At 41.5% G+C, this 72,089-nt stretch overlaps 1 protein-coding gene across 1 annotated transcript; it reads left to right on the forward strand.

Annotated features, from left to right (window-relative positions):
• The first annotated feature begins 3,097 nt into the window (after positions 1–3,097).
• Positions 3,098–44,773, forward strand: LOC128740943 (protein dachsous-like). Its single transcript, XM_053836519.1, has 5 exons — positions 3,098–3,115; positions 3,405–3,521; positions 18,671–18,730; positions 39,891–42,011; positions 44,663–44,773. The coding sequence occupies exons 1-5, from the start codon at positions 3,098–3,100 to the stop codon at positions 44,771–44,773; spliced, it is 2,427 nt and encodes an 808-aa protein (XP_053692494.1).
• Positions 44,774–72,089: the final 27,316 nt, after the last annotated feature.

Raw genomic sequence — 72,089 nt, forward strand, 5'->3', positions numbered from 1 at the left:
TCGTAACAAAACTTTCAGATTATAGATTATGGATTAGATTCAAAGCTTCAGCATCCAAATTTATTATAAAGTAATTTCAGTGTAATTTTTGCTTTTGATTTTTGCGCAGAAAACGCTAAATTTCATCTACTGGAAACTGCAGACCAACATGACTTGTTATAACAAGCCATTCGGGAATCCTCAGCAGCTATGCGTTTCAAAATATTATCGACACCAGCTGTTATAGTTAATTTATAGTCACGATAGCCGGTATCCGGGTACATCCGGAGTCTAGTTTTCGGGGGCAGAGCCATCTGCTTCTCACAACGATCAAGTGCTTTCGTTTTCGGATCAACCGTTTCCTCTCCCTCCGAACGATGCCTGAATAAGTGAATACTGTTTTCTCTTACGACCACTCATCTTGTGCAGAAGGAGCACAACGACAAGCAGAGTTAATATTTTCTTCGCACACTGGCGATACGAGACTATTCGCTCCGTGTCCCTCCGATTTGCTCCGTGACCTTGAGAGCATGCATTCGGTAGCGCTCCGACAGAAAAAGAGAGATGAAACCAAACTGATGCTCACTCGCAGGCAGAGCAAAGCAGCAAAGCACTGCAAAAGCAAAACAAAACTCGCCGCTTCGGAGAAGGTAATATCCGACTAAGAGAGAGCAAATCGACTCGGCTTCTGCGCTTTGCCAATAAAACGCCGAGAATTGAGATTTTTGGAGAATAGAGAGCACGGCAGAAGCCTGGCAGCAACTGACAGCACTGCGGAGAGGTAACCTTGTTGTATTGCAACACATATCTGGTACACTTTTTGTCCGTCTCATTTTTCAAGCCTTGCCATTTTATTGCTTATCTAACTGAATGATATTTCAATTATAGTCAACGTAAATTGAGAGTTCTTCAACATGCCTGGACACGGCAAAAGAGGCAAAGTTATAGGAATGGTAAATTCCTGTTTAACTTGTGCGGCTCACCAGTTCCCAGTACGTCGTCTTCACCGTCTGCTACGAAAGGAAAATTATGCTAAACGCGTTGGTGTAAGAGCACTCGTCTATTTAGCATTTGTGACAGTATTTAACTGCTGCTAAGTATTGGAACTGGAAGGTTAGGTCGGTCAATTGGTTAGGTCGGAATAATCCCATGTCGTTCGCAGGTGGCCATCAGCAACGGCAAACAATTGAACAAACTTCTGAATTCGTTTTTTCGAGGATAATTTTGTCTTGTGTAATTCTGAATACATTTGTGCGATGAGTTAGTGTCTAAGGCGACATCCATTTAGTACGTCACGCAAATTTTGACCAGAATTAAACCCCCCTCCCCCCCTTGTCACATTTCGTCACACATTCGTGACCCCCCCTGAGAAAGTACGTCACGTCACGGCAACCCCCCCCCCCTTCACAACAAAAAAAATTGAATATTCATTCCAACCTTTTTATTTAAAGCTATCAAATGAATTTTCGAGCTTATAAGTCATCGATTCACGGATTTCGAAGATGATCTCCAATTGCTGCGATCGGATACGCTTCAGAAGCCGCTGATGTGCCGTCGATTAATGTTTCGCGCTTATCCACGCGCTTTACATCTATCCACTCAAATTCGTCTGATCTAGTTGAAAGAATCAGGACTTCCTGCTGACGTCTTGCAGCAACACGCCTTGGAAAACCTTTTCTGAAGGATTTTGTCATTTTGTGTATTCATTCAATCGTGCAATCATGCAATACTACTTTAGATGCGAAATTTAATCCGTAAGTGGCGTAAACTCTATCCTTCAGAGAGCTTTTGAGTGAGGGGCAGTATAGATTATACCGAAAAACCTTAAAAGTAGCCGTTAAACTTCGGTGTGAATTTTTGTTCATCGATTGAGTTCAGCATGAATATCAAAGGAAAACATTGCCATGGGTCTCTGGTAGCATCCCGTAACCCTTCAGGAGTTTGTGCGACTGCTATTTGCGGTTGCAAAAATCTTTTAGGCAGGACGGTACTCAAGCAGCTCTTCAGTGGAGTGCTGCATAAAAAAAGTTTTCGTTCAAAAAATTTAACTATTTGTTTTAAAATCCATCAGTACGTTAATTTTATAGAAGCTTTCAATAGTTGTGTCTTAAAATGAAGGCTAAATTATAATTTCCCGAATAAATTTTCCATTTGATTTTTTTCATGTGACGTCACATAACTTCATACCCCCCTCCCCCCTACGTCACAAATCGTCACGATTAGGTCAACCCCCCCTCCCCCCTCTAAGCGTGACGTACTTTATGGACGCCCCCTAATACCAGTTGATTTCAATTGATATACTTGTTCATATCGGCTAATTTTTCAATATAACAATTAGCTGATTAGCATTTACAACCTTTTTGGAAATGACCCCAAGCCAACTACCGTCCAGTAAGACGTAGTCCTACGCTAAAAAATTTCCTCAATACAACTTTTTGCTGCTTCGCATGAAAAATATGAGCGTTTAAGTTACAACTTTTAAAACAAAATTACTTTTTTGTTTGTTTGAAAACATTATTGTCCCACAAATTTGCCACTTTATTTGCCGTTCGATTGCGATACCTTCATTATAGGGACATAGGGTTAGGTACGTACAACGAAAGACAAACAACAGTTGAGAATTGATCGCTTTCCAAGAAAAAAGGACAATCATTTCCACCGATTGTTTTCTCTTGTTCTTATTCAGCGTTATTACATTTTTTTTCAGCGAAAACTAACGGAAAGAACATAGCATGCCTTGCCTCCTCTGCCACCTGGGAGCGACGAACGAAGTAGCACGACGGCAGTGGGGGTGTTGCTGCGAGACCACCACACAAAATTGTATAAATGCGGCTATAAAAAAAAGCAATCCCGATTTCTGCCTTCTGCCGAGTGTGTTCCTGACTTTTCGTTCTGTGTCTGTCATCTCGATCCCGGGACCGACTACGACGACGACGACGACGACGGATGATGATGACAAGTGGAAATGGGAATGGGAAATTGATATAGTCCGGCACGGCTGAGACAACGACGGACGGCGGACGACGGACGACGACGACGACTGAAACCCCCTCCTGTAGCCCCCGGGGCACACGGCACGGCACACAACCGGCTATTTGGTTAGATAATTCATGACAAAATGATGAACCTTTCGCAGGTAATCGTCTCCGGGGAACTGTCATTTTCTCACAAATTTCAAACCCCGTCATTAGTGAAATAAGTTTCTAGTTTTTTTTTTATCGGCCGGGGCATTCCTCTGCATGCGCGGGCTAATCAGATTGTTCCGATGCCAAGCCGATGGTGTAAGGTGTGTCTAATTATACTACGTTTTATTCTGGGATGAAACAATTCGAAATTAACTTCGCTAATGGGAGAAAATATGGGAAGTAATTGTGAGACTAGGAGGGTTCGTGTCTTGCGCTGTCGTTTGGGTCTTTACGGCGCAGCAGCGGCAGCGGCAGCAGCAACAACAACAACAATCGCAGCACTCCATGACCAGAGCACGGAAGGAGCATGCAGTGTTGAAGAAAGATGTTATCGGCACCTCGTGTACAGCCCACTATGTAAATATCTATGTGTGCATGTATGTAGGTACGTAGGGACGGACGGACAGGTTCGTCCATATCCTGCAGGGTCGCTGCTGGGCCCAGCTTTGATCGCGGGTTTTTCTATTCAGCAACACACAGTGTTGGTCGGATCCGAGCGGGTGCGCACCATCATCGCCATCCATCGCCATCGGTTGGTTCTAGGAAACACATTTTTATAGTGTTGTTCATCAAAGCAGGCACATAAATGTTGTTTTTATTAGCTTTACTAGCTGTCTTTTTTTTTTGTTTTGGTTTAGTTGCTGCTCACTGCGATTTGTAGAAGAAAAGAACAGCAGCAGGCCGGGTGTGTTCGGTGCGGATTGAGCTGACTTGAAGTGTGTAATCTTGGCATTGAGGTACGCTTTCGTTTTATGATGGTTGGTTTTTTTTTATTTTTTCGAATTCCGATGAACTGATTGTGCATGATACACAGGGTGGAGTGCTTCCTTAAAAAGATTTTTATTTCTTGTTTCTGTTCAGAATACTAAATGCCTGTTCCTAGCTTCCTTTTCCTCGAGCCAGCCAGCACCTTTGTCGATCTGAAAAGGTGCTTGATTTGAAATTTTATCCAGGTTTTAATACGTTACCTTTTGAAAAGAATTATCCATCAACCTGTTGCCGGAGTGGTCAGATAACGATCTCATGATAAACTGTATCGTGCATTGTTTGTACGATTTTTTCCAATCATTGCTGCAATTTAATGCATCATAACTCGGAAGCTGTTCGTCAGAAAACGATATCCGGAAGAAATTTTCGAAATATTCAACATTAGTCTGCTTCATTCCAGTGTTAGCACGATTCATAATAACGGCAATGATAAGAGGTTGCCATTTGGGCAACCAAACAAGCAGGCTTTGTATTCTGTGCAATCTTTGCAAACTAACAACAAAATATGCATCATCTGCTTTTGTATGTTGTCATGGGCTGCTTTGTTTTGTTTCAACCAGCGAGCCTGCGGGCAGCGAGCGGTTGAAAGCATTTTTCACCAACTCTTCTGCATTGCTGTTCTACAAAACAGACGCGCAACATTCAGTGGCAAACATTTCGTTTCATAATGCGTGCTCTCGTTTCGTTTCGTTTCGTTTAATGGCACCACTGAACTGCCAAGCACCGGTATAGGCATGATACAGATCACTTTATGCATCGTGTATGCGAAACGAACGGACAGCTACGACTGATCAGAGCTTCATTTGATCCATAAAATAGACATAATTTCGACTTCCGCTAGCAACAATCAAAGTTTCCCGATGTACAAAGGTTCATATCTGTTTGAAAATAATGAAGCTTTTTTATGCGTCCATATTTTTTTTATCTTTCATATGGATACTGTGTCTTTCAAACCGATTACCACGGGTCTCATTTTCTCAGTGTGGGGACGAACGACGGTTCAGCCGTCGTTTCCTCGTAAAGGACGTTCAATCAATATCGGCTTTGATAGTTCTCCGAATGGCATTCAATGTCTAGTGGCAGCAATCAGAGCTGCAAATTTTTGAGACAATAGGCGTCAACAAAGAACACATCAGTTTTCTAGGTACATATACATGTGTTCTTTGTGCCAGCAGAAACTTTCAATCGCAGCACGCGTTGAGATTGAATGGCTGCTTCAATCAACGAATTCGTTTATGATCCTGGTTTACCTTGGTTGCTTGGTTTGGTAGAAGACTGCAACTGAGCTGCCGTCATAAACAATCTCTGAAGTTTTTTTTTACAGATGAATCCATAAACCGGTAATGTTAGACAATTTAAAACTGCCTTTGAAAAGGAATAGTTTCATGTTAACCGGGATGAATTCTTGGTGCACGTGTGAAAAATAATAAAACTGTAGGCATTTATTAGGTGCGCAACGTAGTGTTTGCTGTTTTTTTTTATGAAAATACAACTTTACTGTGAAAAAAAAATGACTACAAATGAAGCATTCAAACATTTCTCATCCCATCATTTTGCCAGAGCTGGATTGCCCTTTACGGTAAAAATGTTCGTCTTTTAAGACTATCCAACAAGAATCAAATCATTTTTTAATGTCTTCATGTCTTCAATCAGCAAACACCATGAGTCATCGAACGGAACAAATGAGAATCGGACGACGCAATATCTGGAGTAAAGTAGAACTTCCCCACTTGTATGTTTAGGTTTTAACGACAAGGTCGTCAGAGTCCGTTTATGGCAGTCAGTATGGCATGCTCCCATAGACTCGCAAAAACCATCACAAAAAAATAAAATTAGTTCAACTAACCTGCTAGTCGAAATACGATCTTGCAACTTGAAGCACTGAACATTGCATTCTATAGGTTCTATTACTTTTTGTGGCTGAAAATACACTAAATACTGAGATTTCTGCCCAATTAAAAATCATCACTATTTAACTTTTTCGTCGTCGATTTTTCATTAAATTTTTTTTTTCGGCCGTTCCAGTCGTCACATCACTCGCGAAACATAACTTGAGACACAGAAAACTTTAATTTTCCACCCGAACAGTTGGTTGGTAAGATATTATAATGATTTTGCTCAAACTATTCACTTGAATTTATAGGAAAAAATTCACTTCGTTTCGATTGCAATTCCGAATCCGTGACCGTCGTTGTTGATACGTTACCAAGGAAACGGTTGTATATGTGGAGTGATGCCATATTTACGTTGAGCATGAAATTGACCAATAATTTTCGCTGTTAAATTAACGGGCGCAGTGCGTCGAAAATATACTTATATATTATATATTATATATTATATACTGATAATAAAATTCACCGTAAACAGCATTTTATGTAATAGAATTAGGGTCGGATCTCGTTCAACAGCAAAAATAGATACGCGATGTTTCATAATGGTTCATAACAGATTATTTCCTACCACTAGCAACTCTGTTCTCGTCGTGAAAGTACTGAAATCAGTAAAAAATGCAACTGGATTCTGACGACCTTCACCTTAACGTAGTTTGCAACGTGAGGTCGAGCATTGTCATGCTGCAGAATCATTTTTTCGTGTGCCTCTGTTATTATTGTGGCCATCTTTTAGGCAGTGCACGACTCAATCCAAAAATTTAGGGTTTCTTAAGCTCAAACTTGTTCTAAGTAGCTGTAAACAATACTCAGAACTGTCATTTAGCAAATTTACTAACTGCTGCCGCCAGTGTGACAGCTGCGACAACAATGGTCTGAAGTTCGTGGTCGAAGTCGAAGGTCGAGTGCCGGCCCCCGTACCTGCCCTTAAAAAGAATATTAAAATTGCTCGACGAGGCTCTCCAATCGAAACACGTAGTGATCGCGAAACAAACTTTAAGGTGGAAGAATCGAACTGAAAAACTTACTCCACATGGGAGGAAGCTGGGAACGTATGATCAGAACAATTAAAACCGACAAAACCCGACCCTTCTGCTTACGGTTAAACTCTCAGGTGACGAAGTGCTTCCTAACACATTGATTTAAATCGAGAACACTATAAATAGCCAACCTTTGATGGAGGTGTCGATTAACGACCGATCACACCCAACCACTGATTGATTGACTCGTCCAACGGAAGGGAACCGAGCATACCACAAGATGATACGAATGTTATATTAAAAAACGACCCTGGGATAGGTTCCAAGGTCTGACCAAAGCATTGGTTTAACTATATATGCTAGTGTTAAGAAGATTTTCAACTCAAAGCACTAAATATTGCATTCTATATGTTCTATTACTTTTGTTTCTGTCATAAATTTCACTAAATACATGCTGAGAATCGTTCACAGCAAAAAATTCACCATTATATTTTCACTTTTGCGCGAGTTTTCTACTTGCGAAGGTTAACTTGATGCAAATAAAGCTCTGATGTTGCCTAAGTGTGACAAGAAAACTTTAAGTCTTTTCGATTGCAATTACAAATCCACGGCAGTAGTCGTTTGTTGACACGTAACCAAGGTAGCAAGCATAAATATACATGGATAAAAAATTCAGCATGAAATTGACTAGATATTTTCGCATCATTGACCATCGAAAATATGCTAATAATACAGTAAAGCTCCAATTTTGTCAGCCTCTTGTTGAATTTTGGGTTGACCAAATGGGGAAACTGACAAAATCGGGAAAAATTTTTTTCGAATTTTTTTTTCAAAGTTCAAGACTTAAGACCTAAGATATCGAAGACTTCTACTAAAAATTAAATTTTAACCCTCATTTGGTCAACCGAATGCTCAATGAACCGTCCACAGCACACTGATCGAGAACCTTTTTTGGTGCGCATTAGCTTTGAGCGAGAAAACTTGATTTTAGGTTTATCCCTTTAAGCCCGAGCCCACACAATTGTGTGGGTGAGATATGATTACTTTTAGAAAATTTTCCTTTCCTTTCTAAACGTCGTACTTTTACATATATGGCACCAATCTCTTGTGTAAACATCGTAACTCGTAGAAAAAATAGAAAATAGCTGAAAAGAAGTTTTCTTTTGTGGTTGGATTAATTATTGTCTAGTCTTCAAAATCTTGTGAAAACAGCAAAAAGTTTTATCTGTCGTATTTTCTTATTGGATCCGTATTTCGAAATTGCTTGAATAAAAAATTATTGGTACTAAGTATTTCTAATTGATGTAATTAAAAATTTACGGAAAATAACTTTTACAACTTACTTATGCATATTGTTTTTATACCTACACAATTGTGTAGGTTCGGCCTTATTGTATACCTACTTTTACCTTTACGTTCCCGCCGGGACTTCAAAAATTAGAGTACTTGCCGTTACACTTTTGGCTCTATCTTTGCTATTTTTTGATCGATTTTTATACAACTTGTCTTCAAAGAACCACCTTAGATTGACCTTCAATGAAAAAATATATTAGCAAATTTTGGATCCATTTTCCCCGTGATATTCCAGATCGAAGTGGGATTATTTTTTCACGTCATAAGTAACAGATAAAATAAAACGGAATCTGCTGCTGCCATCTCATTTTGAGTCAGTAAGAATGAATATATTATACTGTAGAGCATTCGTTCATGCTCCACACTACGGAACTTCCGTTTAGAGTACCACCGGAACCTAAAACTGGTCATTTATAAATTGTAAAATAATAAAGAATTGTGGCAAATGATGTATTCAACTACGGGATTTTCTAAGACAAATTGGATTTTTTTTTTTTTCTATCTATATCTATCTATTCTATTAAGGTTAGTAAAAACTTAACTTGCAAAAAGCTGCGCGTATTTCCATAGCTACGTAGCAACCGTTCCGCTGCTGCAGAAGCTGAAGTATATGAGCCTGGAAGCGATGATCTCGCTCCAAACTAAACGGGGTCAACCCTATTCAACTCTGTGGTCTTCTTTACACAAAATAATTAGGTTTTCATGTTTTGTTTTTTCAAAGCCTGGTTTGGTATAGTCCAAAAAGGGTAAAAAATGGCAAAAATAGGGGAAAATGAGCAAAATGGGGCACTTTCCGATGACATACAGGAAAGCGGTGAGCACCATGCGATTCTCCGGAAAATTTTACATAAGATCACGTACATTTTATCAGCCTGCAGGCCATATCTTAATTGCGTCCGTTTTTTCGGCCCGTTTTTGCCCATAGTGCAATGGTATAAGATAAGGCCGAACTCACACAATTGTGTAGGTTGCTAAATTTAGCAAACAGTTGTTGCAATGTATAGAATATACTGGTTTTGGTATCTCGAGAGATAAAAAAATTTATATTGATCCAAAAACCAAAAATATCGTAGCTAAAACCCTCCGTGCCCAAAGGGTTATGGAACCTTTGGAAGAGTTTCTCAAAATTAAAAGTTCTATCGTCCAGCGAAATTCAAATTTTGATTATCCTCCAGTTTCAATATAACACATTGATGTGTTCTGTAAAGTTTTACAGCATATTAATATTATTACAAGAAATTTTGCTGAAGACAGTAGCCTTCTATCTCTTCAGCAAAGATAGAAAAATTCTATTTCTCATGAATGAAAAATCGTTAAAAACAGTTTTTCTATTTTAGCTCTTTTTGTAGTTGCTGTATGACTTTTTTTGTTTTGCTGTACAAATAATAAAAATACACAACATTGCTGAATATAGTATATCTCTATCTTTGCTTGTTTAGGAACTATAGAACTTTTAGTATAAAAATACCCTAATTTTGACCCCGAATAACTCGCAAGAAGGCATCATTTTATTCAAAAACTCTCCCCAGATAAGCAGAATAGTTTCAAGCAGGCTGAAAAGTGTTATAAATCACGTTTAAAAGCACAAAAGTTTAACAAAATTTATAGGCTGACAGAATCGGGATAAAAAGCTGAAAAAATCGGGGGAAGACAAAATCTGGAGTAGACAAAACCGGGAGCTGACAAAATCGGGAGCTGACCAAATCGGAACATTTCTATATTCATTTTTACCATAATCTGACATTTTATAGTAAAATCTTCATCATAGCAAGTTCCCCGGCATAAAATTAATGCGATTCAATGCTTCGTAATTGGTTGTAAAGGAAACGAAACCAGTGACTTAGTCTGGGAGCCCCTTAGTTCAAGTGGTCAAGTCCCAGTGTCCCATTCTCACTCAGGGTGTCGATTACCTGGAAAATCAGGGAAAACCTGGAAATGTCAGGGAAATTCGTTTCAACCTGGAAAAGTCAGGGAATGTCAGGGAATTTCATTTGAAATCAGGGATTTTTGACATGGGAAGAAAATATACCGGAAAAGTTAATACTCCGCAAGAATAACATTTACTAAATATCTGGCACCTTTTCACTCAAGGCCTTCGCGTATACCTAAATCAAATAGAATACGAGACGTTATTTTTACTCACGTGCAATCAATCTGCTGTGTTCAAATTTCATGAATGTGCGACTGACCTGCTTTAAAACCTCAACAACGGTTGAACCGATTTGATTGATTCTGGTTTCAAAGAGAAGTGCTCACCACCTAATCGATCATTATCAATATATTTTGGGTTCTTTGATATTAATTGGATATTTACTATAGATCAAAAACTGTGGATAGAAAATTTGCTTATTTTGTACGGAAAGTGGTATAAAAAGGCCACACCAGCAAATTTTTCTTCTAGATAATTCCAGACTTCCGGACCGAGATCGGACTGTAACTGGAATGAGGATTAATCAAATTGAACCAAAATCAGCCTTTGAAAATTTGCTACGATGTTCAACCTGAATGGGCCAGAACCCGGACTTTAATTTTTATTCTTATGTCGATCATTAGTGAAAACCTACGCTTAATGCGTATTCGAATGAAAGACCATCTCAGCTTCAAAATTCTGATTTAGTCTAACAAATCAGTCATATCTTCGAAATTCGACTGCGTTCAGAGGTTTGATAGAGTCGCAAACCCTGAATATCAAAAGCTGACTGAAAGTGGGTCAAATAAAACGCCGAAGAAGGTCAGGTTCTAAATAATACGACGATGCTGCGATGTTCGTTGAGTCATTTGGCCTCAAAACAAGTGTTTCCTCAAATTTTGATAACAAATCGAAATATCTGCTCAGACAAATCGGACTTTGTGTCAGAAAATATCTTCGAATTATGTTCTAAGCTAAAGACCAACTTTTATGTTTATTGTTTTGCATAATTAAATGTTTGAAGCGGATCTATACCCATTCATTACATGTGATCTTACAGGCAAGACGGCTCATCCCACAACCCTTTGACAACCAGCTAAACCAGATAAACCAGCAGTCTATTGGATTTTTTCCGAAAAGATATCTTGCAATTTTTATTTAGCTTGATTTTTTAATTTCAATGTGCGTTAATTAAGTTCTAATCAATTTTAATATTGCACATAGAAATTTTGCATAAAAAGTTGAACTTGAATTAAAAAGGAAAATTGAATTCATTAGGAAATGATAATTCAAGAGTAAACAACCAATTAAGCCAAATAAACACTTTGATAAGTTAAATGAGGGAGATATTTTGGGTCTGGAATTTTTCGAAATACACCTGGAAAAACCTGGAAAAGTCAGGGAATTTTATTTTCGCTAGATAATCGACACCCTGTCACTGTACCCGTCTCGTTGTAAAGTATCCCAATCCCAGTCTCAGTTTCCCAATCGCTGTGTCCTAGTCCCAAAAGTCCCAACCCCAGTATCCCATTCCCACTGTTTCAGGCCCAGTGTCCCAATATTCCAGTCTCAGTGTCCATATCCCTGTTTCCCAGTGCGTCAATCCCAGTGTCCCAAACTCAGTGACATAGTTCTAGTGTTCCAGTCCCAGTCTAAGTGTCCTAGTCTCAGAGTCCCGCTCCCACTGTCCTAGTATAACAGTATCCCAGCTCAGTGTCTTTTTTCTGGGTGGACATTATCGCTACGAGCAATATTTTGATCAATTGTAATATCGTCCAAATGTTGTATTCCGCACTTCGTTCTTTTTGTAGTATCGCTATAGAGTGAGTGAACTGCTTATTATCCGTGCTAAAGCGTCATTCTTTGTCTAGTTTTCACTACTTTCAACGATGCTCTCTAGCCAGGAAATGCGGAGACTAGTTACAACTTGTCCTGGTAAGAGGCTTCATTGTTGGTAAATGCAGGAAGAAAGAATTTGGTGGGACCTGAGAATAAAGTCACTTAACATCGAATGGCCTGATTCTACTAGGATTCGAACTCACGACCACTCGCTTGTCATGGCAGACTCGGTAACGTTGTGATTACAGGGCCCACTTACTGGGTCAGTGTCTTAGTCCTAGTGTTCCAGTCCCAATGACCCAGTATCCTAATCCTAATGCCCCAGTCCAAGTTTTCTAGTCTCAATGTTTTAGTATCAGTGACCCTATCCCTGGGTCCCAGGCCCAAAGTCGCAACCCCAGTGTCCCATTCCCACTGTTGCCGTCTCACCCAGCTAGCACCAACTCGTATATCAATGTACGAAAACTATCGTAAATATCTCCTAACATACTCGAAATCGTAACTAAAACTGGATAAAGTTGGATCAAGTTGATTTTTTGTCGTATATAATGATAATGACTGATATACATACGATTTTCAGCACAAAATCGTAGAGTAGTACGGAGCGACTCGCGCTTAATCGGATATTATCGTATATAAATACTTATATAGTCGTAACGCTCAAAATTATTCGTAATCACGTATATCGCCTCCAAAATAGTACGGATATGCCAATTTTGCGCATGAAATACGATTTATTTAGCATGTATATCTGTACGTAATGCTGATTTTTGCCTTTTTTATACTTATGAAAATGCTAGCTGGGCAATGCCCCAGTATTCCAATACTCCAGTCTCATTGTCCGTATGGGCCCAGTGCCCCAAACTCAGTGACTTAGTCCTAGTGTCCCAGTCCCAGTGTCCCACTCTCAGTGTCCCATTCCCACTGTTGCCGTCTCAGTATTCCAATACTCCAGTCTCGATGTCTTAACCTCATTCTCCTAGTCCCAGTGTCCCAAACTCAGTGTCTTAGTCCTAGAATCCCAGTTCCAATGACCCAGTCCAAGGGGTTCAGTCACAGCGTCCCTATTCTATAGTTCCCTGGTCCAGTTTTAGTGTTCCAACACCCGTGTTTGGATCCCAGTGTCCCAATCTCAAAGCGGCAATCCCAGTATCCAAGCCCTAGTCCCAGTGTTCCAGTTCCAGTGTCCTACTGTTAGTGTTTTAGTCCCAGTATCCTAAACTCAGTGTCTTGGTCCCAGTATCCCAGTCATAGTGCCCCAATGTCAGAGCCTTGGTCCCAGTGGCCCTATCCCAGTGTTCCAATTCTAGTGCCACATTCCCAGAGTCCCAGTGTTCCTGTCTCAATGTCTCAATGTTTGTGTTTCAGTACCAACCCCAGTGTTTCAAATTCAGTGTCCCAGTTCCAGTGCCCCAATCTCAGAATCTTAATGCCAGTGTCCATATCCCAGTGTCCAAATTTCAATGTTAAAGCACTGATGAACTGACATGACACATAGAAGAAAATCCTTTAAAAACCATCGTCCTACACATTTTGCTTGCACACTAGCACCCTCTGTTATGCATGTCGCGGAGTAGCTTGCATTTGCAGGGTTTTATGCTGTAGGGTTTTTACATTTGAATGGTTTTATACTGAAAACTCGAAGCAACACTCACGCGCCGCGGTGTAGCCATGTTGCGAAACATGCTTTTTTGAAAAATGAGTGGTTTTTGATTGGACGATGGAATTAACGCGAGTGTCTCGTCTGTTTGTCTGTGGTTAAAGTTTCAATGTCCCAGTTACAGATTCCCAATATTCCAGTCTCCATTCCAGTCAGCGTCTCAATCTCTGTCTCCCTGTTTCACCGTCCCAATCTCAGTGTCGCAATCCCGGTGTCCCATGTGTAATGTCCCAATATCCTCATGTAAAAAAGTATCAGTCCAAGCGTTCCAGTCACAGTGTCCCTGTCGGAGTGTTTGAGTTCCAGTGTCCCATTCTCAGTGTCCCAGTTGCTGTGTCCAAATCTCAGTGTCATAGTCTCAATGTACCAGTCCTAGTGTTCCAGTGTCCTAGTCCCAGTATTGTTGTCTAAGTGCTTCAGTCCCAGTCCCAGTTCCACTGTCCTAGTCGTCCAACCCAACTAGCACGCTTGTTACAAAGTTGTTGTGGTTGTTGTCATTCAACTAAATTGACTTATAGTGTGCTACTAGGGAAGTGTTCCTGACCAAGTATCCCAGTACCAGTCCCAGTATTTTAGTTCCAGTGTCTCAATCCAAGTGTTCCATTCACATAGTGCTAGTCACAGTGCCCCAGTCTCAGTGTCCCAGTCCCAGTGATTCACTTCTAGTGTTCCAGTCCAGGTGCAATTGTCTGAGTATCACATTTCATGTGTCCCCTCAGGCCCAGTTCCAGCTCTAATGTCTCAGTCGCAGTGTTGCAATTACGATTCTCTATATTCCAGTCCAAATATCCCAGTCCAATTATAACTGTTTTAGTATCCCGATCCCGACGTTCCAGTTCCAGTGTCTGTGTCACTGTGTCCCACACCCAGTCTCCATCGAAAGAATTGTTAAGCAAAGCAGAAAATAGGAAATATTACTTGACTAATGTTCCCTATATAGCTTAAAGGAAGATATCTTGGCGCATTGCTTTTTGGTTATTTTCATACATTATAATTCTGTTCTTTTTGGACGTAGTTTCTCTCTTCACAAACGTGTCTGTGGACTTTGCGTTCGAGTCGGTCGACCAACGATGCACAGTAGGGATTTTTTTTTGCAAGAAAGTCCTTTATTTCAAGATCTCCAAATGCCGCTGGGCTAGAATCGCTAGAATCAATCTTTTGATAGCACAAGAAAGCTATTTTTGTAAGGATCCAAAGAAGTGATGTTTGTTTACGGCACACATTTATTGCCAGCAGTTTTTGCCAAAAAAAAAAGCATTTTACCCTACTTTTTTAGGAGTAAAGAGATATATTGATCAATAACTCTGGAACCCGCTGCTGGGATAAAACCATTCTTTTTTCGCCACAAAAAAGCTAACGTTAGAATACGTTAGAAGTACCAAACAAAAAAACAGCTCAACAATTCGTGACAATTCCCTATGTTGCCGGTCTAGGTGATAAGTTAGGCAGATATTTAAGACAATTAAGATAAACCAAGTAGAACCTAATGGACGAAAAAAGTGTAAGTCAAAAATTGGTAGTATGTTTTATGTTGTAAATGTGCTTAATATAGTGTTTTAGTGTCCGCAGATGATGAGCGAAAACAAGGAGTAGCTCGAAACGTCCGGACCAACTGATATTTAAAATTTTTTATAATTATTTAGCTGAAAAACGTCGATCAAATCGAACAAACATACATTATAGCAATACAGCCAAAAGTTTATAGAGAATTGCAAGCAGCTAACTAACGAAGATCTTTGAGCGATTCTTTGATTCATCGCTCTGAAAATTGCTACGTCACATTACATGCATGAATATTCCTCAGTTTTATACAAGACTTCAGTTTCGTGTATTTTCTTAGATTTATCGATATAATCGGCTTGCTCTTTGCTACGAGTTCATTTTACGTTCAGGACATCAATTTGGTCTAGCTTCAATGCTCTAACGATAAAATTTTTTGAAGATCCGCAATATTTGAAGCTGTGGAGATTTTTCGTGCGTAAAAAAAGTCGGTCATTTCTATAAAATTTGTTTCTGGCCTCTGAAGTTTGCTCAAAAATAGAGTAGAATTAAAAGGAATTTTCCCAACTTTTACTCGGTAATTCTGAAACTGAAACTTCTCCCATAAATCTGGACGATAAAACGAAGAGCTGCTATTATTTTGGTAGAGTGTACTAGAATTTTATGAAATTCAGCTGGCACGGGATACCAATAATCTTTTTTGACATTACATCTTATAAGTTTCATCGTACAGTTGATCAAAATCCTTCAGATTTACCGTGCCCAAGCTGTTTATTATCAGTTAAGACCGAAAGTCAATGCAAGTTTTTTTGGCTCAGATAGTAGTTTACGGCACAATGATCACAATGTTGTTGTCGATCCAGCGCCTCCTTGTTTAGGGATATCGACGTGTGCATAGAATTCACGCAGTAGAACGTTTTGAAGTTCTGCTTTCCTCCGTTTAAAATGAAGTTTATCGTCCGGTTTTCTTACTTGCCCGGTATTAATTCCCCCACTCTATACGAAATGTGCAGCAATCAATTAAATAATGTTGATTGTCGCATGCAAAGGCTTATAACTAAAATGAAGTTCCTCATCTGGTGTAGGAAAATGCTTTGAATGGCAAATGGGACATGATTGCGACGATTTTATGTCGGTTGGTTAGTATGTCGGTTTCAAATCGTTGTCGATTTTGCATATTCTAGCATGAGCGGTCTCACTAATCCGACAGCGACTGTGGTGAATCGTTTCCTCAGAGAAGGTTTGAAATTCCCAAATCGAAAAAGTAGACAGATATCTAACTAAAACTAATATAACAACGGTCGTAGTTCTGAGACCGGGCAGCTTCTTGGTGCATTTTAAAGTTTTTCACATTAATTGATTAGAAATGCGCCTCTGCTTTTGGTGCAATAGAGTAAATGGCCAGTAAATCAGTTGTTGAGAAATAGGAAAATGAATGTAAAATGAATCAAAAAGCAATGTGTTTAATGAGAAAACCATTATTATGATGTGGGTTAATTTTACAACATCGATAATCATGGTTTTCCAACACAGACTTCACATTAAATTACGTAGGAAGTTCTTGCAAAGATCCGTGTTTTTAGCATTTGGAAGCAAATTGCACTACGTTTGTCACTAGGAGCGGAGTATTCTGCCTTTTTTGTTAATTAATGTGATAAACGTCCAATATGCGTTGTTTGTTACACAGTGTATTTACATTAAAGAATAGTAAGCTTTCCATTAGCACAATAGTGATGAGCAGCGTTGAATCCTTTTACTGAACGGACCGCCCTCAATGTTTTTGGCTTTTATAAACAGAGCGCATCGTTGTGCGTTGCGATTAGTCGATAAATATTGTTTGTATAATAATCGCTGAATATAGAGTACAAAAGGTGCAGAGTGGCGTAAGCCACGGTGGATATATGTATTTGTATATTTTCGCTCGGAATTACTGAATTACTTTGATCTGATATAAAATTACCGTAATTACACTCTTGCAGTTATGTCAAGTGCGGCTAGCCGTAGCGTCGTAAGAAAAATTTTCATGCATTTGGCACGAGTATTGCTCTGACGGAGAGTTTCTTAGCAGTCAGAAAGTTTTTTTTTCTATTTCGGAATTCCATTTAACGAAAATTCCGTATGCTTCCTATGAGAACACTGCAAGGTAAGGTACTTTGGTGTACTTTACCTAGTCAACTTCATCATCTTCGATTACTACGAAGTCCGGTGGTTTCGTTCCTGGCTGGAGTAGTGACATTTAGGTTAGAATATAGCTTTTACCGAACTCACCAGTTCATCCCTAACGATAGCTGAACAAGCATGGTTCGACTTCACTTTTAAAGGGTGCTTTCACGCGGTTTTAATGTCCCGTACAGAAAGTCGTTGATAATGACTCTTCGTGAGGGCACAGTTTAAATCTGTGACAACGATTTGGGCCATCCTTGCGTTCCGTTGTCTAGTTCGATCAACTTCCTATGGTATATGATATACTTCATGCGTTCTACTCAGTTTCTTTCTAAAATTTCTAAAGAAAAACAGCTGCAATTTATGCAAAACTACTGTTCAGCAAGTGTACCAACTTGCAAGACTTACCTCGTTTGCAGTCCGGTCGAAAGAGGTCGATTTTGTGCGAAGCAATTCCAAAGCATGCTTTGATGCCTGAAAATCCACCTTCAGGTCAGAGTTGCTGTTATGAATAATAACATGTATTAAGTTGCTTATAGTTAGCTCATATAATCTCTATATTATTATAAATTAGTATAATTACCTTCTTGTTCTGACAAAACATTAGCTAAATTTCCTGATAACTTTGGGAAACCGTTTGCACAAAATAGCTCAAATAGGCTCAGAATTCATGTACTAATCAAACGTTTTATCTTCTATTTCTTTTCAGGTATTGAAATTTTCTATTGCGTCATTGAATGTGGACCTAATTGAATGTGGCTTTCCATCCCATCAAAAACTCCAAGGTACTTTTTTTCTAATATATAACCCTCTTAGCCCCATTTTTAGAACACTTTTAGTCACAGTTTAATCCAAAATTTAGAACAAAAAATGTTCAAATGTGTCAGTGGAAAAAAACATTAATGAAAACGCCAGATTGTGCAAGAGTAATGTAAACGTCCTTTACTTCACATTCCCGAAACAAAGCCGCTGTGCGGATTAAACCGAAAAAAAAAATGTAACCTTTTGCTTAGCGCACAAGAATCAAATTTCTCCTCACAGCTCACAGTTTCGATCCAATTCCAAGTGTCACGGAAAGAAAGGTTGAAAACGTGCAAGAAAAAGTGGGAAGGAAAAAGGCCCGGAGTCCAACACGTTATTTATTGGTGCGTGCTGTTGGTTGCTTGTCGTCCATCGGATCGAATCGGATGGCCATCATCCGGGTACGAAATCTTAATCGCTGTTCGCGAGCGCGAGCGAGAAACGGTCTGTCCGTCTCTAATCTCTGGCTGGACTAACCAACTAGTTTGCTCCTATTTATAAATTTAATAGCCAGTTTGAGATATTTTGCCTTCAATTTCGTACATTTCTCGTTTTGGAATCATCCTTGAACACCGCACGAATCGAACGTTGGAAATTGAAACCAAACGTTTGCTAAACTTACACGACTTTTTCGTACAGTGTAGCACTGTATTTCGATTCCTTTGGACACCAGCCAGCAGCGGCAGCAGCAGCAGCGGGACGCGGTGAGTGAAAGATTTAGATAAACATGCCTCCGCCATTCTGAATCGTTGATATCGTCATCGCTCGGGCTAAACCGGCTAGTCTCGTGCCTCGCCAGCGGAGTCGCAACGCAACGCACGGCCTTAAGCCTAGGCCACCATTATTAAGGAAGCAACCGGGCGCGCATGGAAAGTGCTTATCTGCCCCGGACGGCGATAAGCAAATTTTCGGGAACGCACACTGCCCCGTGCGTCGCTTTGTCAAAACGCTCTGGTGGCTCGGCGGTTGGCTGATGGTTGGCGGGCCAGACGGTCCACTCAGACCGAGCAGGAGGATTTCGCCCGCCTCTGTTATTAATTTGTTCGGAATTTTAATGTGAATATTAATTAGCTTACCAAACGAACGATCGAACGAAATGTTTATGGATTTATTCGAAAAATTTGGCTCGAGCCCTGGCTACGGGCAGTAATTAAACATGACCTAGATTTTTGCGGCCGTTGCAGTTTGCAGTTTTGCCCATTGAGCGAGCGAGCGAGCGAAAATAAAATAACTCGTCGAACGATTTAATTTTCGTTTCGTTAGCGTTGGCGAAAGTAGCAAGACTGGCAAAATTGGTTAAATTTATAAAATTTACAAAATTAGCTATTATTTTACAACATGACTTTTCTTAAGATTTTACAGCTTGCAAAGAAACTTTCTATCTTGTTAAGCGAAGCTTCTCGATCAGCAAAATAAATTACTGATTATTGCTAACGCCTAATACCGGCTGTATCCCACTGTCGATTTCAAAGCTGACCACAATTTTAATGATTTTCCCTTCCTTTCAAACAAAACAAGCGAAAGCGCTTAAATTGCATTCTCAGCACGGAAACTAACCCATTCAGCCCGCACTCGTTTCCTTCAGTGTACGAAAAATTAGCGCAGCGCCCGTGTAGATTTCCCGCAACCCATCGAATCCAAGCAATCTGGGTGAAAAAGTGACGTGAGAAATTATCTCAACAGTGACCCGTCGGAAAAGAGAAAAAAAAAACTAACGAAAATATGTAGGCTAATACAAATTCCCACCAAATCGAGCACACTTTTCACCTCGATTACCCCATCGATTGGACACGGGGCCACGGCCAGCAGCGCCGCTGCATCGACCGACCGGAGAGCGGTAGGTGCGCGGTGAGCGGCGGGCAGCTTATCGAAAATTATTGTACACGCGAAAAGGCCCGCTTATAGCACCACTTTCATCCCACTATTCAGCGGTTTAATTGAACACTTGCTCGGCGCTTCTTCCTCTTCCTGCTCTTAAGGCTACCGTCGTGCCGTTGCCGCTGCCGTTGCCGTTGCCGCCCGGCATTGTGCTAATGTGGGGTCTTGGCAGCCTCCGGCAGCCCAAAAAAAAGCTCTGCCTCTCCGGATCGGACAAAGAGCTGCAGCAGCAGCAGCCAACAACAACAAAAAACGACTCAGTCAGCAGCAAGTGCCTCACACGCTCGTTGAGAGGCAAGAATAATAAAATAAATTATAAATTATTAAAAATTGTTAATGATTTTCCTGCTTCAACCGCCGCCGGGAGCGTGGAGAACCGTTCAAGGTTAGGTTAGATTAGTGACCGGTCATTCTCGATTAGCTGTGCGCTTTTTTTTTTACGCGTGTAACTAGGCAACCACCTAGGCTAGAGGATCAATCGAGGCCAACTGTTTGTCACTTTTTTTTGTTTTTCCGTCAAATTTTGTAAGAATCCTGCCACGGTGCTTCTAAAGATATTATTCAAACTCTACAACTCTAGACATTCCCTCGAAATAACCCATCTTCCCGGGGAGTAAATTTTCATTAAAAGCTGTCTCTCACTCCCGTGTTCCCGAGGACTGGAACTGGAAGTTCGGTCCGGAAAGTTCGCCTAGTCGCGCTGCACGACAACAACGAAAGTTCAACCGACCGACCGAACGCGGGAAGCTTCGACAAACAGTTTGTATAAATAGACACGCGGGGAAACAAAAATAACCACAACAGCATACAATTTAAACAGCACAACGTAGAATAAATCTTTTGTACCCGTTGATGGGTAGCAATTTTATTTTCATTCCAATGGGAGCTCTTTCGTCCCGCACCTCCCACATTCCCAACCGGACGCCACCGATTGGAACGCAGTAGACACTGCTGCAATCCTGGCTGGCTAACGACGACGACGCACAGCCAACTATGGCAGGCAGGCAGCCCGGCTACCGTCATCATTTTCATTTCGAAGCTCCGCGTCGCTCGGCGCGCAACAGTAGGCTGCGGCTGGTTGGCTCTTGCCGGCGAACATGGCCAAATGGTCAGATCACGATTATCACGAGTGTGGAGTTAGTAATGTGGTGCAAAATGATTTTGAATAGCTACTTTTTACGTCTTCTCTCGTGTCTATTTTGCCCACATCTTCTGCAACGCGCCGCGATTCGCGGCCTCAGATCGTGGTGTGGCAGAGCACAGCAGCAACCGGCTGGTGGACCCAAACGGTCCAAGAACGGCTATAATGAGGCGAAATTTATTCATCTTCATCCACGCCGGGGAAGCTGAGCACACTCAAACACACACTGGAAAGGCACACACCACCGCACCGCACTGCCCTGACCGGACCGGTGAAGATGACAGAGACTGGAGCACGGGTATTGTTATGTGGCTGGGATGAGATCCTCGCGTACGGTTGGCAGGCCACGTTTGGCAGATGGTGGAAGGCGAGCCGGCCCCGGTGAAGTCGTCATCCGCTTGGCGAAATACTACGGGGTCAATTTGTCAATAAAAATTCGGTCAGGAAAAGCACAATAAAGAACAAATTTTATTTTTTTGTGGGTCCGTCAATAGGTTTTGGCGTACGGTAAATTTTGAAGTCGGTCTGAAATTTCCATAAATCTAAGTCATAATATGATATTTATTGCGTTGAGCAAAAAATGGTGATCATCTATGATTCATTAATTTTCTGGAAATGAAACAACAACTGTATGCTAGCTTAAGTTATTTTTCTCAACTGGAAATAGCTTATATTTTCATAAACTTATTTTAACTGAAACTGAACTGAAACTGAACTGAAACTGAACTGAAACTGAACTGAAACTGAACTGAAACTGGACTGTAAGTGAAATGAATCTGAACTGAGACTGAACTAAAACTGAACTGAAACTGAACTGAAACTGAACTGAAACTGAACTGAAACTGAACTGAAACTGAACTGAAACTGAACTGAAACTGAACTGAAACTGAACTGAAACTGAACTGAAACTGAACTGAAACTGAACTGAAACTGAACTGAAACTGAACTGAAACTGAACTGAAACTGAACTGAAACTGAACTGAAACTGAACTGAAACTGAACTGAAACTGAAATGAAATTGAACTGAAACTGAACTGAAACTGAACTGAAACTGAACTGAAACTGAACTGAAACTGAACTGAAACTGAACTGAAACTGAACTGAAACTGAACTGAAACTGAACTGAAACTGAACTGAAACTGAACTGAAACTGAACTGAAACTGAACTGAAACTGACCTGAAACTGACCTGAAACTGACCTGAAACTGACCTGAAACTGCACTGAAACTGAACTGAAACTGAACAGAAACTGAACTGAAACTGAACTGAAACTGAACTGAAACTGAACTGAAACTGAACTGAAACTGAACTGAAACTGAACTGAAACTGAACTGAAACTGAACTGAAACTGAACTGAAACTGAACTGAAACTGAACTGAAACTGAACTGAAACTGAACTGAAACTGAACTGAAACTGAACTGAAACTGAACTGAAACTGAACTGAAACTGAACTGAAACTGAACTGAAACTGAACTGAAACCGAACTGAAACTGAACTGAAACTGAACTGAAACTGAACTGAAACTGAACTGAAACTGAACTGAAACTGAACTGAAACTAAAACTGAACTGAAACTGAACTGAAACTGAACTGAAACTGAACTGAAACTGAACTGAAACTGAACTGAAACTGAACTGAAACTGAACTGAAACTGAACTGAAACTGAACTGAAACTAAAACTGAACTGAAACTGAACTGAAACTGAACTGAAACTGAACTGAAACTGAACTGAAACTGAACTGAAACTGAACTGAAACTGAACTGAAAATAAACTAAAACGAACTGAAGTTGAACTGAAACTGAACTGAAACTGAACTGAAACTGAACTGAAACTGAACTGAAACTGAACTGAAACTGAACTGAAACTGAACTGAAACTGAACTGAAACTGAACTGAAACTGAACTGAAACTGAACTGAAACAAAACTGAAACTGAACTGAAACTGAACTGAAACAAAACTGAAACTGAACTGAAACTGAACTGAAACTGAACTGAAACTGAACTGAAACTGAACTGAAACTGAACTGAAACTGAACTGAAACCGAACTGAAACTGAACTGAAAATAAACTGAAACTTAATTGTAACTGAACTGAAACTGAACTGAAACTGAACTGAAACTGAACTGAAACTGAACTGAAACTGAACTGAAACTGAACTGAAACTGAACTGAAACTGAACTGAAACTGAACTGAAACTGAACTGAAACTAAAACTGAACTGAAACTGAACTGAAACTGAACTGAAACTGAACTGAAACTGAACTGAAACTGAACTGAAACTGAACTGAAACTGAACTGAAACTGAACTGAAACTGAACTGAAACTGAACTGAAACTGAACTGAAACTGAACTGAAACTGAACTGAAACTGAACTGAAACTGAACTGAAACTGAACTGAAACTGAACTGAAACAGAACTGATACTGAACTGAAACTGAACTGAAACTGAACTGAAACTGAACTGAAACTGAACTGAAACTGAACTGAAACTGAACTGAAACTGAACTGAAACTGAACTGAAACTGAACTGAAACTGAACTGAAACTGAACTGAAACTGAACTGAAACCGAACTGAAACTGAACTGAAACTGAACTGAAAATAAACTGAAACTTAATTGTAACTGAACTGAAACTGAACTGAAACTGAACTGAAACTGAACTGAAACTGAACTGAAACTGAACTGAAACTGAACTGAAACTGAACTGAAACTAAAACTGAACTGAAACTGAACTGAAACTGAACTGAAACTGAACTGAAACTGAACTGAAACTGAACTGAAACTGAACTGAAACTGAACTGAAACTGAACTGAAACTGAACTGAAACTGAACTGAAACTGAACTGAAAATAAACTAAAACGAACTGAAGTTGAACTGAAACTGAACTGAAACTGAACTGAAACTGAACTGAAACTGAACTGAAACTGAACTGAAACTGAACTGAAACTGAACTGAAACTGAAGTGAAACTGAACTGAAACTGAACTGAAACTGAACTGAAACTGAACTGAAACTGAACTGAAACTGAACTGAAACTGACCTGAAACTGACCTGAAACTGACCTGAAACTGCACTGAAACTGAACTGAAACTGAACAGAAACTGAACTGAAACTGAACTGAAACTGAACTGAAACTGAACTGAAATTGAACTGAAACTGAACTGAAACTGAACTGAAACTGAACTAAAACTGAACTGAAACTGAACTGAAACTGAACTGAAACTGAACTGAAACTGAACTGAAACTGAACTGAAACTGAACTGAAACTAAAACTGAACTGAAACTGAACTGAAACTGAACTGAAACTGAACTGAAACTGAACTGAAACTGAACTGAAACTGAACTGAAACTGAACTGAAACTGAACTGAAACTGAACTGAAACTGAACTGAAACTGAACTGAAACTGAACTGAAACTGAACTGAAACTGAACTGAAACTGAACTGAAACTGAACTGAAACTGAACTGAAACAGAACTGAAACTGAACTGAAACTGAACTGAAACTGAACTGAAACTGAACTGAAACTGAACTGAAACTGAACTGAAACTGAACTGAAACTGAACTGAAACTGAACTGAAACTGAACTGAAACTGAACTGAAACTGAACTGAAACTGAACTGAAACTGAACTGAAACTGAACTGAAACTGAACTGAAACTGAACTGAAACTGAACTGAAACTGAACTGAAACTGAACTGAAACCGAACTGAAACTGAACTGAAACTGAACTGAAAATAAACTGAAACTTAATTGTAACTGAACTGAAACTGAACTGAAACTGAACTGAAACTGAACTGAAACTGAACTGAAACTGAACTGAAACTGAACTGAAACTGAACTGAAACTAAAACTGAACTGAAACTGAACTGAAACTGAACTGAAACTGAACTGAAACTGAACTGAAACTGAACTGAAACTGAACTGAAACTGAACTGAAACTGAACTGAAACTGAACTGAAACTGAACTGAAAATAAACTAAAACGAACTGAAGTTGAACTGAAACTGAACTGAAACTGAACTGAAACTGAACTGAAACTGAACTGAAACTGAACTGAAACTGAACTGAAACTGAACTGAAACTGAACTGAAACTGAACTGAAACTGAACTGAAACTGAACTGAAACAAAACTGAAATTGAACTGAAGAGTCAAAAAAAGTTAACAAGAATTCGCCAGAAGTCCAAGTCCATCAAGAGTTCTGAAAAATTCAAAAAGATTTTCAAAAGATTTCAAGATGAAACCACGAAATGTTCAAGAAGAGTCTTAAACTAGATTAAAACTGGTCTAAATAGAGTTCAAGGGGAGTCCAAGAAGAAACCAGAAAGAGTCCACAGGAGAGGTTCAAGAAGAGCCCAAGAACGATTCAAGAAAAGTCCAAAAATGGTGGAAAAGAGTCCACGAAAAGTTCCGGAAGAGCCTAAAAAGAGTTCAGGATAGTCCAAAAATAATCAAAAATAGTCCAAAAAAGCAAAAGAGGTCCAAAAGAATCTAGAACAGTTTAGGAAGAGTTCACGACAGGTCTAGGAAGTGTCCTCGAAAAGTTCAGAAAAAGCCCAAGAGGAGTTCAAAGTAGACCCGGAAGAAATCAAGAATAATTCAAGAAAACTTCAAAAAGTGTCCGCGAAGGAAACTCTGAAAAAAGTTCAAGAATAAACCATGAAGGGCCGAAGAAGTGTCCACGAAGAGTCCGAAAAAAGTTAACCAAAGGTTCAAGAGGAGTTCGAAACGAATCTAAGAATACTCCAAGAAGAATCTAGCGAAACCCCGAGAATAGTCTGTGAAGACACCAACAAGTGTCAAAGATGTCAAAAAGTGTCAAAGAAGAGTCCACAAAGAGTTCATGAAGTATCCAAGAAGAGTTCAAGAAGAGCCGGAGAAGAATCCGTGAAGTGTCCAAGAATAGTGCAGGCAGAATCCAAGAAGATTTCGAGAAGAGTCCGAGAAGTGTCTGAGAAGAATTCGAGAAGAGACCTAAAAGAGTTCAACTAGAGCCCAAGAAAGGTTCATGGAAAGTCCAAAAACAGTCCCAAAATAGTGGTAAAACAGTCTAATAATCAAAAGAGTTCTTGGGTTGATCTTAACAGAATCCAGGATAGTCCAAAAATAATCAAAAATAGTCGAAGAAGAGGTCAGAAAGAGTTCAAGAAGTGTCCAAAAAAGGCCAAGAAGAGTCCACAAAGGAACTCGAAAGCGTCCTCACAGAGTCAAACAAGAGTTCAAAGCGGGTCTAGGAAAATTTCAAGAATGATCGAGAAAATCTCCCAAGAAGTGTCCTCGAAGAGTCTAAGAAGAGTTCGTGAAGAGTCCAAAAAGAGCTCAAAAGAATCCGAGAAGAGTCCTTGAAGAGTCTAAGAAATATCCAATAAAAGTCGAAAAGAGACCACAAACATTCCAAAGGGAGTCCAAGAAAACTTGAAGAAGTGTCTAGGCAGACTCTAACAATTGTCCACGACGAATCCAAAAAGGGTCTACGAAGAGTTCAGGAGGAATCCAAAACGAGTTCAAAACTAGGAAGATAAGAAGAATGCAGGAAAACTCCAAGAAGAGTCTTGGAAGTGTCTAGGAAACGTCCCTGAAAAGTCCAACAGTCTAAGTAGAGTTAATGAAGAATCTAATATGAGTCTAGGATAACAACAAGAAAAATGTAAGAAAACTTCAAGAAAAGTCTAGAAAGACTCTTACAACTGTCCACGAAGAATCCAAAAAGGGTCTACAAAGGGTCCAGGAGGAGTCCAAAATAAGTACAAAACTAGGAAGACTCCAAGAAAAATTTAGGAAAACACCAAGAAGAGTCTTGGAAGTGTCCAAGAATAGTACAGGCAGAGTCCAAATGTCCAAATAGAGTGCATGAAAATTCCACGAAGATTCCAAGATTAGTCCAAGGAAAATAGAAGCAGTATCTCAGTAGACTCCAAGAAGTGTCCTCGAAGAGTCTAACAAGTGCCCAAGCATAATACAAGAAGAATCCAAAAAGGGTCCAAAAAGAGTCCAAGAAGAATGCTACAATAGTCCGAAAAGAGTCTGAGAATTGTACAAGAAGTGTCGTTGTTCTTGCATTTTTTTTCGGTACTTGTGTACCACTAACATGTCGTAAGACTGGTAGCAAGAAAAAATGGTAAATGTCTTCAAATTTTTGTCACCATCCAGTACATTTTACGTCCCTGGTAGGAAGACTACAAGAAGTGTCCAAGAAAAGCTCAACATAAGTCCAAAAAGACTTCAAGAAGAGTTCAAGAAGAGTCCTACGAAGGTGAATTTCCACGAAGTACCTAAAAATAATGCTAAATTCGCTAAAAGACTTCAGGAGTGTCTAAGCAGGCAGAGTCAGGTTCAGGAAGTTCAGGAAGAGTTCAAAAAGAGTCGAAGACGGATTCACGAAAAGCTTAAGAAGTCAATAACAAGTGTCCACGAATAGACCAAGAGTTTAATAAGTCATCAAAAAGAATCCAAAAAGAATCAAGCAAGACTCCAACAAGTTTCCGTGAAGTGTCTAAAATGTTTTTCAAGATTCCAAGAAGACTTCAAGAATACCCACGAAGAGTCCACGAAAGTCCAAGAAGTGTTCATGAAGAGTCTAATAATAATTCTAGATTGGTTAAAAAACGGTCCAAAATGAGTCCAGGAATAGTCCTGGCATGGGACTGTTCCAGGACTATTCCTGAACTCATTTTGGACCGTTTTTAAACTCATCTAGAATTATTATTAGATTCTTCTAGAGAATGGTCCACGAGGAGCCTATGAAGACTCGAAGAGGAGACCATAAATAGCTAAAAAATAATCAAAAAATAGTCGTAAAGGGTTCAAGGTGAGTCCAAGAAGAGTCCATAAAAAGTTCGAAAATAATCCAAGAGTTTGAGAAAAGTCCAAAAAGAGTCCAAGAAAAATTCGAAAAAAGCCCAAGAGGAGTTCAAGAAGAACCCGAAGAAAGTCCGAAAAGAGTTCACGAAGGGTGTAAGAAGTGTCCACGAAGAGTCCAGGAAGAGGCCACGAAGAGTCCGAGAGGAGTTCAAAATGAGTTTAGAAAAACTGCGAGAAGAATCTCCAAGAAGAGTATAAAGACTCCAAAAAGTGTTCAAGAAGAGTTCAAGAAGATTTCAAGAAAAATCCAAGAAGAGTTCATGAAGTGTCCAAGAAGAGTCCAAGAAATCCGCGAAGATTCCGAGATGAGTTCAAGCAAAGTTGAAGCAGTATACAGGAAGACTCCAAGAAGTGTCTTCTAAGAGAATTAGATATGTCCCAGCATAATACAGAAAGAATCCAAGTAGTGTTCGAGAAAAGTCTAAGGAGAGTCATGCAAAAGTTCAAAAACAGTCCAAGAGTTGCACAACAAGTGTTAAAGAAGAGTCCGAAAAGCCCTGCAGAAAGTGTCCAGGAAAAGTCAGAGTCCCAGAAGAGTTCAGCTGGAATCCAAGAAGAGTAGGAAGACTCCATGAAGAATGAAGAAAGACTCCAAGAAGAGTCTAGGAAGACTTCAATAAGTGTCCACGAAGAGTCTGAGAAGTGTCCGCGTAGAGTCTAAGAAGTGGCCAGGAATACAGAAAGAATCTAAGAAGAATCCGAGAAGAGCCCAAGAAGAGTTTATGTAGGATCCAGGAAGAGACTAAGAGGAGAAAAGTTCGAGAAGATAGTCCAACAAGAGGCTAAGAGTCCAAAAAAGACAAGTGACCACGAAGAACCCAAGAAGAGCTCATAAATAGTTAAAAAAAAGGTCCACAAAGAGTCTACACGAGTCCTCGAGCAAGGTCGAGCAAGGTAAAAAAGAATCCGAAAAGAGTCTGAGAAGATACTAGGAAGGGGGCAAGAAGAATCCAGTTTGAATTTAAGAAGAATCCAAGAAGAGTCCAAGAAAGTTTAAGAAAAATCCTAGAAGGGTCCGAGTGGAGTCCAAGAAATGTTGCAAATTTGTTTGGAAATAGTGATAAACAGTCCAAGAAAACTTTATATTGATTAAAGCAGAGGAGCGTTTAGTGCGAAACATGTTAGACTGAATACTGGGAAAATTCGCACCAAACGCTCCTCTGCTTTAATCAAAATAGATTTTACGTTTGACCGCAAAACGATAAAAAAAAGTTCAAGAAAAGACCAAAAGAGTCCCAGAAGGTATTAAAGAGTTTATGAGAGTCCAAAATAATTCAAATTAATAATGAAATAATTCATTGTTTTGATCGAGCAAAAAAACATGGGTTTTAAGCATTTTTATTTAAAATTTAAACGTGAAAACCGAATCTATTCTTGTTTATAATATATACGTTATTATTTTCCATGCAAAAATCTACGAAAAAAGACAAAAACGAAGGAAAATTTTTTTGGACTTTTTTCGGAAATTCCATTGTTTGAATTTCCAATTCTGTTTCGTGCTAGAAGCGTCAACTCGTACACTCATTTTTCGAGTTTTTCAGACTGTAGAGCCCACAGACAATTGTTTTTATAAAAAAAAATTTGACTCATATCCTACAAATTATTTTTTCGATCAAAGTAGCCTTTATCAATACCCTGACTGTTAACGTTCTGCGAGGTTGGTGACCACCAGAAAAGAAAAGAAAACAAACATTTTGAACCCCAAAATTGTGCGTTTGAACCAACCCCACGCCGATCGATGGCGTAATCGGGCGAAAGCAAAGAAAATTTGCAAACTTAAACCGTACAGCAGTTCACTTGAGAGGGCGTTAAACTTTGTCGAGATGAAGGCAGGGAAAAAACCACCAAACCAAACTGCTGGCTGCGCTGCTTGGCTGCGCTCTTGTCTCACCACCACCGCACTGTACCGTCCGTGCGTTGTCAAGTGGCTCCGCTCGGCACAGCAAACAAAACGCGCCGGATATGTACATGTAGGTACACAGTAGGCGCTGCTGCCGAGGTACTTTTGCAGTGCGAATCCACTCGGATAACAGCAAAGAAGTAAAAAATTATCAAAATATTTTGCGGCAAAAATCTTCACCGATGCTGTTGTTTTTTTTTGTTTGCGTTTTTGTTCACATTCCTGAATCCTGCCATCAAGACGTGACCATTATTAGTCATCTCGCGTATCGTGTTTGAACACACATTTGCATCCACAGTCCGTTGTTAGCGACACACTTCCACCGCCGAAGAACGGGGGAGCGTGGTGGTTGATGATGATGATTGGGACGACGACGGAGGGCAACGACATAAAACACACGGGCGCCGAACTGTAGAGTGCGCGAGTGCTAGCTATGTTGTGAAGCGCAACGCGCAGAATGCAAGCAAATCACGTTGGCTTTGAAGTACCACTGCTACATTCCGTCATTAAGGGGACAGTGAAATATGACGCTGTAGCAATCGTGACACGAATGCTAATTACACAGGTGATTTGTAATTGTTTAGTGGTTCAGCGCCTGTTGATGGGCTTCTTGAACTGCTTAAACAGAGTGTTTTATTGTTTTTATCGCTGGATCAATTTAGGCATAGTAATTAGCTGCGTAATCGTGCCTTTCGTTTCGCATTAACTAATGACTTCGTTTTAATGTAACTTGAAAGGGCTCATTTTCCGTCGCTAAGGTAAATTATCTGCCAGGTGTGTGTGTGTGTGTATGTGATTGCACACTGCTTGTGCAATAATGAAGCTAAACAAAAGCCCAGTTTACTCATCCGGCCGATAATCAACCATGGTTCGCCCCCAGCGCATTTCACTTTCGCATCATCATCATCATCATCATCTGCTCAACTTCCGACCGATCCGAACCGAACCAAGAGCCAGAGCGAGAGAGAGGTGGCAAAATGGGGCCATTGCAGTTTATTCGCGACAAAACAGCCTGCTTAGCCATCACCATCGCCGTCGGTATCACGACCGCGCGTTCGATCGTCCCGATCAAAGCAATCGATCGATCGCCGTGCCGCCGCAGTCACAGCCGCCGCCGCCGCCGCCGCTACTGCCGCCGGTCGCGTCAGTCGGAAGTCAAGCAAGGATGGGATGTTACCATCAGCGCGCGCCAGCCGTACACACAAAGTGCGTAATACGGTTCTATAAAACGCAGAAGCAAAGATTGAAGCGCATGATATGTATTATTTGGAAATTGATATTTTCGCCTCCAGCGATCATTATCGTTTTCAGCCAGCCCGTGTTCGCTCGTTCGCTCGGGATTCGGATACTGCGCGGATGAGCACGCTGAAGATTGGAGCCTTCGCATGTTTTTTTTCTCGGTTTTATTTAGGCTTCCTTTTGGGCGAGATCAGCTCAGTGCTTCTGCGTGGCTGTCAGTCAAACCGAGCAGCGCAGCGTCGCGTCGCGATGCGTTTCCTCGGCCAAGCCAAGCCTACTGAGCTGAGCAGGAGCACAATCCCCGGTGACGACGGTGACATACAGCGGGAAAACATGTGGACAATCCACGCACTGGATGGCGAGTCGCTCCACCACCGGCCGGCCTGACTGCCATGCAACCGGCCAACCGATCCCAACGCGATTCATCTGTCTCCCGGGAATACACTTAATTGCTAAATTGACAGTTATTTTCGGTTTTGCTTTTTCCGGCTCTTTTCGGTGGATTTTATGTGTGTGTTTTTATTTATTGTGCTTTTTTTCGGACTTAACTACGGATTCTTGCTGGGGCTTTCTCGCGGTGAAAGAAGAAATGCCTAGCTGACACATGTCTTACATTGTTTTGCTTTTTGGTGGCAGTTTCTTATTTTGGAGATACTGTCAGGTTAGGAATTACGGCCATTCAAAGGCCACGGCCATGGTTGCTGGAAGGCTTCGAAATACATAGCATGATGCACGCGGACGCGGACCGAAATTGTGGGCTTGATTGTTGGAAGCAAATTCTTCTGTAAAAGTTTTCCAATGACCGACCGGATCACGGTGTGTTGCAACAAAGCCGGACCCGGAATGCAACGGTGGACATGAAACCGTGCAGCCGATTAAATTCACCTTTTGTTTAATCAAATGTGTGTTTTCATTGGAGAATTATTCGAATTGTCAGACTATTTTTAAATTACGGTACAATTTTCGTTCATCTATACCATTCTTTCTACTCAATGAAAGTATTTTAAAGCAGTTTCATGGGAAAATAATTTCATGTCTTTCTTCTAAAGAGCCTTCGCCGTCTGGCCTACATAGGAACTTTCTTTTTGTCACTAAAAATGTCGCCACGCTAGCTCGAAGTCATTTGTCATTACCCTCTGGCGAATCCGCGCCATCATCCAGAAGAAGAAAAAAATAGATACTAAACCATCCATTGTACCAGAGCCCTCGAAATAAATAGTTCAAATCCATGAATGAAGGCGAGCTTCTCTCACATTTATTTCAAACAAGCCCGAATTAGTTAGTTTCATTTTCAAACAACACCTTTCAAGCAAAACCCCAATGAAGCTGACAGCATAATCGGAGGAAGAGTCATGATTTATTGACTTGACACGATTAATCAGAGCCCGTTGCTGCCCGTGTTGGGTTACTTTTCGACATAAATTCAATTCCATTCAATTCATAACAGAAAACAAAGAAAAGGTATAGTCAGTTTTATAGCCAGTCAAATTCATTTGAAATAAACTTGGAAGATTTATTATTTCATAGTCGCGTGACGATTTTTATAACTGAAGGTGTCACATTGCTGCAGTCAATAACAGAAACTCGAGTGTTACCCAAACAACCTCATTAGATATTTTCTGAAGTAGCACTACATCTTTGCTTACTATATTACTATACGTGCTACCCAATGGAAAACAGAAAAGAACTTGGGCTCTTCTTGGACTTTTCTTGAACCAAAGTTGCTAATTTTCATCGCGATGATGGCTTATCGCCAGCTCATCAACGATTTAAATTTCATCAACTGGTCAGTTGGTTTTCTTGTGTGGTTAAAAATCGCTTTTATCGTTTGTAAGAAAAACTGTAAACCGTCAAACGTGAGTGTTACATGATTTTTTGACACTATAACTTCCGAAAGCGCATTTGCTTATTTCTTAAAATTATTAATTTATCTAAACTCATCGCGATGATTCAAAAAGAAAGCTATTCGTATTTGATTGGCTTCACCAGCGATTAATTCATGTGTGAAAAAGTGTAAGTTTTAAATCACTTTTCTCCTCCTCTTATAAAATAATCCTCAGCTAGAAAAAAAGGCCAACGAATTTATCGTTTTGAAATCACCTTTGTAAGTTTTTCGAACCGAATCTTTATCTTCAGTTTCTGGATTCTCCTTCGACTCTTTTTGGACTATTTTTTTTACTTTTCTTGGAATCTTTTTGAACTCTTTCTGGATATTTTTTGTACCTTTCTAAGACCTTTCTTTAATTTTTGCTGTAGACACTTCTTAGACTCTTCATGAACACTTCTTGCTGTTTCTTGCTGAACTCTTCTTGGTCACTTCTTAGACTATTCGTGGACTTTTCATTGATTCTTCCTCACTTGACTTAAAACCTTGACCTTAGCCTTGGACTAGTCTTCCTGGACACTTTCTAGATTCTGTTTGGAACTTATTGGGTTCTCGTTAGTATTTTCTTGGATTTTAGATTTTTTTTACTCTTCGGGAACTTTCCTTCGACCCTTCTTGGACTCTTGCCTTAGACTCTTGCAAAGCCATGGGTATAAGCGTCCTTAAGAACTTGACCCTTCTTTATGGACAGACCTTGCAACCGATTATTAGAGCATAGGAAAACTACGGGGCTAGTATAATGATCCTATTGACTTAATAGCGGCACCGCCCAGTTGAGATTCGAGCCTACGACGACTGGCTTGTTAAACCAGCATCGTACTCCGGAACTGGGTCTGGGCCTTGGAGTCTTCCTAGACTTGGAATCTTCTAGGACACTTCATAGAATCTTCCTAGACTCTCTTTGGACTCTTCCTGAATCCTTCTTGGACTCTTCCTGAATCCTTCTTGGACTCCACTGGACTTTTCTTAGACTGTTTTAGACTCTTTCTGGATACTTTCTGGACACTTTATAGACTCTAGACATTTTTTAGAGTCTTCCTGAACACTGGTCTTCTTAGACTCTTCTTGAGCATTTCCTGTACTCTTCTTGGACTATTCGTGGATTCTTCTTGTACCTTGGACAGTCTTTAGACTCTTCGTGAACACTTCTTTGAGTCTTCCTACACTCTTTTTGAAGTTTTCCTGGAATGTTGTTGGAGTCTTCCTAGACTTGTTTTGAACGACTCTTGGACAATTCGTGGACTCTTTCTGCACGCTTCTTGGACCTTTCTCGGAGTTCTTTTAAACTCTTCCCGTATTCTTCGTAAAAGCTTCTTGGATTTTTCATGGATTTTTTTTTAATTTCTTCTTGAACTTTTGTTGGATTATTTTCAAACTCTTTTTGAACTTCTTTTGGACTGTTCTTAGGCTCTTCTTGGACTCTTCTTGGACACTTGTTAGAGTCTTCATAGACTCTTTTTGGAGTATTGATAGATTATTCATGGAGTCTTCCTAGATTCGTTTTGAACTCCTCTTGGACTCTCCGTGGACACTTCTTAGACCCTTCGTGGATTGTTTTTGGACTTTTCTCGGACTTTTCTAAAACTCTTCTTGGTCGCTTCTTGGACTTTTCACGGACTCTTTTTAGACTCTTCTTGAACTCTTCTAGAACGCTTCTTACACTCTTCTTAGGCTCTTTTTGAACTCTTCTCGGACACTTCTTCTTCGACACATCTTAAAATCTTCCTAAACTTATCTGGGAGTTTTCCTAGATTCTTCCTGGAGTTTTCCCAGTTTTGGACTCTTCGTAGACTCTTCCAGGACGCTTCTTGGACACTTCTTAGATCCTTCATGGACAACACTGTTTCAAGTTTTCTTGGACTCCTCTTGAAATCCTTGATAGACTCTTCCTTGATTGTTCTTGAACATTTCTTTGACACTTCTTGAACTCTCCTAAGAACCTTCTTGGACTCTTCTTGGGCTCTTTTCAGACTCTTATTGGACACTCGTTGGAGTCCTCATTAACTCTTTTTGGAGTATTGCTAGATTCTTCTTGGAGCCTTCCAAGACTCGTTTTGAACTCCTCTTGAACACTTCTTAAACCCTTCGTGGACTGTTGGACTTTTCTCGGAGTCTTCTCAACCCCTTACTGGACTCTTTGTGGATTTCTCATAGACTCTTCTTTAACTACTGGATTATTTTCGGCCTCTTCTTGAACCTTTTGAATTCTTCCTGTACTCTTGGACACTTCTTAGACTTTTCGAGGACACCTCTTGGGAGCTTTTCTCGATTATTCTTGAAATTTTTCTAGACCCGCTTTGAACTGTTGTTGGACTCTTTGAGGACGCTTCCTAGTTCCTTTGTGGACTCTTCTTGGTCTTTTTTGGACTCTTCTTGAACTCTTCCGGACCTCTTCTTGGACTAGTTTTTATTATTTTTGGACTATCCTGGATTCTGTTAAGATCAACCCAAGAACTCTTTTGGATATTAGACTGGTTTGCCACTATTTTCGGACTGTTCTTGGACTCTCCATGAACCATTCTTGGGCTCTTGTTGAACTCTTTTTGATCTCTTCTCGAATTCTTCTTAGACACTTCTCGGACTCTTCTCGAACTCTTCTTGGATTCTGCCTGTGCTATTCTTGGACAGCTGACGGATTCTTCTCGGACACTTCTTGAACTCTTCTTGGATACTTCATGAACTCTTTGTGAACTATTCTTGAACTCTTCGTGGACACTTGATGGTGTCTTCACAGACTATTCTTGGGGTTTCGCTAGATTTTTCTTGGAGTATTCTTAGATTCGTTTCGAACTCCTCTTGGATTTTTCGTCAACTCTTTTTGGACTCTTCGTGGATACTTCTTAGACCCTTCATGGTTTATTCTTGAACTTTTTTCAGAGTTTTCTTAAACTCTTTCTGAGCTCTTCTTGGACTCTTCGTGGACACTTTTTGAAGTTTTCTTAAATTATTCTTGGATTCTTCCGGGTCCACTTTGAACTCCTCTTGGGCTTTTTCTGAACTTTTCGAGGATACTTCCTAGACCTGTCGTGAACTCTTCTTAAGCTGTTCTAGATTCCTTTGAGCCTCTTGGGCTCTTTTGGACTATTTTTAATTATTTTTGGATTATCCTGAACTCTTTTTAGACCCTTTCGGAACTTTTCGTGGGCTCTTTTCCACCATTTTTGGACTTTTGTTGAATCTTTCTTAGGCTCTTCTTGGACCTCTCTTGGACTCTTTCTGGTCTCTTCTTGGACTTCCCTTGAACTCTATTTAGACTAGTTTAAATATATTTTAAGTCTCTTCTTGAACACCTCGTGGTTTCATCTTGAAATCTTTTGAAAATCTTTTTGAATTCTTCAGAACTCTTGATGGACTTGGACTTTTGGTAAATTCTTGTTAGACTTTTTTTGACTCTTCAGTTCAATTTCAGTTTTGTTTCAGTTCAGTTTCTGTTCAGTTTCAATTCAGTTTTCAGTTCAGTTTCAGTTCAGTTTCAGTTCAGTTTCAGTTCAGTTTCAGTTCAGTTTCAGTTCAGTTTCAGTTCAATCAGTTCAGTTTCAGTTCAGTTTCAATTCAATTTCAGTTCAATTTCAGTTCAGTTTCACTTTCAATATAGTTCAGTTTCAGTTCAGTTTCTGTTCAGTGTCAGTTCAGTTTCAGTTCAGTTTCAGTTCAGTTTCAGTTCAGTTCCAGTTCAGTTTCAGTTCAGTTTCAGTTCAGTTTCAGTTCAGTTTCAGTTCAGTTTCAGTTCGGTTTCAGTTCTGTTTCAGTTCAGTGTCAGTTCAGTTTCAGTTCAATTTCATTTTCAGTTTAGTTTCAGTTCACTTTCAGCTCAGTTTCGGTTCAGTTTCAGTTCAGTTTCTGTTCGGTTTAAGTTCAGTTTCAGTTTAGTTTCAGTTCAGTTTCAGTTCAGTTTCAGTTCAGTTTCAGTTCAGTTTCAGTTCAGTTTCCGTTCAGTTTCAGTTCAGTTTCAGTTCAGTTTCAGTTCAGTTTCAGTTCAGTTTCAGTTCAGTTTCAGTTCAGTTTCAGTTCAGTTTTAATTCAGTTTCAGTTCAGTTTCAGTTCAGTTTCAGTTCAGTTTCAGTTCAGTTTCAGTTCAGTTTCAGTTCAGTTTCAGTTCAGTTTCAGTTCAGTTTCAGTTCAGTTTCAGTTCAGTTTCAGTTCAGTTTCAGTTCAGTTTCAGTTCAGTTTCAGTTCAGTTTCAGTTCAATTTCAGTTCAGCTGCAGTACAGTTTCAGATCAATTTTGGTTCAGTTTCAGTTCAATTTCAGTACAGTTTCAGATCAATTTTGGTTCAGTTTCAGTTCAGTTTCAGTTCAGTTTCAGTTCAGTTCCAGTTCAGTTTCAGTTCAGTTTCAGTTCAGTTCAGCTTCAGTTCAGTTTCAGTTCAGTTTCTGCTCAGTTTCAGTTCAGTTTCAGTTCAGTTCAATTCAATTTCAGTTTAATTTCAGTTTCACTTTCAATTCAGTTCAGTTTCAGTTGCGTTCCAGTTGAGTTCCAGTTCAGTTCCACTTCAGTTTCAGTTCAGTTTCAGTTCAGTTTCAGTTCAGTTCAGTTTTCAGTTCAGTTTCAGTTCAGTTTCAGTTCAGTTTCAGTTCAATTTCAATTCAGTTTTAGTTCAATTTCAGTTCGGTTTCAGTTTGGCTTCAGTTTAGTTTCAGTTCAGTTTCAGTTCAGTTTCTGCTCAGTTTCAGTTCAGTTTCAGTTCAGTTTCTGCTCAGTTTCAGTTCAGTTTCAGTTCAGTTCAATTCAATTTCAGTTTAATTTCAGTTTAATTTCAGTTTCACTTTCAGTTTCACTTTCAATTCAGTTCAGTTTCAGTTGCGTTCCAGTTGAGTTCCAGTTCAGTTCCACTTCAGTTTCAGTTCAGTTTCAGTTCAGTTTCAGTTCAGTTCAGTTTCAGTTCAGTTTCAGTTCAGTTTCAGTTCAGTTTCAGTTCAATTTCAGTTCAGTTTCAGTGCAGTTTCAGTTCCAGCTCAGTTTCAGTTCAATTTCAGTTCAGTTTCAGTTCAGTTTTAGTTCAGTTCCAGCTCAGTTTCAGTTCAGTTTCAGTTCAGTTTCAGTTCAGTTCCAGTTCAGTTTCAGTTCAATTTCAATTCAGTTTTAGTTCAATTTCAGTTCGGTTTCAGTTTGGCTTCAGTTTAGTTTCAGTTCAGTTTCAATTCAGTTTCTGCTCAGTTTCAGTTCAGTTTCAGTTCAGTTTCAGTTTAGTTTCAGTTCAGTTTCAGTTCAGCTTCAGTTCAGTTTCAGTTCAGTTTTCAGTTCAGTTGCAGTTCAGTTTTCAGTTCAGTTTCAGTTCAGTTTCAGTTCAGTTTCAGTTCAGTTTCAGTTCAATTTCAATTCAGTTTTAGTTCAATTTCAGTTCGGTTTCAGTTTGGCTTCAGTTTAGTTTCAGTTCAGTTTCAGTTCAGTTTCTGCTCAGTTTCAGTTCAGTTTCAGTTCAGTTTCTGCTCAGTTTCAGTTCAGTTTCAGTTCAGTTCAATTCAATTTCAGTTTAATTTCAGTTTCACTTTCAATTCAGTTCAGTTTCAGTTGCGTTCCAGTTCAGTTCCACTTCAGTTTCAGTTCAGTTTCAGTTCAGTTTCAGTTCAGTTTCAGTTCAGTTCAGTTTCAGTTCAGTTTCAGTTCAGTTTCAGTTCAATTTCAGTTCAGTTTCAGTGCAGTTTCAGTTCCAGCTCAGTTTCAGTTCAATTTCAGTTCAGTTTCAGTTCAGTTTTAGTTCAGTTCCAGCTCAGTTTCAGTTCAGTTTCAGTTCAGCTTCAGTTCAGTTCCAGTTCAGTTTCAGTTCAGTTTCAGTTCAGTTTCAGTTCAGTTTCAGTTCAGTTTCAGTTCAGTTTCAGTTCAGTTTCAGTTCAGTTTCAGTTCAGTTTCAGTTCAGTTTCAGTTCAGTTTCAGTTCAGTTTCAGTTCAGTTTCAGTTCAGTTTCAGTTCAGTTTCAGTTCAGTTTCAGTTCAGTTTCAGTTCAGTTTCAGTTAAGTTTCAGTTTGGTTTCAGTTCAGCTTCAGTTCAGTATCAGTTCAGTTTCAGTTCAGTTTCAGTTCAGTTTCAGTTCAGTTTCAGTTCAATTTCAGTTCAGTTTCAGTTCAGTTTCAGTTCAGTTTCAGTTCAGTTTCAGTTCAGTTTCAGTTCAGTTTCAGTTCAGTTTCAGCTCAGTTTCAGTTCAGTTTACGTTTAGTTTCAGTTCTGTTTCAATTTAATTTCATTTCGGTTACAGTTTCAGTGATTTACTTACTAAATTTGGAAGAAAAAAATTAATCCAAATAGTTTCTTGGCACGAGAAACGATAGAATATTTTGGATATTGTGTAAGAGGCGAAGTTTGCCGACGGATTTAATTTTGAACGAAAATGTTTCCATCGAGTTGTTTTCGTATTCTATTTTGTTGATTGAATGATAAATATCAGCCTTTTTCATTCGAGATACGAGATACAATCTATCGAAATACAGAATAAGGATGACTGTTTTACTAAATTCTAGTTTCAGTTGTACGAACGATTGAAACAGCCGAGAAGTATTTTGCGATGGGAAATCATCATCAATGTTTTAAATCACTGCTCCATTAATGGCAATGTTTCGAGAGCACATTTTGCTTTTGAATCACAACCTTTCCAGTAGAATTACGATCACTTATCGCATTTGGAGGTCGTTTACTGTAATTGATGCTTACCAATCCAGAACTGTCTGTGCTGACACCAGCGTTGTACCCCGAAACCAAACCGATAAAAAGCTACTAGTTTCGTACTTAATCACCACTGACACATATTTTCACTCAATCTCAATGACAACTATGAAAACCGCTTTCATCGCGGCCTCCTTTGTGTGACAACCAATAAAATTTAAAACCTAACCTCACCGTCCGCTTCCTCCGCATCCATCATCGTCATCACCATCAGCCACCTCATTCAACCACGCGCGCTAATTCGACGAATCTTTCTTACATGTCTTTTCTTTTGTTGTCGTTTTTTTTTTCGTCTTGCAGATCGCTCTAGGCCGCAACAAACATTGCCGCCACGACGAACCACCCCGCCAGTAGGCCCACGCGATGGAACCTGCCTCCCGCTGCCGGCAGCAGCACGCTCGCTCCGCACAATCCGCCGTTGCTGCTGCTGCCGTCGCCGCCGCCGGTGATCGGTGATGTTCGCCGGAGCAGCGCTCTGCCAGCTGCCACTAGTCAATCGTCATCATCGTACCGATCGCCAGCATCATCTCTATCATCAGCATCATCGACAGCATCGTCGTCAACGCCATCCGCAATGTCGTCCGCATCGCAACCGTGCCGGACAATGGCAGCCAGCGCAGAGACCGGCAAGGGCCAAAAGAGCAGTTTCCGGTTTCGCCGCAGGAAAATGTCCCTCCTGTGGCTGCTACTAATGATATGTGCCTTCACCGGGGACAGTGGAGGAGGAGGAGGAGGAGGATTACTCCGGTTTGCCAGTGCGGAGCACGTGCGCGAACTGGAAGTATCCGAAGGGGTTCCGATTGGGCATCAGATTGGCTTTATCGGGGAGTTTCTGCATGGGGTTGACAGTGGACCACCGTATTTGATTGTACCCGTTCCGGGTAGTGCCGTTGATTCGGAACTGGCAATCGATCACACAACCGGCGAAATCCGAACCAAGGTTCCGCTGGACAGGGAAAAACGGTCCTCGTACTCGCTGGTGGCGATTCCTCTGAGTGGGGAAAACGTTCGCGTTGTGATACGAGTGCTGGACGAGAATGACAATGCACCCACCTTTCCGACGGCACTGATGAACATTGAGTTCCCGGAGAATACACCACGGGATGTGAAACGGACATTGAACCCGGCGCGAGACTTAGATCTTGGCCGGTATAATACTCAGCGGTATAATATTGTGTCGGGTAATGTGAATAACGCCTTTCGGTTATCATCGCACCGGGAGCGCGATGGAGTGCTTTATTTGGATTTGCAGATCAACGGATTCCTCGATCGGGAGACCACTCCGGCGTATAGCCTCGTTGTAGAGGCACTGGATGGTGGTAATCCGCCGATGCGAGGACAAATGACGGTTAATATTACGATCCAGGATGTGAACGATAATCAACCGATTTTCAACCAGAGTCGATACTTTGCGACCGTTCCGGAGAATGCCACCATCGGAACGACGGTTCTGCAGGTCTACGCAACCGACCAGGACGCTGGTGAAAACGGTCAGGTGGAATATGCCATCAACCGAAGACAGTCGGACAAGGATCAAATGTTTCGAATAGATCCGAACACCGGTTTGATCTCGGTCAACAAGCCGCTAGATTTCGAAACCAAGGAACTGCACGAACTGGTGGTAGTGGCCAAGGATCGCGGATTGCAGCCGCTAGAAACGACGGCTTTTGTGTCGATACGAGTGACGGATGTGAACGACAATCAGCCGATAATAAATGTGATATTTTTGAGTGATGACGCGACACCGAAGATTTCGGAATCGGCTCAACCGGGTGAATTTGTGGCACGGATTTCAGTGAATGATCCCGACTCGAAGACGGAATATTCCAACGTGAATGTGACTCTTTCCGGTGGGGAGGGACACTTCGGCTTAACGACGCGCGATAATATAATCTATCTAGTGATCGTGTCGCTTCCGCTGGATCGGGAAATCAAACCGAACTACACGCTTAGTGTGGTGGCCACGGATACCGGTAATCCTCCGCTGCATGCAGCGAAAACCATCTTTCTCACTGTGACCGATATTAACGATAACGCGCCGGAATTCGAGAAAGAAATTTACCACGCGAACGTGATGGAGGTGGCCGATCCGGGAACGTCGGTCATTCAGGTGACCGCTCTCGACAGGGATGAGGGTAACAACTCGGCGGTTGCGTACTCCCTGCTGGACACGCCGGACACCCATTCGCAGTGGTTCCAGATCGACGGCAATTCGGGTCTGATAACGACCCGAGCGCACATCGACTGCGAAACCGATCCGGTGCCGCAGCTGATCGTGGTAGCGAAAGATAATGGCTACCCGCCGCTCTCGTCCACCGGCACCGTTCTGGTTACCATCCACGACGTCAACGACAATGAACCGATCTTCGATCAGAGCTTCTACAACGTGTCGGTGGCGGAGAACGAACCGAAAGGGCGCTGCATTCTAAAGGTAAGTGTTTAATTTTAGGGAATTTTATTAATTTCAGCTTCAACAAATGTCAATATTCTCCTTCGCAACGGTTGCTAACATATCAGCATGGAAAAAAAGCTCAAGTTAGGTTGTTATTTTTTTTCTCATGCTAGGCCTACTTATGCGCAACTTCACAACTCGCGAACCACGTTCTGTCTCTTTCTGGTTTCTTTCTCTTGTTCTCCCCGGGGAGAACGTGTGCCGTTGATTACAGTTTCTGCACTCTGCAGTCTTCCACAGCCTCTCCACAGCACAGCCACCAACCAGAAGGCAGATCGTTCGCAGAAGATCCTCCTTGTAGTAGGTACCATTCATCAGTGTGTCAGTGCAGCCCCAGCAGAAAAGCACACTGCAAAACACACACGTACACTCGCATACAAACGCGCCCACCACCGAAGCTCGTGTTCGTGTTTTGGCTCTGCCACTACCGACCCACCACCAGTCCAACTCCTCCAACCGTTTTCAAGTTCTCGTTTACGCGATTCCTCATCAATTATGTGTGCCTTCCATTCCTGCACATTCCCTTCACACTTGCTTTACGCTTCAACACCGGCCAGCATCAGCGCACCAGCAGCGCGAACGAAGGAATGCCTGCCTGCCTGCCTGCCCGGCCTGATCGACGGACTCCACGTCTTCCACTTCCACTCCGGGGCCGAACCGAGAGCGAACCACTCAACAGGGATTTCATTTTAATGCGGTTTTGCTGCGACAATTCCAATCGTAGTTCAGGTCCAGTGGAACTGAGAACGAACCGACCGATCGACCGACCGACCGACGGCGACGCACGGGGTGATGGTTGGTTAACATTGTGAAGGTTTATGGTCGGTTTTTTTTTCGCTCTCCGCGCGGCTGGGAAGGGCTAAAGATGTAATGTTTTGAGTTTTATTTTCTTTTGATTATCTATCCATGGAGCCTTGGCTAGATAAGGAAAGTGCGTAATCTACAAAAAATTCATGAATTTATTATGATTCTGACATTCTAACCTAGAACAACTGATCTTTCCAAAAAGGCTGGTATAAAATCAGAGGATTTGGCATGTCCAGGCTTCCCAAGCTTAGATGTAATGGCGGTATTCCGTACGACGATTTCTATAACGATGCTTATATGGACTCCACGGTAGCTGCTGCTAAACTTTTTGCCCTTCTCATACCTTGATTGTGTCGATCAAGGATGTGAAACACTTACGTTCGTAGAATCCTTAAAAGATTCTGGTTCTGGCCAATTTACTTCAATGGATCATTAAACAATTCGCTACATCGCTTGATTCACCCGTGTCATTCATCTTCAATCATTCACTACATCCACGAATTTTTTTCTGTTCGTCACCTTACTTATTAAAAGTATAGAAAGGAGACGTCAGATTGATGCGGTATGTATCAAATTCAACAAGGCATTCGACAACATTCCATACGCAATCGCAGTAGAAAAATTGAGGTACCTTTCATTCCTAACTGCTATGTCTCGCTTTTACCAGCATCCATAATATTAGTTCGCACTTTTGCGAGATACCATCCGGTGTACCCCAAGGTAGTCAGCTAGCGCCTTTGATATTTGCACTTTTCGAATTTTCAAAACTCGTGACTGTTGTACTCTCCAAGGTGATATTAATTTTTTCTTGCGATGGTATATTCTAAATGGCATGCAAATTAACGGGTACATTATCGGGCAGTGCCATCTACTAAGGCTACTAAGGATTTGGGTATTTTAATTGACTAACGTCCAGGGCTGAGGTCCTCTTATCCTCTATTTTGATGTTTGATTGGGACCCATCCAGCGTTGTTCGGATCAGTTTCGATTAGTTTCGACATAAAACCATGCACAAACATTTCGCATGACTGAATCATTCGTTACCTTGAAATCCACAAAGAGTGAGTCTCCAACGTTGTACTCCCTGAGCCAATCTTGAATTTGTCGCAGGGTCCATATCCGAATATTTGGTCCGTCGTGGAACAATCTGCTCGAAAACCAGCTTGGTGTTCGTCTACGAATGTCTCCACTATTTATTCTGAATTGAGCTATGCAGATCGTACAGCCGTTCGCTCTTTTAGAAGTCTTGCCGGATATTGTCTTTCCCTTCTCCCTCTCTGCATTGTGACGCACTGATCTCTGCAAGTATTTGCCTCTCACTCGGCATCAAACTAACTGTTCGGCAGTCTTCCACGTATTTTTATTTTATTTAACACCGCCTTCGATAAAAAATCGTACAGACTGAATATGCTTATAAACTATGTTTTACTGTGTAATTTCACTGATTCGTTTTTTAAAAAGAGATTTTGGCATGTCGAAGTCAAAAATTTCACCAACAGCGATGAAGGCTTGAAGACATGAGTTTAAAGCGTTGTTCTGGCCAAAATGCGTCCGGTGGAAAGGTATTGCAAGTAACTGCGTATCGCGAAACTGATGAGGAGGTACGTTGATTGGCACCTGTTCTAATAATGCTGGACAGTCAATGTTTCCCTGCATTAGGTCAAAAACGAACATTTTTTGTTGATTGGTACGCCTACCCAATAGTAGATCGAGTTTGATCAGCTGACACCGAGCTTGATAATGAGGAAGATTGATCGGATCGTTCCAGGGCAAATTGCGCAGAGCAAACCGTAAAATTTTTTCTGTACTCGTTCGATTACAAGGGTTTGCGTTACCTGACGACCACCAAACCACCACCACTTTACCACTTTACGACAAACGCGTACTCCAAGATGCTACGCACCAACGCGCAATACAACGTTTTGAGTGCGTAAATGTCACTAAAGCTGGAAGCATGGCGACGAATGAATCCTAGTGTGTTGAATGCCTTCGCGGTGATAATTCCGATGTGCTCGTTGAATCTGACTTTCGAGTTCATTGTGACGCCTAAGTCGCATATTGAATAAACGCGATCTATAATGTCTAACCCCAGTGCGTATTGATGGTGTAGAGCATTATTGCTTCGACCTTCGAGTGAATGTTACTATTTTGCATTTCTTGTAGTTGACGCGCATGCCATTGCTGTCGCACCAAATTAATAGTTTGTTTAAGTCCTCTTGCAATGTCACGCAGTCCGAAACCGACAGTATTGTTCGAAAATTTTCAAATCATCGGCGAATGAAAGTACAGGAGATGACATAGATGTACCCAGGTCATTTACGGAAATGTTGAACAGCAGTGGCCCCAGTACGCTTCCTTGGGGTACGCCGGAGGGAATGAAAAACGTTCGAGAGCGAGCAGAATTCACTACCACGTATGCCGTGCGGTCCGTCAGATATGAGCTGAGCCATTCTGTAATCCAATCCGGTAGGCCCATTTGCTTCAGCTTGGCGATAACCAGAATATGTGGAACAGTATCAAAAGCTTTTGCAAAGTCGATGTATACCGAGTCCACTTGTCGTCTAGCTTCGACTTCTCTGGATAAAGTAGTAACGTAGCACATCAGATTAGTGGTAGTTGACCGGTTCCTCATGAAGTCGTGCTGAGTTTCAGAGATGACTGGTGCAACTGCGTTATATAGCGTGCTGTGGACTAGTTTTTCTAATACCTTGCTAAGGCAACAGAGTAGTGAGACACCACGGTAGTTAGACACACAGCTACGATTTCCTGATTTGTAAATTGGAACAATATAGGCCGATTTCCAAGCAGACGGGAAAGCCCTTTCCCGGAGAGAACGATTGAAAATCAGTGCAATCGGTTCCGCCAGACTATCAGCACAGTTTTTTAAAAGCACTGGAGGAATGTCGTCCGTACCTGACCCTTTGTCAGTGTCCAGGTCTTCAAGAGCGGCGATGACCTTGTTTCTGGATATTTGAAAGGTGGGGAGATTGAAGTCGTGTGCTTGTATATGGGCAAAACAGTTGACATTCTGCACTGGCGCTGCTCTGCTATACACGATTTCGAAGAACGATGCGAAGAGTTCAGCAGCGTCCCTGCTTGTGCAAGTGTCGGTGCCATCGTAGTGTACGGGATTAGGAATGCAGTCGCTCTTTTTCAGCTTCCTGATATAATCCCAAAAACGTGCAGGGTTTTGTTTGACGCTGGACTGGATGCTTGAGATGTAGTTGTCGTAAGTTGCTTTTAATGTTTCTTGATAAGTCGATTCGGCCTGGCGAAGGGATGATCGATCCGTTTCTGACTTGGAGAGAAAGAATCGTTTACGAGATTTACGAAGTAAGTTGCGCAGGTTGCGCAGTTCTGAAGTTCACCAAGGATTGGTAGAGAGAGAATTGGATGTGCGACGTCTTCTGTGTGGAACGAGATCTCTAATGATTCCATAGAGTATGCTATAGAATACATCTAGCGCTTCATCTAGAGAACTGTTGATAAGTGAAGGCGACCAGTTGATCATCTCCAATGTACTGTTTAGTATACTGTAATCGTACGCACGAAAGTCAGGAATGAGAGAATCGTCTCGATCGTCAGGTGGGATAAAATTGTCAGTGTTCTCGTTCAATAGTAAAATAAACGGTGCATGGTGAACATCAACTGGTAACAGCGGAGTCAGCGGAGTGATGAGATCTATGTGCTCGGGATGGTTGACAAAAGCAAGGTCAAGAAGTCTGTTATTCACGTTGACGAAGTTGCACACTTGCCTTAATCCCGCAGTTAGCATGCCTTCGACTGTGACATGTTCGTGTTCAGTTGACATATTGCAGGGAATGAGACCACCGATATCGTCGTCAAACTGCCAACGTAAGTTAGGAAGGTTGAAGTCTCCTATTGATAGGACAGTGTCAGTGTCCAAAGATCGCGCAGTCATAGACTGCATAGCCTTAGCGTGCGCAGAGTATGTGTCAGAGGCAGAGTTTGGGGGAATGTATATAGCCGCAACGTACAGCGATCGATGACGCAAGTTTATGCGGACTGCAATTTGCTCAAGGTTTTCGCAGTCATCCAGAGGCACGCAATGGCTTCTCAGATGATTCTTGACGCCAATTAGCACTCCACCACCTCGAGAGCGAAGACTGGTTGCCGGATTGTGATCGCAGCGAAAAAGCGTGCTGTCAATGTGTTCGTGAAGCCATGTTTCCGTTAGAATGACAACGTCGTAGTCGCAGCTACCCAATAGTAACCGCAGTTGAGTGATTTTAGTCCGTAAACCCCTCACGTTCTGATAGTAGATCGAGAACAGATGATCGGATGCAACCATCGCTTCCAGGATGGGCGATTCACGACTGAAAGAATACTGTATTGGAGGAGTATCGGGATTGCTAGGCTGCGAGTACTTGCCTATGATAACGGGTTGGAAGACCCCCTCTCCATGCTCAGGTACAGGACCGGGACGACTGCAGACCGCTGGCGGGAATAACACGACTGTACTGAGGGGACCAGGGGTTCCAAAATGCTTGCAGGCCTGCACCCCGGTAGCGGCAGGGTAGAGGTGAATGGTTTCGCAGTGACGGAGGACGAAACGGTGGTTGATGACGTGGCGCAGGTAGATTGATCAGGACCAGTAACTCCCACGTCGAGTTGGTGGCCAGAAGCGATGAAGCGGTTTGCGGTGTTCCATACGTTGATTGGTGGGTGGGTATGAAGGCGAAGTTGGTCAGATCGGCTAGTGATTGAGCTGGAAACAGGGAACGGATCAACACCGGAAGAGGTCGAGAGATAATTGTACTTGCCATTGATGGCAATTTGGAGAACCCACTCGCCACTGCCGCACACAGGACCAGGATGACTGTTGAACGCTGGCTGCAGTAGCTCGACTGTGGCGGAGGGGTCAGAGGTCTCCATATTGCTAAGTACGGTGCATCCCGGTGACCAGTGAACTGAATGTCTTTCCATGAGGCGTCCCCGTGTTGATGCAGCAATTAGTTGTCGGGCGCGTTTGTACCAGCCGCCGTCGTTCCTCCATGTCTGATTTTTGGCACGTTAACGAGTTCCCGGAACAATAATCCAGATGGCCAGGAAGATGGCATCAACGCCTCTTGTTTGAAGCACGGGTACAGACCAATTTTGAACGATACAAACGACAGTTTCGAAGTGTCTGTCCCTTTAGGCACCAAACGGACAACGTCGATTGACTCATCGTTATCACAATTAAGGCAGCGGGAAACGACTTTACTAACGTCAACATCGGTAATTGTCGGGTGAAACCCGGATAAATACAACCACCAACGGGGCGATGGAGGAGCCGGTAGAATAGATTGCACCGATAAGTCGCTGAAATCGATTGCGCTAGTGCCACGATCAGCGGCCTCACGTACAGCTAGCTCATTATCGCAGCGTCGACGTTTGACTCCTAGTTTTGGCCACTCAGGCGCATTGGATTGCTCATTGCGGTTTTGCGAAAGCATCAAACGATCCACTTTGTCGCTGAGAGACCCAACCGTATCACACAGTTGTTGGAAATGCTCAGGCAGTATTGTGTTTGTCGTCGCGGTTGAAACATTGTTCATCTTCTCTGCTACATACGCACGAATGCTCCTGCCGTTTAACTCGTTTTTACATAGTGGACAAATATAGATGGCTTTGCCTTGAGCGAACAAATCTTTATGAGCGCGACCGTTGAAACCACAACACTGCTGCCCAATATGGTAATAAGTTTCACAAAAGCCACAGCAGACCGGCTCTAAATCGTTTATCGGCATCTGACAATGCCCACACTGCCTTCTTTCCATATCGCTTTGCATAGTAGACACTTTAACAATTTGCGAAAACTTTCACTGAGTGGTATATATATATTTTTAAAGAAACTTCCTACAACTCGAACACCGCGGCAACGAACACTCAATGGACCGTACCGACAGCTGATAGACAATGTTATGTCGAGAGTTGCTTTTGCACAGCAGACTCACTGGGCCGCAATACACGCACGGTATACAATACGGCAGCGATGAATTTATTATCACAGCTACGTAAGGAATTACGTTTATCACACTAACCGGCCGTGGGTTTACACTGATTTTAACCGTGTTTTGATGTGACACGATTTTGATCAGATTTTGGTGTTTTTCACTTCCATGCAATATCACTTATCGACGGATAGCTTGAATTAACGATACACTTCACAATCGCACGAAAAAAGTAATATTCTAAGCGCGCACAAACAATTGCTACATCAAGTAACGGTGTCTCGATAGACGAATGATAGAGTTTTATCGGTTAATGACCAACTGATCATTGTAGCCACCATCTCTATCGCTGCCTCACAGTCTCACATATGCTCTTTTGACTCTCCATGCTGTTCTGCGATTAGTTGGTCAAGATTCCTGACGTACTTCGTTGTCACGCCATCAGTTGTTCACGTCAACCGTTGGATATTAACACGTAACTAGTGTCCACTCTGTGCCAGATTTCATTATCGAGCCGTTCCACAGTGGTCAAATTTTGAAAAAACGCGGACATTATCAATTGGGTAAAAAATGCGTAATTTTTGAAGGGTGGTGTCTTCGGAGAAGTCTAATAATAAAATATAGCGCATCTTTCTGCACTGTTAGGGTGACAGTGAATTCACCTATTAGGGTGATACGAATTTTTGTCTTTTTAAATAATTTCAAAAAAAAATTTTTATTCAAAAACTTGCAGCACATACTAAAATAAGCAATTTTGCTAAACATAGTAACTATCTATCACTTACCGGTTGCGAAATATAAAGATGTGCCAAAAAGGAGAACTTTAAAATGAGTTATGCTCAATAACTTTGCACAGAATTTTTTTATTGCTTTCAAATGTTCTACAAAGTTATTTAGTATGCTAAAATACATATTTTCTCTGAAGACTGTTTTTCACGAAGATGCACATTTAATGAGCTATAAAAATTTTTATCATAAAATAACACATTTTTCAATTGATTTTTCTGAGATTCCTCTGGAGTGCTCCTGATAGAAATATTTTTTGAATATGAAACTTAAACCTAAAACAAAACTATTGCAGCATCCTAGACCTTGTCAGTCTTCTACCAAAGGCGCGTGAAGAAACGTCTCCAAAGGCAAATAATTCTTCGACCAGCGTGAAGGTGCCGATGCATGACGTCAGTGGTTCATAAAACCCGTACACAGTCCGATGGAATCAGGTTGTCAGTAAATTCGATGAGCGAAGCTGTCTACGTGAAGCTCGAAAACAAATACGGGACAGCAGAGCCGGGGCATCTGCTTCATTGTTAAGCAGCTTGGCCACAAAAGTTGCTTGTTGAACGTTGCTTTCGACGACTCTCTAATGCCTCCAAATCCAAAAGTTGGCATCGGTCTACGTAGCAGGGAAGATTGTTAGGTAGACGCCAGGGTAGATGTCTCAGCAGGGCGATACGAACAAACCTTCGTGGAACACGTTCCGTACTGGCTTTCCAACACAGGTTATGAGGATTGCAGACGATACAGGCATTCTCAAGAGTTGGCCGTACCAACGCGCAGTACAATGCCCTCAAGCAATGAGGATCTGTTAAGTCTGGGGAAATATTTGTGATGAACCCAAGTTGTTGTCAAGCTCTAGAGATGACAGCAGTATAATGTTGGTTGAACATGAGCTTGTTATCCGACAGAACTCCAAGTTCGCTGATCTGATCGACGCGTCCGAGAATAGCTCCGTTTATCCGGTAATCAAATGAGATGGGCGTATTGCAAGGTGTAAGCTTGTTTCTATTACACCAATCAGCAAAGGTGTCCAACAGCGCTTGCAATCGGTGGCAATCAGCGAAAGATTTCACAACGAGGTAGATCTTTAGATCGTCGGCATACACCAGTGCGCATCCGGAACCAAGCAGATTGGCAAGTCGTTAAAGTACAAGCCGAATAGCAAAGGCCCCAGGTTACTGCCTTGTGGAACACCAGAAATATTACTGAATGCACGTGAAACTCCAGTTGGCACGTAAAGTACGGTCTGTAAGATATGAACTCAACCATGAGTTTAGAGAGCTTGTGCAAGAGTATTCGATGATCTACTGTGTCGAAAGCGGCCTTAAAAATATCTCGCTTTTCTCCTTTTTTAAATACGAGAAACATATGGGACTGTTTCCACAGCGTTGGAAACTTCCGTTGCTCAAACGATTTGGTAAAAATTCGACTGAGACGCCCGGCAAGAGCAGTAACGCAGCGACAGAAAATAATAGCCGGAACACCATCAGGTCCCGGTGAATAGGAGCTCTTCAATTTCTTTGCACTAGAAATGACCATGCGGGAGTGATGTCAAAAATGTCCAGATCAACAGCACCATCGGAAACACCTGATGCAGCTATTTCAGCATCAGACTGCGTGGAACACCCACTGGCGAACACAGAAGAAAAATCAGCAGCAAACAATTCGCGAAATTCAGTAACCGTTTAAGATTCCGTTCCGCCCAAGAACACACTAGAAGGAATAGAAGATCCTTTCCTCTTAGAGTTTACGTATGTCCAAAAGCTTTTTGGATTAGTTCGCAATCTGAATTACGTCCGCAGTACGTGTGATTTGTAGAAAGAACTATTCAGCCTACGGTATGCATCGCTGGCAAATTTGAATGCGCGTTTATTTTGCGGTGTTCGTTGCTTACGAAGTAATCTCTACTTTGTGTTTCGATGCCGTTTTAATTTGTACAACTCACTATTACTCCAGACTGGTTTTGAAAAAGCTCTAATTCTGGGAAGATTCTCGTTCAGCCACGTGCAAATAGAATAAATCCAGTGGAGACTGGGGATGCTCAACAGAAAGTAGCGGAGAAATAGCCCAAGGCACAGCGATTTCTTGTTCAAGAAGGCAATGAACGAGGTCAAGTGTTCGTCCGAGGTTATTACGCAGTGATAGCGAACTTGTTTCAAGTTCAGGAATTCAAATCCATCGACCACAGCAGCGCTAGCAGCAGGAAGCAAGAGAGAATTGTTGTACTGTACTCCATACTCTCCATTAAACCAAGAAATTTGTGATTGGTTACAATCACCACAAATGAGAATTCTTTCTTCTGAAGACCCTTACTTACTTACTTAATTGGCCTAACGTCTTACGACAAGGCCTGCGCAGTATAATTTCTCCATCTGGTTTGGTCCATGGCAACTGGTCTCCAGTTCCGCGGGCACCCAGTGCTCGCCAGATCTCGCTCCACCTGATCTTGCCACCTCGCTCGCTGTGCCCCTCTTCTTTTCTGAAGGCCCTTTGACACGTAATTAACGAATTGAGAGAATATGCTCATCGATAAACTTGACAACTTTACTTCTGTCCGGTGGGTTGTAAGCTGCAGGATGCAAAAACTTCATTCCTTTGATGACAGCAGAAACATAGACTTGTTCGAGACAATTTCCATCTCTTAAGATGACCAGCAAGCTAGGGAACTGTTGAGCAACATCAATCAATACGGCCCTAAAACTACTTTTGTCACTATTCTTTGAGCTACGATCACAACGATACACGTTGAAGGCGGATCCAAACAGCTGAAAAGAGTCCATGCAGTCGTCCAAACTCCAAACCGGTTTCAGTTAGCAGGATTATATCGTAGTTGCAGTCACTAGATGCAAGGAATAGGTCGTCCACTTTAGTCCTTAAGCCTCGAACATTCTGAGAGTATGCACAAAAACCATCCAAGTCATTGGGGTGTGCAAAAAGCTCCGAAACGAAACTCCCTGTGCGTGGAGATTCCAAGCTGGGAGCGAGAAATACACCAGCGAAAGGAATGTCCGGATTACAATTTATCAGGTCGTGCTGGATCAGGAAACTGACTTCTGCGTTTCGATGTTTCCGGGCATGCTTCCGAAAATTCGAAGTGGAAAGTCAGTGCTACTAATTTTTACATTCATGAGATTAAATTAAAAAGAAAACTTTCCAGTTAAATTCTACTATGTATATTTATTCTTGACAGTTACGTATTTCGCCTTTCGTATTTCGTACTTCAGCCCCAAAAATTTAGTCAATATTTACGTTGCCATTATTTATAAGCTAACACAAAAAGACAAGCTGCAATAAATTTCTGCTGCTCTTCAATAATGTGGCCATACACGGATAAGGTCTCGTTGTAATCGAATAGATCAGTGCGACAGTGCGTCAGTGCATGGGATTGAGGAAATTTTATCTGAATAAAAGTAAATTTTACCGCAGTGCTCTAGAAAGTGTGTGGAAACAGATCTGGAAAATTCCGGATTAAAAAACATAATACTTAACTTCTTTCAATCGAACACTCCCTTCGATGGGCATCTTGGTTAGAATCAGAACAGTTCTTTTTCAATTTAATGTCTTATCCAAATCCAATCATGTCAAATCCAAATCTAAGTTCAAATTCAAATCCAAATTCTATTCTAATGTCGAGCTAAGTTTCAAGTGTTTCAATTCCAGCTTTACGTTCTAGGATCGTGTGTCCCATGTCCTTTATAAGATTTAACTTAAAAAATCTTCATGGTGTAACCAAGCAGTCTGCAAAATACTGCGACATTTTTGCAATACGTAAATCAATTACGTAAAACTAGATCCGCCGTCTTATGATTATCGGAATTTTTCTATGCCAAAACCTGCTTTCGAAGGATCGCTGCCTTATCTTTTGTCTTTGGCTGGGCACGTAAATTAGCACGTCTGACTGCTTGTCTATTTGTCTAAACTCGAACACTATTGAACGGATCACCGTGATATTGTTTCATGAAAATTTTTATTTCGAGCATTTCTGTGCTATCAAAATTTGCTTGACCAGCAGTGGAGTAGCTAATGAGAAAAGGACCTATTCGCTTACTCTTGTAGCAAGGATCCGCCCCGTTAGCTTCGAGGTACGCTACTGGTCTAGCAAACCGTCGCAAGTCGTCGTCTGTTCCAATCTCGGCTGTATGGTGCTGCTAGAGTTAGTAGGATCGTCGAACACTAGCGATTATTTGGAAAGAATAGGGCAATAGTAGGTTCCATTCTTTCCAAAAATATTTATCACTTTCTGTTTTTGAGAAATCGCCAGTGTCAGGGCATAGAGGCCTGTCCGGCCATACAGGACTTCCCCCTATATAAATTTCTATAAAAACGGTCCGTATCCAACTCTACCCCCGAATCAACTCCGTTTGGACTCACACGTTCTTTGATAGGCAGTGTCAATAATGAGTCCTTGTGGTTTCCAGCTTAAACGGTCGCTTTCACGGTCATTCCGATGATAGAAATGTCTTTCACAGCCACCCAGTTAACTTCGGGGTCTGCTTTAACAAGCCAGTCGTCAATATGTCCTAATCTCGGCTGGGCGGTCCTGCTAGATAGTCATCAGTAGGATCGTTCCACAAGTCCCCTATAATTGTCCTGAACTCTAATAACCAGCTGCGAAGTCTGTCAATGAAAAAAGGGTTCAGTCTTGAAAACGTTTATAACTCAAAATTTCGCTTTGCTAGATGTTTTCCACAAAACCAAGAAACATATAAGATGTCATAGTAATAGTAGCGTTTCTTCTCACGTTTGCCGTTCTCGACCGTTGAGAATATATAAGCCGTATTGAACCTTTCTGCTGTTCAGCTGGTTTGTTAGCTTGCGACAGGCTCGCTATCTAATCCTTCGTACTCAAAAGCACTGGAGTCACTTCCCTATGAACCAGGCGTCCGGTTCTACTTCAGCGTTGACTTCAGCGTCATGAATTTGTGGTTGTTTACAAGTTCATAAATTGCACTTGTTCCGCAACTTCTGCAAGATCAAGCAATCTAATTCTGCTTTACTACTATGTCCCGACTGATACGGATGTCACGCATAATCAGATCATAAACTCCATAACTTAACTCATGGTACTGTTAATCCGTTTTGCTCTGGAGTGCATGGACAAGTTCTTTAATGGCGTACTTCATCTCTCACGAAACATTGTCGGTACTTAACATTTTCAGCTTTCTGTGTGACGTTCCGGTATTCACTTAAGCCGCATACTTTAAATGCCTCGTTTTACGTTTTCTTAAATAATACTTTCCTGCTCACATCATCAATAAAAGCTTTCATAAATCGGCTTCCACCTATCGAAGAAATTTCGACGCGTCCGACTGAATCCGAGTACAGCAAATCTAGTAACTGAACATAAAATTGGACTTGGCATTGGATTAGAATGTGTATTTGACTGTGAATTCAGACTTCAAATTGGATTTAAAGTTTTATTTAAAATTATATATGAAATCGAACTAGAAATTGAACTAAAAATTAGAACTGAAATTGGACCCAAAACGAAACTTGAAATTCAACAGAAAATGAGGCTTGAATTGAACCTGAACCTGCCCTTTAAATTGAACTTGAATAGGACTAGAAATTGACATGAAATTGGCATAAAATTGAACTATTATTCATGATTTTGTGCTGCTTGATATGAGAGTTCAGTTATGATTTGACAGCAATTCAAACTTCATGATTCATGATTTCATTCATGGTATCGGAATTGGATTTCTTTCCCTGCGTTACCGATCCTGCACCGAACGAATTATGGTCCTCCAGTAAAGTCGGTTCTGGGCTGCCGTTCTCCAATCCCCACGAACACCAGCTGAACGTGCATCGTCTTCGACAGCACACACCCATCGGGTGCGAGGTCTGCTTCGGAGTCTACGCCCTCTTTCTGGGGTTCTCTGCTGAAAATAGTTTTGGCTACTCTTTCGTCGGGCATTCTGGCTACGTGCCCAGCCCACCGCAGCCTGCCACAATGCGCTGATTCATGCGTCTGCGCCACACTCCATTTTCCATTTTGCCACCAAGTATAGATCGCAGAATTTTACGCTCAAAAACCCCAAGCACTCGCCGATCAGCTTCCTTTAGCGTCCACGATTCGTGTCCGTAAAGGGCCACCGGGAGGATTAGTGTTCTGTAGAGCGTCAGTTTTGTGCGAATTTACAAACTACGGGACTTCAGCTGGCTACGTAATCCGTAGAAAGCCCGATTCGCGGCTGCAACTCGCCGTTTCACTTCGCGGCTTGCATCGTTGTCAGATGCCACGAGTGTACAAAGGTATATGAATTATTCCTCCACTACTTCATATCGTTTCCCATCTAACTCCACCTCGGCACCAACATCACTTGGGCTCCCACGTTCCCAACCATATACTTCGTTTTGGCGATGTTAATGGTAAGTCCCAATCTCGCCGCCTCCCTTTTAAAAGGTCTGAAGGCCTCTGCCACTGCTCTACGGTTGATTCCGATGATATCGACGTCATCCGCAAAACCAAGAAGCATGTGAGATTTCGTGATGACAGTTCCATTCCTTTCCACGTTTGCCCTTCGTAATGCACCTTCCAAGGCAATGTTGAATAGCAGATTAGAGAGTGCATCCCCTTGCTTCAGTCCTTCCAACGTCACGAAAGCAGCTGAGGTCTCACCCGCTATTCTAACGCATGATTTGGATCCGTCCAGCGTCGCACGAATCAGCGTAACTAGTTTCGTTGGAAAACCATGTTCTAGCATTATCTGCCACAGCTCGTTTAGTTTAACTGAATCGTACGCCGCTTTAAAGTTCACAAACAGATGGTGTGTCTGCAAGTTGTACTCCCAGAACTTGCTCCAGCAACTGACGCAGAGTAAACATCTGATCCATCGTGGAGCGACCCTCACAAATACCAGCTTGGTACTCGCCGACGAAGGACTCCGCTAACGGTCTCAGTTTGCAGAACAGGATACGGAAAAGCACCTTGTAGGCAGAGTTGAGCAATGTAATTCCTCGATAGTTTTACCTTTGTTATACTATATAACAAAGGTTTAGAAATTGGTCGAAAAACACGAAATTGATCCAAGGCCCGGAGGGCCGAGTCACATGTACCAATCGATAGGGTTCGACGAACTGAGCAATGTCTATGTGTGTGTGTGTGTGTGTGTGTGTGTGTGTGTGTGTGTGTGTGTGTGTGTGTGTGTGTGTGTGTGTGTGTGTGTGTGTGTGTGTGTGTGTGTGTGTGTGTGTGTGTGTGTGTGTGTGTGTGTGTGTGTGTGTGTGTGTGTGTGTGTGTGTGTGTGTGTGTGTGTGTGTGTGTATGTGTGTATGTGTGTATGTGTGTTCGCTCCGAATTTTCTATCGCCTGTTACTCGGAGATGGCTAAACCGATTCGACCGCTATTACTTTTGTTTGAAAGGTATTATTGCCTAGTATATCACTATTTAATGGTTTCGTGGTCTGACTTTTCGTTTGAAAGTTATAAGCAAAAATGTGAAAACTACGTGACACGGTTTTCTCCGGAACCACGCAACCAACTTTAACGATATTAGTACCAAACGAAAGCTCTTATTATTACTAAACATTTTGCTAAGTTTTATTGAAAACGGACAAGCAGTTTAAAAGTTAGCCTTGAAAAACCTGTTTTGACTAGGTACAAATGAATGCCTGTTTCTTAGAGATGGCCAAACCGATTTACGCGTTATTAGTTTCATTTGGCAGGTAATATAACCGGATAGATCACTATTGAATGGTTTTCTGATTGGACGTTTAATTTGAAAGTTATGAGCAATCGAATACACCACACCAAAATTAACAATAATTTATAATGATTTTAACCAAGATAATTTACCTAATTTCAATTATTTTAATATCAAACGAGAGGTTTTCACACTACGAATATATATGCAAAATTACATAAGAATTGGTTTTACCGGTCAAAAGATATTAACCCTCGAATACTCGCGCCAACTTTTATAACACAGTTACTTGCGCGCACAATAGCCCAAAACCAAAGAAAACGTGCGCACTAGAGTTTTGACTAGGAAAACTAGGTTTAAAGTTTATCAAACCTTTGGAAGAGTTTCTTAAAATTGAAAGCTTTATCGTCTGGTAGAATTTGAATTTTGATTAATCCCCCTAAAAGTGAAATAAAAAAATTATTTTCCTTCAGTTTCAATACAACACATTGATGTGTTCTGCAAAGTTTTAGAGCATATTATTACAAGAAATTTTGCTGAAAACAGTAACCTTCTATCTCTTCAGTGAAGGTAGAAAAATCTTATTTATTGTATATGAATTTGTAAAATCAGTTTTTCTATTCTAACTCTTCTTGTAATTGTTGTATGACTTTTTCATGTATTACAAAGTTGTACAAATAATAAAAATACACAACTTTGCTGAATTTTATATACCTCTATGTTTGCTTGTTTAGGAACTGTAGAACTTTAATTGTAAAAAATAACCTGATTTTGACCTCGAATTACTCGATTAGCAACAGACGGATACATCTTAAACATTTTACATTTGCTGGTAGTTTTGCTGCATACAGACACCATTTTTCCATATGAAGAAACGAGAGAAAATTCCAGTTGGGGTCAATTGCGGTACACCTCACATGCTACTTGCTTCGTTTCTGTGATGTCGGTTTATGCTAATCTTGTTTCCTAACAATTTAAAGTATTAATGCATTGAATAATTCTGACATTTTGCTCATAACAAGCTTACTGAAGAATATACGTTAGTGTATACGTAATATACGATTTGTAACTTTATAACAATATGGCATTCAAAAACCTACACATGTTGTACAAAATACAACAGCGTGAGTAACCGTAGGTTAATAAAAATTGATGAAATTTATTCAAGAAAACTTTATTGTTGTGAATCAAATAGAATGGCATTACAAGAAATTATGCATAGTTCAAAAACTTATAAACTAGACCTTTACTACGCAATGTATATGTTTGTTTATTTGTTTATTTGTTTATTTGTTGGTGTAAAAATCATCGGACATCATGTGGTCTTAATGATAAAAGATACTACGTTTAACATAAAACACATAAGGATATATTAGATTATACACGCAGTCGCTGTCTAAATGCCGTTGCTGTTATGTGGAAGTCAAATAATGTCGCCACCGCGTTGAAACTAGCCGACATGAAGCGGATGGGGTCATGTTGTCCATATGACACATTACGCTGTGGTAAGAATAATAGATTCCTGGGCCGTAACGATCTTTCTGGTGCATATAAGTTAAGCTGCTGCAAAATGTTCGGGGCATCGATTTCACCGGACAAAATTTTCCCGACAAATACGGCTTGTGCTTCGAATCTTCTTCGCTCTAATGTTTGTATTCCGAGTAGCTGGCAGCGATCCGCATATTCTGGCAACTGGTGTTCGTTACGCCATGGAAGAAAGCGTAAAGCATACCGTACAAATCTTCGTTGCACGGTTTCAATTTTTGCTATCCAGTTAGCGTTGAATGGACACCAAACCAATGAGTTAGACTCAAGAATAGAGCGCACCAGCGCACAATACAGTGATCGAAGACAAATAGGATCCCGGAATTCTTCTGTGATCTTGCAGATAAATCCGAGCTGTCTATTGGCCTTGGCAACTATTTCGTTGTAGTGTGGCCTAAAGGAGAGTGACGTATCCAGAGTTACACCCAGATCACGAACCGTATCTACTCTAGCTACAATCTGACCACACATAGTATAGTTGAATGTAACCGGGTTGGACTTGCGATGGAATGAAATCGCACAACACTTCTCGATACTGACGGTTAGTAGATTATTCGAGCACCATTGCAGAAAAATGTTAACTAAGCGCTGGAGCTCTAAGCAGTCAGCAGTATTTCTGACAGTTTTAAATAGTTTGATATCGTCTGCATAAAGCATGTGGCAATCTTCTGGAAGCAGAAGCGATATGTCGTTGATAAACAGCAGCAGCGGTCCTAAATTGCTGCCCTGTGGAATGCCAGAGAGGTTGGAGAAATACTCGGATTGCACTTTACCCAGCTTCACGCAGAGCATTCGATCTAGCAGGTAGGATCGAAACCATCGTACAAGGCTGGAGCCGACACCAAGTTTATCCAGTTTAGCCAGTAGTACGCTGTGGTCAACACGGTCAAATGCAGCTTTTAGGTCTGTGTAGACAGCATCAATCTGGGCACCTACGCTCATGGTTTGTAGACATTTTGCTGCGAATTGCACAAGGTTTGTAGCAGTGGAACGTTTTGGATAAAACCCATGTTGATTTAATGAGATGTAATGCCTACAGCTGGCGAAGAGGGCATCATGTATTATTATTTCAAATACTTTCGAACATGCGCAGAGAGATGTGATGCCTCTGTAGTTTTTTACATTTCGTTTGTCACCCTTTTTATGCACTGGAAACATAGCTGAAAGCTTCCAAGTTGTAGGAAATAGGCTCTGTTGTAGGGATAAATTAAACAGCAGGCATAATGGACGGATAAACACAGCAGCACATTTTTTCAAACTACATGATGGAATTCCATCGGGTCCGGCGGCAAATATTAAAGAATAATATTTCATCTTACAACCTGCTTTTACTTGCACTTACCCTCATTAGTAACAACTTACTCAGCAATTTCATGAGAATAGGAACTATCAAAATTTATAAGTGTATATATTTGGTTCAAATTTTGTAAACTTATTCAATTTCCAAAAAGTTCATGTAAACCAAACGTGTCTTTTTCTATCTCAAATAGCAAGTAAGACCGAATAATAAAGGTTCCTTTCACCACTAGGTGGATTAAATCAGGTTTTTACACTCCAGTCGATGTCCCTTTTTGAAAATTGGGCAAATGAGCCATCCAACCAGTCCTCCGGCATTTGTTCTTCCTCCCAGATCCTGACAATGATCCGGTGGATTGCTTCGTACAGCCGCTCGCTCCCCGCTTTTAGAAGGTCAGCCGGGATACCGTCCTTCTCAGCAGCCTTACCGTTTTTCAACTCACTGATTGCCTTTTTAACCTCCTCCTGTGTGGGTGGCTCCACAGCTTGACCATCGCTTACAATTCCTATCCTGTCCCTGCTGATCTCCGCATTTACCTCTCCATTCAACAGTGTCTGAAAGTGCTCCTTCCACCTGGCTGCTACCGCCGTTTTGTCAGTAAGCAGGTTGTCAGCACTGTCATTGCACATCACAGGCATGGCAAAATTCCTGCATCTCACCGTTTTATAGAAACTCCGTGTGTAGTTGCTGGCGTATCGCTCCTCTGCGCCGGCGAGCACGTGCTCTTCATACTCGCGTTTCTTTAGACGATGGATTCTTTTTTCCGCAGCTCTAGTCTCTCTGTATCTTTCTCTGTTTTGACGCGCTGACGCAGTGAGCATGCGACTCCTGGCCTGGTTCTTTTCGTCTGGCATCATTCGGCATCAAACCAGCTGTGCCGCTGTCTTCCACGCGTCGTGCCTACCACCTCTCTCGCAGCTGTTTCGATGGCACCATGGATGTTCCTCCACAGCCCATTTATATCTTCTCCTACTACGTGCTGTTTTGCGATTCGTTGGCCAAGCTTCCTGGCGTACTCCACTGCTACGCCGTCTGCCGTTAACCGCTGGATGTTGAAACGCAGCGTCCTCTCAGTGCGAGCTTTCGCCGTGTTCGACAGCCGAAAAAAATGGATTATAGAATTGTAATTCTTTGTTTTAACTGATTAAAGACACTTTCAACAATTTTATATGTAAAATGATGAATGATTTTTTTTATTAACGTTTCCGGATATTTATCCAGCTTTCCACGAGAGATATTGGCGGCTGATGGGTACAACTTTCTGAAGGGCACAGTTCGGTTTTGACATTCAATGCAAGAGCGGTTACTGCGGTTACTATGGAAGCCATCACGGTTGTTTACCGGTTGAGTTGAAAAATGTAAACATTGTTTAGTTTTCGCAGACCAGCCGAAAAGGAATTTAGTTGTACGCAAGCGCAGTTTTGTGGCCACTCTTTGCTGAAATATTGTCACATTGACCCAATGCAAAAATTATGTTACAAAATGTGTGCTCAGAAAGCACAAAAATTTGCTTTCCTTCAACGAAATTCCTCTTCGGGTGGTCTGCGAAACCTAATCAATGTTTACATTTTTCCACTCAACCAGCAAACAACCATAGTGACTTCCATAGTAACCGCAGTAACCGCTCCTGCATTGAATGTCAAAACTGAACTGTACCCTTCAGAAAATAATACCCAGCAGCCGCCATTATCACTTGTGGAAAACTGGATAAGGTAATGGGCCCTATTCTCACAGTCACCTCACCTCACCTCAGTTCTCTCACCCGACCTATTCTCACAGTCAGCCTCACCTCACCTTACAGGCTCCATTTGAATTGCACAGTCACCCAGGTGAGCGGAGTCACCTAGGTGACTGAGAATCGCAAATTGTACTCTTACCTAAAAAATTTAGGTGAGGTGACTGTGAGAACAGGGTCCAATATCATCCACGGCGTTACCCCTTTATAAGGCCGTGGCAACTACGCGTGTAATTAACACAAACTTCAGCGAAACATAATGTTAACATTCCGTAGAACCCATTTATATTCTTTTTGTTGAGAAAATTGCTGAAAAACTTGAAAAAATTGGTGGCAATGTAGTTGCCACTGCTCGTGTTGCGCAAACCGTTGGTGGCAATATGTTTGCCGCAGCCCATTAGGCCCAAAAAACATGTTCTCGAATATTCGTTCTAAGTTTTTAGATAAATCCGCATAATCTATTACAAAACGCCGTAAACTGAATATTACCATCCAAAAAGTTTCCAATTTAATGATTTCTCTACGAATTCAAGCCAAATTTACTGTTGACACTCAAAAACCTAGATCTGTTTTCATAAAAGTGGTTCGTAAATTACCATTTTTACAAATTCAGCGATTTAAAAACATTGAGAATATTGCCAAAGGCTATCAGAACATATTGAGTACATAATATGCTAAAACGATATTGTTAGAAAAGCAAAACCTATGTAGGATTTGAGAGTTTCACCATTTTCTTCCATTGTGGACGGATCCACTCCATTGGCACAACCAACGCTGATAAGTACTTCTAATGCATTGCGTAGCTTTCAAGTAGCCTGAATGTTAAAAGTATGTACTCCTTTTAAATTTGTCCATATAATTGCGGGAACTTTATCCAGTCTTTTGCTGTCTCAAGAATTTTTTGGGAAACATCTCGAGTTACCATCCAATTAGTGGAAATGAAAGCAGCAATGTTATTGTTCTACTGAAATCCATTTTGATGCACGACTTCGTGGTACAGAAAGGTCACGAAAGCGTAGTTACGCTTTCAATGCTAATATCACAATGATTTTTTGAACGATTTTCCATATTTTCACACTAATCGAGCGAAAAATTCTCTGCACATCGAATCCATTAAAAAAGCAAAGTCAACTTTGCGAAAAAATGAATGAAAAATGAACGTTCGCTTAGTCACTAAAGAGGTATTAGCATTGTAAATACAATACAATACGTAAATACAAAAGATGCAGCAATACTTTATTCAGAAAAGTTGTAGATAATAACTAGTTCTTCAATCGTCCCATATACCTATAAATTTTTCAAATTCTGCATGACTGAGACGGTATTGTCAAATGAATGTGAGTCAAAGTGATTGTGCCATCCCTGGTCCCCCATATATTGTACCTCGTCCATCGATATGTATATTTTGCCTGCAAATAATGGTAGCTTGATCAGTTTCTTTAAGGTATAGCAAAGCCAATCTTTATATCCGCGTCTTAGTCTAGATCCAAAACTAAATCCAAGTTCAATCCCAAGCCCAAACATAAGTCGAAGGCCAAGTCTAAGCTCTAATAAATTCCGAAGAATTTAAAATCAAGACAATTAAGTATTACTCATCACTCTGAAATTCACTTGAACCTTATTAATATTTGCAATCCGCTTCACCAGCCAAGTAATTAAGCTCCAAATCCGACCCAGCAGTTTTGAGAGTTTTGCAGAGAATAAATCTCTGAATCGCTGAGGCGATTCCGGGAACGACGCACTTTTTTCCTGCGAATCTAGGGCTTGGTTGGCCCATCGTGATCGTGGAGTAGTGGAAATACATAGTCGTTAAAATGTTTGCGACCCTTAACGGTGCCCACCACCGGCTGGCTGACCGACCGACCCACCGAACCGGGTTTTATTTCATCGGTGCGCGCAGAAAATTCATTTTGGGGCCGTTGTTCGGCTCGGGCAAGTACCCACATACTTGAGCATTTTTCGGCCAAACCGAACCTCCCAGCAGCCAGCGCTTCCCTCCCCGTGTGGCCGGGCCACACGTCTAATTAAGGTTTATGTTCCAATTAAAACCTACCGTGATTGAGCCGCCCGAGGCCTGCGACCGCAAACCTAGAATGTTTATTTATTTATTTATTTATTTATGTTTTTGGCTCTCGTCAAGAATTGAATTCCAAATACGGCCATTACAAACTACAAATGGCGAAACGGTTCTCGTTCGTTGCCGAAACCACTGAGCTGGCTGACTGACTGACTGACTGACCAATGAATGTTTTAGTACCAATGATTCTTTGTCTAATTACCTTAAATGAAGAAACCAAAATTGAAGAACAAAAATATATATAAAAAAAACAATATCCGTTGCTATGGTGCACACCGGGAGGAGGCCGGCCATCAAAGTCGGCGTCGGGCGCATCCCGACAGGCCGAAAGACAAAAACAAAAAAAAAATTAACCGACCGGAAAGCGGGACTGCAAGATGAAAGAAGCGACTTCCGCTGACCGGGCGGGGGGGGGGGCGGAGGTACGGTCACCAGTGGTACCGGTGCCGGTGGTGGTTTGGCCAGAGAATAGTGTTTTATGTCCTTTTATTATTACGCTGAAAGCAATCAGCATTCAGCAAACCAAAAAAAAGAAAGAAAGAAAAAAAGAAAGAAAGACTCACTTCGCTTCTGTGATCCGGACTGATGTTTGCAGATTTTAATCAACCAGGGGAGTGTTCCTACTGTGCTTTTTTTATATCTGCTTTCGACGAACGAAAACGGCTTGATTTAAGTAAGTATAAGAAGCATCCAGCCAGTCGGTGAGACCGAGCGTATGGGATTTGGGTTGCTTCTTGCAGGTTTAGCGCGGAAGCACGATGCTGTTGTGCTGATAATAAGTGGCATGGTTTTTTTTTGTGGCGTTTATTCGTAAGAGATGCTCCTCCTGATTTTGCATCCACCACTGCCGATTGATGGACGGGTCGTCCTTTTTGGGTTACGGGAGAGGACGGGGACGCCAATGAGATACAGATGTTTTTTTTTTTGGGTTTTGGTACACAGTTTCCCGAAGGAGAAGAAGTTTTCCACATACTTCAGATGTGACGTACGGAACCAACACGGATGTTCAATAGGGCGAGTGTATTTTGGTAAACACACTGTTTTCTTTCACCGCTTTTGACAATTCTGCTGCATTCACTCGGTTACTTGGATGCCACGCCACTTCAAAGCAAGGTACAGCACAAAAACTGTCAAAAACTGACAATTCTGAAGTTTTCCTGTTTTTGTTCAAATAAAATAGATCTTCAATAGAAACGAAAAATTAATAGAACTCAACATGACATATTTCATTTTTCTATGAAAAGTGCGTGCGGGCGCTGTCCCCAAGAGGTCCAACGTTGACAGTTTGTGTACGTATTCCCCGTCTCGGTGTGTCGTCCTGACGGTTGCTGACGCCCATACATACACTCATGCCTACGGGCGGACAATTTCCTTTTACAAATGGATCAAACGGATCAGTGACTTTTCCTTCCCCTGCTTTGATCTACGAGGAGGAGAGACCCGTGTCTAGTCGATTCAAGGTTTGATTTGTGCACTTTAGCCTAGCCGCCCGCAGGATGCTGCAAATACCAACAGCAGCGGGGGTGAACGGGTGGCGGGGGCGGACCGGAGAAACACCAAACCTTCGGAACATGCAAGTGATGCATCACTTCTTTTGCCTTTTCCATCCATCAAACTCTGCAGCCAGCTCGCCAGTCGCGTCGTCCGATTGGGTGCTGCTGCAATCGGATCTCCAATCGAAAGGTGGGATTTCGCATGAATTCGAGATGAGCTTTGTGAAGATTGTCACTTGACGTTACCGCTCGAGACGGTGATCATCGGGTGGACAGTGGGATAATGGTTCCGACCGTCGCTGTTCCAGGTTAGAATTGTTGTCGCTTCTGCTGCCTCGTCTGCGCCAACTGTCCGACGAAAAGCGGTTTGATGGAAAGGTGAGATGAATTTCTGATATGCTCCCAAAGCCACACATCACAGACACACATCATCATTATCGTCATCAAGACTATAACAGTACGGTGGTTTCGCGCCGGATGGCTTTCCTAGACCGAGCCGATGCCAGGCGACAACGATGTCAATTGAGCGAACCGAGATGAAAGGTGATCGCCATATCGCCAGGCTCATCCGTCTGTGATCGGAGTTTCGCTCACATTGCGATTGATTGAACAGATGCGACGATGACAGTTTCCTCGTCTGCGCCATAAGAATGGAATCTCTTTAGGAAATGAAGATTCACGATTTCCGCAGCACGGACGAGAGACAGAGGACACAGAAATCGATCAATACCGATGGGATCGCTGCGCTGGGTTGGTTGGTGTCCATCGTTCGTTCTCTGTCCCGGTGCGGGGCGGTGCGGCGGCGGTGGTGTCGTCGTCCCGTGGGATCGATTTATAATCGTTTGCGGTCATCATTATGGAAAATAGACAGCGCAGGAAGATTTCACGGCGAGATCTTATTACGCGAGAATGTCGTGACTGAATGCTCGTCGTCTCGGGCCGCCCGATCTGGTGGTCGCGATGGCGGTCGGGATCGTTCATTAGAGCACATACATACATACGCTGCGGTGGGGGCTGTTGTTGTGATTCTGGTAATGTCTTTCGGTGGTAATTGTCAATCCAGGGTAGTTTGAATTGCTACGGAAAATCACACGTTTCAATTCACTCCTAGAACTTACAGACTTCAACTGGCTTCTTCAGATTTTGAATCTGGTTCTCTGGGAGATTAAAATTTCCACACTTGGGCGCTAGGCTTATACCCCGTTTTTTGTTTCTTCTTATTCAACTCATTGTTGCTTGATAATCACGAGCTTCACACAACAATTCCATGCTCGGGAGGAGCGCGAAAACAGACGTGGTTTGTTCCCGGAAGTCTCGTGACTAAAGCCTAACTACTACCGACCAACTGCAATCCCAGCACGACAACCTGGCTTCTAACTACATTGTTTTCAACGCTAATATTGCTAGAATATCTTGCGGATTTCGAGCTACACCGTCATTATCTTTTGGATCCTGGTCATCTTCTTCTATTGCAGCATCTTCGCCCTCTCCTCAAGAATTACTGTCTTTATTTGAATCAACTTTCTCCGGTAGTTCATGAACTCACTACATTAACTTCTTCTTCCTCAGATTTTGCCTCCCCCGTAGGACTTTCTCATATTCATCATTTTCTTTGGTAGCAAAAACAGCTAAGCCTTGAGTATAAACGTCTTTAAGACTTGACCCTTCTTTATCGACAGACTTCACATCCGGTATTAGAGAACAGGACAATTACGGAGCTAGTGCAACGATCCTACTTGCCTCTAGAAGCACCGCCCAACTCGAAAATAACTAGGCAGTAGACTATTTAGGTAGCAGGAACATCTGCCACCACTCTTCCGACGTAGTTTTTATGTTGTTGTTGTCGGAACTGATGTTATGATTAATTCCGGTTGTAAATAAGTCACTGCAACTAGAAGTACCAAAACTGTGTTCTATTCCTTCTCTTCCGAGACTGGTTCCTGCTTGGTAAACACTTTGTCTATCAGATTTCCTTTCTGTTCTGGAGCATCTGCTTCTTCTAGAGTTTTTCCTTCGTCTTATAGAATTACTTGCTCTACTGGAGTTTCTACTTCTGTCTGAATCTCTTCCTCGTTGGGATTTCGCGTCTCTTCTTTTTCTTCTAGAATTCGCTTTTCAGCTGATGTTTCTTCGTCTTCCACGCACTCTTTCTGAACTAAAACTTCCTCATAGACTTTCTTTCCATCTTTCTTCAAATCTTTATTGGCTTACTGGTCAAATTAGTTTTGCTTTCTTATTAGGAAATAAATGTGTTTTTGTGAAACTGTGAAAACTGATTGACTGGCCCAGATGGGTTTTTTCTTTGCTGGAGTCTCGTCCTCTTCCTATTTCCTTCCACCTCTGAAGTCTTTTCCTATTCTAATATTTCATCCTTAGCTAAAATCACTTCTCCTGGAGTTTCGTCAGCTTCTGGAGCTTTTTTCCTTGTCTGGAACTTCTACCTGCGAAGTCTCTTTTTCTTCTGAATTTTCCTCAATTCTTGTGTTTTTTCCTCATCTGGAATCTCCTTCTGGAGTAGAGTAAATCTCATCCGAATTTTCTTACTCTATTGGAAACTCTACTTCTGAAGTCTCTTTCTCGTCTGGTTTTCATGCCTTTTCTGGAGTTTTTTTCTTCTTCTTCTTCTAGAATTTTCCATTTCATCAAGAGATTTTTTCTCTTCCGGAAATTCTTCCTCGCCTGAAATTTCTCCCTCCGCTTTCTGTTCAAGACTTTTGGCTCTGGCCTCTTGCATCGGGATTTTGAACTTTGAACCTGTGGACTTGCAATTCTGGTTTCTGTGCTTCGGTTTCTAGTCCCTAAATTTTGAACCCTTGGAGTTGAACTCTGATCTCTGGATTCCTGACTCGGAACTTTGGACTCTAGACCTCGAGATTTTCGACTGGATTGTGGGCTCTAGAAACTGGACTCTGGATTTTAGACTTAAGGCATTCGCTCTGGACTTTTAACTCTATCTTTTAACTTTTAACTGACTTTTAACTGTACTCTTGACGTGAATCCTTCGCGCAAAACTGTAATCTTTGGACTTTGGAGTTTGGAACTTGGAAAGTGGACTCCGATTTCTTGGCTTGAGGCTTTTGGTTTTGCAACTGGACAAACTGGCAACCGAAAACTGGACTTTGGATACTTGACTCGAGGCTTTTGACTCTGGACTCTAGACTTTGGGCTCTGGTTTCTGGACCTTTGTCTCGCGACTTTGTTGACTTTGAATACGTGGACTCTCGACTCTGGATTTTGTACTTTGGATTCTGGTCTGTGAGTTCTGGAGTACCCTTGTAACTGAATTTCGATCTGTAGACCATGGATTCCGGACTCTAAACTCCGGAATTTTACTACTGACTTGGGATGGTAAACTCTACCCCTCAGGACAGGACTCTCGGCTATGGACTTTGGATTGTGAGCTCTGGACAGCGACTTGAGGTTTTTGACTCTGGACCTTTAAATCTGGCTTTAGATTCTGGAGTTCTGGACTCTTGATTTGGAATTTTGACTCTGGGCCTCTAAGCACTAGACTCTGGAATATGACTAGGGATTAGGGAAAGTTTATTAAGGGCTTCGGAAACTTTACTCTGAACTTTGGGCACTAGACCTGTGGACTCTCGACTCTGAGCTCTGGACTTTGGATTCCGGTCCCTGAGCTCTGAGGCACTGAACTGTGGGATCTAGGCAAAAATTTTTGATTCTGGCCTTCGAGTTTTGGCCTCTAAAGTTTGAACATTTAGCACTGGCTTGTAATCTCTAAACTCTGAACTATGAAGTCCGGAGTACGGCTCTTCACTCGGTGATTTTGACTCTGGACCCCTGAAGTCTCGACTCTGGACTAAATTCTTGTCTCTTGGTTTGGGACTTTTGAATGCAGACTTGTAGACATGTACTTCCGACACTGGGCTCTAGATTCTAGGTTATGGTCTCCGAACTCTGAACCTTTAAGGCTGGATTCTTGGCTCAGAACTCTAAATTTTTAACTCGGGGCTTTTGACTCTAGATCTTTGGAATCTCAACTCTGGACTCTGGAAACTTGACTCAAGGCTTATGACTCCACAATTTCGGCTCTGATTTCTAGTTTCTAAATTTTGGACTCTGAATTTGGAACTTTTGGCTCTAAAAACTAGATTCTGGACTCCCAAGATTAAACTCTGGAATCTTGTTTCGAGGCTTTTGACTGCGGCCTGGACTCTGGAGAATTGAGATCTTTGGATTCTGGTCTCTGAACTGTGGGTTCTGGACTCTTTCGAGTGTAGACCCTTGGAAAGTGGACTTTGGTTTCCTGACCGGAGGCTTTAACCTCTGGACTCTAAGCTCTAAAAATTTTTTGATTCTGAACCTATGGACTCTCCCCTCTGGGTTTCGGGCTTTCGTCTCTGAAGTTAGAATCCTTAGCACTGGCAGGTGGTCTTCAAACTCCGTACTCTGGACCCTTAAATCGGGGCTTTTGACTCTGGACCTGTGGATTCTCGGCCCTGGGCTTTTGACTTTGAATTTTGAGTTCTGGAAAGTAAGAGTTTTTTTCTGTTCCAGAGTTTAGTCCTCTTCTGAATTTTCTCCCACTTTTGAAGTTTCCTCTTCTTCTGAAGTTTCGTCCTTGGCTGAAGTCGCCTCTCCTGGTAGTTCCTTCGGCTTCCGAAGATTTTTCCTCATTTGGAGTATCTTTTTCTTCATCTGGAGTTTCTTCTCAGTCTTTTGGAATTCCTTTCATTTCTGAAATATCTGCTTCTTCTGGAGCTCCCTACCCAGCTGGCTTAGCTCTTTTGGTATTTCTTCCTTGTCTAGAATCTCTCCTTCTGAAGTTGCTTTTTCGTCTGTGCTTTCTTGCTTTACTGATATGTCATCATCTTCCAGAGTCTCTTCCACTTCTGAGTTTCTTTCCACCTGTGGAGTCTCTTCTTCTCCTCTCCTTTTCCAGCTTCGTCATTGACTAGAGGAGCTTCTTCTGGATTTTCTACCCTTCCGGGGATCTCTTCTGAAGGTGCTTCGCAGCTGCCTTCTCTTCAGAAATTTTTTATAATGTAGGTTTTTTGCAATCGACGGAGGGAACGATAGAAAAAAGTCCACTTAAGTCGCTTTTTACGCGAATTAAAAGGTTCCGCGTGAATCAAATCCGCGTAAAAACCGTTTAAATTCCGAAATTCACGTGAAAAAACCGCGTTAATTCCGAATCTCGCGTAAAAACAGTCTTCTCCTTTTCTGCTGCTTCTTTTAGAATTTTCCATTCCAATTAAAGTTTCTTTCTCTTTGGGACATTCTTCGTTGATTGAAATTTCTGCCTCTACTAGTGTTTCTTTCTCTTCCGTATTTTCGTCTTCTTCCAAATTTTCTTCCCCCTTCCCCCAAAGTTTCTTCTTTTGAAGAATCTGAAGAATCATACTCAGCAAGAGTCGCTTCTCCTGCAGTACCGTCTACTTCTGCAGCTACTTTCTTCGTCTAGAGTTCATACTTCTTCTGTAGTTTCTTCCTCTCCTGGAGTTTTTAGCTCTGTGTAATTTCTGCCTCTTGCAAAGTCTCTTTTTCTTCCACATGTGAAGTTTCCTCATCTTCTGGATATCCTGTCTCAGCATGCATGTTTTTTCATCCTCTGGAATCTTTTCTTCTGGAGTTGCTTCCTCGTTAGAATTTTCTTGTTCTACTGAAATTTCTTCATCTTACAGAGTCTCTTATTAATCTTTCTACCGCTTCTTTTAACACCACTTTTTGTTCTGCTTCTGCTGGAATCAAACGGAATACTAACTTTTCTGTCTCTTCTGGAGTACCTTATTCTTCTAAAGTTTTTTCCTTCGTTCGTTTTTATGGAACTTCTTTCTTTTGTGGAATGGCTTCCCCTATTGGAGTTTCTCCATCTTCCAAAGTCTCCTCCTCGTCTGGATTTCGTACCCCTTGTAGGGTCTTTCCTTCTTCCAAAACTTTCTTTTCAGCCGAAGTTTCCTCCTCTTCTGCACATTTTTACTTACCCAAAGTTTGTTCCTCTGCTGGAATTTATTTCTTTTTCAGACTTTCTCTCTCTTCTAAATACCCTTCCACCTATGGGACCTCTTTCCATACTGATATTTCGTCCTCGGCTAGAGTCGCTTTTCCTGGAGTTCCTTCTGCTTCTGGAGTCTCTTCTTCTTATGGAGATTCTCCCTTTTCTGGAGTTATTTCCTTTTCTGAAATTTCCACCTCTACTGCAGTTCCTTGTACTTCCCAAGTATCGTTTCCTTGTGGATTATAATCCATTTCAAGAGTCTTTACTTTGTCTGAGATTTTCTTCCTAGCAAGGATTTCTTCTAGTGTTTCTTCTTCTTTTTTTTTTTAATTTTCCATTTCTGTTAAAGTTTCTTCCTCTGCCAAGCATTCCTTTTCGCATGAAATTTCTACCACTACTAAAGGATCCCACTTTTTCAGAGTCTCGTCCTCTTCTGAATTTTCTTTCACTTCTCTTCTTCTAAAGTTTCGTCCTCATCGGAAGTCGCTTCTCTAGGAGTACCTTCTGCTTCGGGTGATTTTTTCCTCGTCTAAAGTTCACTTGAAGCGGGGACAGGCCCCCCTGGAACTTTTCAATTGTACTGCCAACCATAAGGGATCCCAGTCGTAAACTGCATCACATATTTTTCTCATTACAAAAAGTGTTGTTCTTAATCTAGAATGACTGGGGTTTTCCCCACCTGCAGATCGGCCCTAAGCGAGTTCTACATACGAAACTCGCTCCTGCTTACTCTGTCGAATGCTATTTTGCACTCCACGGGTGAG

The sequence above is a fragment of the Sabethes cyaneus genome, chromosome 3, assembly GCF_943734655.1.
Source record: "Sabethes cyaneus chromosome 3, idSabCyanKW18_F2, whole genome shotgun sequence".
Lineage (NCBI taxonomy): Eukaryota > Metazoa > Arthropoda > Insecta > Diptera > Culicidae > Sabethes > Sabethes cyaneus.

Excerpts from the sequence above, each read along its gene's own strand:
- LOC128740943 (XM_053836519.1), top strand. Across the intron at positions 3,522-18,670 it reads CCTCGTGTACAGCCCACTAT|CACTGTATTTCGATTCCTTT; the intron begins GTAAATATCTAT and ends CGTACAGTGTAG. Across the intron at positions 42,012-44,662 it reads AAGGGCGCTGCATTCTAAAG|GGTTTGCGTTACCTGACGAC; the intron begins GTAAGTGTTTAA and ends TTCGATTACAAG.